At 36.8% G+C, this 72089-nt stretch overlaps 1 long non-coding RNA gene across 1 annotated transcript; it reads left to right on the top strand.

Moving 5' to 3' along the window:
• The first annotated feature begins 21323 nt into the window (after nucleotides 1-21323).
• LOC109382296 (uncharacterized) lies at nucleotides 21324-55709 on the top strand. The gene is made up of 4 exons (XR_002123915.1): nucleotides 21324-21397; nucleotides 21991-22103; nucleotides 22633-22816; nucleotides 55513-55709. It is a non-coding gene; the product is annotated as an uncharacterized LOC109382296 (long non-coding RNA).
• The last annotated feature ends 16380 nt before the right edge of the window (nucleotides 55710-72089 follow it).

Here is a 72089-nt window from a genome sequence, read left to right as displayed (position 1 = left end):
GTGCTCCAAATGCTTATTTCAGGCTGTGCTGATGTCAGTAAAATGCAGAGGATGAGCTTGTCTCCCCTTTAACTCTAACTTTCTATGGTCCTTTTATTTTGACACTAATTTCAGGTGTGAACCTTGGCACTTAGAGACAATGTGTAATTGTTGGTGTCTCAATGCCACCTGGGTGCACAATGGAGAACAATATTTAGCCTCTGTGATCTGCCATAAGAACACACCACATGAAGTTGGAAAGGGAAATATTTAATCAGCCAGTTTTCTCCATACAGTTCCAATCAATTGGGTCTTTTGAAGATTTTTATTTTCTCTGGATTAACTGGTTGTTTTGTCCCTGTGAAGAAAAAACCTTTGGCTCCCTCTCGAATTCATATCCTGCAAATTTCAGGACACTGCATATCAATTTGAATGTACAAAGAAAAAGAAGATATTTTAAAATATGCCAAGGTATTAACTCATTTTGGTCAAAAGGTTTTTTACGGTTGTTTTTAAAGTCTCTTGAGTCCTATGCTTTGTTGGTTGGCTTTGGACTTAATATGTAAAAGGCTGTAAGTGATGCATGAATAATATCGTTCCATTTTTAGGTATGTTTTATGATGATGCTGTTGATCTTTAGAAGAAATTCCATTTGGTGACATTTACAAAAATAGTTTCACGTTAGCAGTTTTTAATTTTAATTTAAAAAGATAACGAGAATGGTGTAACTTTCAAGTGACGAGGAAGTCACCTGAGGTGTATATTTACGTAAGGGAAACATAAAACATATCTTGCCTCCCATCAGATGCTGTGCTTATATTCAGTTCAGGGAAATAGTTTTGACAAGTAGGAAAATGGCATAAGAATAGAATAATCAGTATAAACTGGCAGCATATCATCTTAAAGACAGATCTACTTTTTTAAGCCTGGTGCTTTCAAAGTGCTAGAAAGATTTAATCCAGTTTGGTCTTCATTTTGCTTTAATCCTTCTAACTCAATGCACTAACAATCTACTTTAGTTCACCCAATTACTCAATGGATTTCTGTATTTGTGAACACTTTAAGCCCCTACAGTGACCAACCTCTTTAATGGCATTATTTTATTTTATGTTTTGGTTAGGTACACACAATAGGAAATGTTGGTACACATGGCAAAGAATGTCTAATTCTTTACCATAAAACACAATATTTTTAAAAGTTTAGAATTTGTGTGTGGTTTGGGGCATTTTACTTTTTCCATTGCAAGGTGTGTAAAAGTTGGTACAGTATATGATATTTCTAAGTGAAATGGTATCTCTTTTACTCAATAAATTGTAATTGTCATAAATTTGGGAAGACTTGAAATCATTTATTTAATTATTCAATTGGCTTTTCCTTTAATTACCTTGTCTGACCAGTGCTGTTGAAGTCACTGTGGAAGATTTTATAAAAGGAGAAAATATGATTTTTTCCTCATAAACTAGAGTATAAATGGAGATAGAAAAATAACTCTAAAGAACTGATGGGATAATATAATAAGATTACTCTTAGCAGTCATACTTTAGTACTGCGAGGGGAGAATCTATTTCCTCACAGGTAGAAAGAAGTATTAACAATTAAATATAGCTTTTAGGCTTAGAATATTGTTTCAGATTACTTGTTGTGAGAACAGTAATGAGAACGTTCATAATAAAGACCAATTCTTGAAAATGGATTTCATAATTTTTAACTGATTTCATTAGCAAAAAGATTTTCATTTCACAAGGACTTAAAAATAATTATCTGAGTCACATGGTTAGAGATGAATTCAGCAGTCCAAAACTTACAAATACCTTCCTTTATTGATGATTTATAATAAAATATGTGTGTGGGCTGGGGCAGAGTTTACCATTGCCTTAATTGTACTTCATGATACTCTTCCAAAATTTGTACACCAATGTAAATTGAAATGCTTTTTGAAAGATTTCAACTTCCTTGCTATCTTGAGAAGACAGGCTAACACATTCAGCGCAATGGAAAACTTCTCAAAGCTGTCTTTAACAGTATCCCTGGATGTGTAAAGCCATGCCCATAGCTTCACTCTCTGGCAGAAATATTACGCCATTCACCCACGTGGATAAAAAAACATTGTTCCAAATAAAACCAAACATTAAGCAACGATCTTTGGGATTGCTTCAATTCTTAGTTTCTAGCTCAAATATAAAATGTTAGAATTTTAAGGAAAAACAACTGTGTATGCATATTATCTGTATGCATATTATCATTTCCAAAGCCAAAGATTAGCCAGCCAAAAACCTTTTAAACTTTACTTAAAGCCTTGAAGTTTTTGCCCTTAGTTACATTGAGAACTGTGTGCTGAAAAGCCCAGTAACCACTTAATTATTCTCTTCTTTTATTTTAGGGAGTTTGAATTTGTAGACCTAGAAAGAAAGAAAGAGTGTTGGCCAATTTTTGGCTATTTTCCTCTTTCTCTGCTCAGGGAAGGGAAGAATTGGATAGAAAAAGGCACACCTCATTCTTACCAGGCATCTCCTATAGACAGTTATGGCACCCACTAAGCAGGGGTGAGCAGAGGTCCTATTATTAAGGGGCCAGAGGGAGAGAGTAGCAAAGAACTAATTCTCCTGTGTATCCTATTATGTGAATGGACTTATACTAGACACATCATGGGGAGAATCAGGTGGGAGGATACATAATAAGCTCCACTTGGAGGATAGCAGCATTTTCTCTAGAATGTGGCCACTCTTGATTCTCAGTGTCGTCGGGTAGGAGGGTTCACTCTACACCTGTCTAAACCAATGAGAGCAGAGACACTACACACTTTCTCCCTGTGACTTGTGAATGCCTTTGGCTCCCCAGGTAAGAAACCCCTCTCACTGCTGTCTGCTTTGAGTTGTATTTCATTTTGATAGCCATTTGCAGTAGGCACTTTTGAACTCCAGGCAATAAAAAAGGAATGGTTGAGAAATTCTTCCGTGGGCTTGCTCCCTACCCCATGTGATCTGAAACATGAAGATTAGAGATTTACAGGAATTCTCTCTAGCCTATCTCTAAAACTACACATTTAGGCTCATATCAGTTAAAGGAAAATGAAACAAATAAAAAAAATTGAGAAGGTCAAAGTATTCTACATTGGGGAATATGGCAGTTGGTTAAATGTGTGATTCAGAAGAGATAAAAAAGAAAGCATTTAGAAGAAAAAAGATCAGGTTTTTGTTGAATTACAGATTGACCTAATTTCAGTTTCACTTTCACTTTCTAGATCAGTGGTTCTCAACCTGTGGGTCGCGACCCCTTTGGGGGTCGAACGACCCTTTCACAGGGGTCGCCTAAGACCATCGGAAAACAAAAAGATATTTACATGACGATTCATAACAGTAGCAAAATTACAGTTATAGAGTAACAACGAAAATAATTTTATGGTTGGGGGTCACCACAACATGAGGAACTGTGTTAAGGGGTCGCGGTATTAGGAAGATTGAGAACCGCTGTTCTAGATCATGGTGTCCTTTGTCTTCAAATTTAATTGTAGTGACTCACCTCTAAAAGTAACCATGTTTTAGTGGGGGCATCTTTTACCTTGTTCATTCTCTCAGAGGATGGGCCATCTCTTTGTTACATCTTCAGCTTGCTCATTCATAACAATTAAACTTCGGCATAACTTGCTCATTTTCGTGCAGGTCTTTCCCCCAATAAAGCAGCCAAAGTATTTTGATTACTGGTGCTTCTGATGGCAAATACAGCTTCTTATACTTCATCTTGAAATATTTAAACATGAAATCAAAATTATAGTTTTATATTAATGCCCAGGAGCAGAGAGCCATTTTCTTGTACCTTTGGTGAATCCATATCCAGTCAGTAATAAGTGAGTATCAGCTTTTCAGGTTCATATTCACTTTTTAGGCTATATTGAGTCGTCATGGTTTTGGTCGTTTTTACATTTGAGTTTAGTGCCCTGTTGTTTGAAGGCCTTGAATGTGTTTTGAAAGTCTAATATTCTAGTATTTGAGCACACACTTTGAAGAAATGGTCCTCGAACGCAGACAATCCTTAAATGAGCATTGGGATGGTGTTTGGAGAATCTTTTCAGCTGATGTCTCTTTTTCTTGTTTACTTTGGGGCTTTAAGTTAAGCAGCATACCCTGAGACCTGAGGGGTATACACTTTGAAATTAAACCAAATTACATCAAATCCCAGACCTGCTATTATCTGGGACCAATTGTCTAGCATCTTTGAAACACAGTTTCTTTCTTTGTAAAAAAAAAAAAGGATTATAATACCCACCTTGTTAACATTTCTTGGACATTTCCCACATGTCAAGCATCATACCTACATGAGCTCTAAGGCAAGTACTATTATTACCCACAGTTTACAAATTACCAAACTGAGAGTTAGAGAGGTAAAAAAAAAGAAGAAAAAAAAAACACCACGCAAAGTACACATTGTTCTTAAGTAATGAGGCTTTTTGTTGGTTCTTTTATTTCCATAGAATTTGTTTTTAGGAAAGGAAGGACTTGCAAGAGTCAAAAGGTATGTACATACTAAATTTAGTTAGTTTCCAAAAGGTCATTTAGTTTTAAACCCTTGGCTATAAGAAGGAGTATTAAAGCTATAATTTATATTTCACCATGTTGCTGCATTGCAGACTGATGCTGTTTGAGAGTGTGCTTTATAAGTGGCCATGGAGAGCCTTATGCTATGAGAGCTGCTTTATGCTTTTCTTCTTGAAGATGGTGATGGTACTCTCATCTTGATGAGCACAACTCCTTTTCAGGAAAGATTCTGGGTAAATGTCTGTTGCATGGAGTTGAATGCTAGTCTACAAGGCAATTGTAATCCTTTAGATGAAGAGTGGATGCCATTTTCAGAAGAGCTTGACATTCTCAGGGAGGAGTTTATAGCATTAACAAACTTTATATTCGTGATTTGTATGACTTTTGATAAAGAAAAGAAAAACGAGAATCATTTACTAGAAATTTAAAAGTTTTATTCGATTGTAACTTCATCTGCTGACCATTCTCCATTTGCAAGACACTAACTTCAGCATCGTCTCCTATTGCATTGCAGGCCCTTGAAATCTGTGGGATCCCAAGTGGGTATAGAAATATAGAAATAGCACAGTCCCTTTGGTTAAGAATAATATGTCAGTTTTCTTTTCTTGATTTTGTGTGCTCTCTGGAGCTCACCCATGCATGATATTCCAGTTGACTTCAAAGGCAAGTCTGTGGTTGGATTAGCTCCACAGGAGAGGGAGCAAGGCAAGAAGCAGGCTTAGTGCTTTCAGGGTGCACTGGGGAGCTGATAGAGCCAAGCTATCTGGCTACCAAGACTTGTTCATTTATGTCCTCATGGAAGAACAAGTACATTTGCATAATACTTTCTATTTTATTGCCACTACTCATAATTTTTAAGGTGATAACTGGACAGTACTTTAAAAGGTTGACTTGTAGCTATATAAGTCCTGCACTTGGGCAGTTTAAAGTCTAATAAAGGAGATACAGATATAATAAATTTAGAGTGAGAAAATACCACTAAAGTCATGAAGGCATGAAACATGCAAATCATAGGGTAATTTTAGGTATCAAAAAAAAAGGATGACATAAAGAATGGTGTGTGCTTGAGAAGTTGCAACTAAGGTGTGTTTGCTTTCCAATATTGCCAGCAAAGTTAAACTTCTCACAGCAGTCGAGAGCCAGGCATTGCTGAGGAAAGGGAGGGAGAAGACTGGGTGAGTTGAACTCATCATCACAAGCTTAGGGCACACTTTGGGAGAGGGCTTGGTGATGAAAGAAAAATGGTTGAGTGATGTGGGCATTGAGATGACTTGCCAGAGAAGAATATGGCAGACTGAAGTGGGTTAAAAGACAAAGCATATAGGGTAGGGTGAGGTGTCCCCATGGACTGCGAAGCTAGGAGAGCCTACAATATAAAACGTCAACATGCAGGCCTAAGCAGGAAGTGGAAGTAATGAAGTCCATGGAAAAGTACGGAAATAACCTTAGCAGTTCTGCTGGGTATTGACAGTAGGCTGATTAACGGAGTCTGAAAGCCACGTAAAGGCAGATGAGGTCTCAATTTTCAGAACTCAGAAGACCAGATAAAAGAAGCTGCAGTAGGGCCGGCCGAGTGGCTCAGTTGGTTAAGAACTCGCTCAAGAGTTTGAGCTCTGAGCAACAGCAGTTTGAGTCCTGGCCCGAGCTGAGCAGCCGCTGAGCTGCCAACAGGTAGCAGGATGGCTCAGTTTAAAAAAAAAAAAAAAAAAGAAGCCGCAGTAACCCAAGTGAGTGATTGCTAGATTCTGGACTGAGGCTGTAGATGTGATGTAAAAAAGGGGTACATTTAGTAGTTGTGAAGGAGATAAAATAATAACAGCATCAACACAATCTAACAGTATAGAAAGAGAGTTTACAGTAAAGGATAGAAAAGAATTAAAAATTGCTTGAAGGTTTTGCTTCTCTGATGGAGAAATTACAGATAGAGCAAGACTGAGTGAGGGTATATAGCAAATCCTAGAAGGACCAAACATCGCATGTTCTTTCTTAGGTCTCTGTAATGAAGAAGAAAACTTTGGTTTATTCCATTTTATCTCCAGGATCACAAAGTTATTGTTATATGAAGCTAAAAAACACTTTTTAGTGTCCCCCACACCTCTCCCCACCATGCACACGTACACACATGCACACACACCAGAGTTCTCTGAGGTCATTTCATTGTCGAGAGAGGCACAACAGAGAGAAACTGCTGTCCGTGTAGAAGCAGAGGCATGTACTATGTATTTCTGAACCTCAGATTGTATCATAGCTGTGGTTATATTCTTCTACTGAATTGAGCAGAAACAGGAATGAATCATTTGTCTCCAGAAATTATCATTCTGACTGCTTTTGGAGACATTGGCCTGTGTGCTGTGGCTGGAACAATCCTGCTTTGATTTGTCATCAAACACTTGGTACTGGACTTTGAAAGGGAAGAAAAATATTATGTGATTCAAATGAGCTTTTCATGTGAAAAAAGAAAAGACTGCGTGTGTAGCTATCTTTTCTAATTATGACCAGTAGGCATGTCTCTCAAGATATATGCAATAATTTTATGACCTTGGAACAGCTCAATATTGGCCTCAATATCCACAAAACATAATTTGATGTGATTTCCTAAATCTTAGGAAATGTTAACTGCAGTTTCAATCTGAAGTTTCCCTTAGCTGGAAATTCTGGAAGAGGAATCCATCAAAGGGAAGCACCTCATTTCAAAGTTATAATGAAGGCAGAACTTGGAGAAGGGACTTGTTTAAGGTCATGGGTCTAGGTAGTGACAGAGCCAGGAAAATCTCAAATCTGTTCACATCCAGACTGAGCCTCTTTTTATTATGCTGTGCTGTCCCTTCCGAGCGTAGGAGATTCTAAACTGTAGAAAACTAACTGCATGTATAATTCCAGCCACCAGTAAATCCGATCTCATGTTTGATATATAAAATAAAGTATAAGCACTCTGGTAATGACCAACAGGACTTAAATAGGAATTGAAGAGATTTTTAAAAGACAGTCATTATTTAAGAAAAAAATTGTCCTTTCTCTGATTTCCACAGATATAACAAGAAAATTATGAATCTAGCTCTATCTTATTCCGTGTTTCCTGGCTAAAGAACAAATCGTGCTAGGACCAGGGCAAAGTGCCCATAAAGTTTGTCACATGTGAATGTGATAGAATAACAGAAATGAAAAATGGGAAAGGAAGGGGAGGGGTGGAACAGCCATTGATGGAGCCATAGCTGAGTTTCCTGTGGTCTGGGCTGGTGCCCAGGCACAGGTGGTCACCTGTTCCAGCATATATCTGTGTTACTCCTGTCCTAAAGCTCCTTTCCCTTGGTCTGGTCCCTGTCCACCTCTCTCCTCCCCATCTCATTCAAACCTCTTGAAAATTTGATCTACATGCACTTTGCTTATTTCCTTGTCTCCACTTTACCATTCCCAGTATGTGGTACCTGCTTTCGCTTCACAACTGATGGTTCTTGAATTGGGCCAGGGGGTGACGGGGGGGGGGAAGGGGGAGATTGAGGGTGTTTCCTGGATCTCTCTGTACATTTGGCCCCGTTGATCACTCCCTCCTTCTTCAAGTTCTCTGCTCCCTGGCTTCCATGGCACAATACTCCCAAGATCATCCTCTGATCATTCCTTCTCTGTCATGCATCACCTTTTCTTCCTCCTCCCAGGGGTCCTACTCAGCCCGTTGCTCTCCTCATCTCCACACTCTCTTGAATGTTCATCCACTGTCATGATTTATAATTACTCATAAATTTCACATGTAGAACAAATCCCCTTTCTGCAATGCAGACTTCAATATCCAACTGCCTGCCGTGTCTACTAAGCACCCTTCAACCCAACATGTGTAAACCAACCTCCCCTTAACCTAATTTCTCCATCTGTGCTCTCTGTCATTTTGTGGCTCCACTGGCCACTCATTCACCCAAATTAGAAATCTAAGAGTCATTTTGGGCGTCTCTTTTCCTACTTTGGTTGTTTTCCACATCAGCCCGATACCAGGACCTGCTAATCTCCCATCCTGAATACTTCTTGAGCCAATCTATAATGCCCATCATTACTGCCACTATTATAGTTGAGAACTGCTGCCAGGTGCTGTGATTTATCTCTTACTTGGGCATCTGCACCACAGAAATAACCTTTCTTCTATCAGCCTTGTCACTGTCAAATACACCGTACATACAGCCCAGAGCAAACCTGCCTTGCAAGCTTAAAACCATCTTGTGTTTTCCCCCTCTACTGGATAAAGTCCAAACTAGTCCCAACTTAAATTTTAGACTTCAATATGCTACAACTTAAATTTTAGACTTAAATATTCTACTTCCTGCCTCTCTCTGATCTTATCCTTAACTACTTCCTGTTGTAAGCTGTGCTTTCCAGCAATACATAACAGCTGGGAATTCTACATATAAACCATATCATGTCTTTGCTTTGATCTCTCCTTTGCCTCTAGGTCACTTCCCACTTCTCTTCCCTGGCTCACTTCTCATCTTCCTGTTGTCAGTCAACACAAGTGTGTCACCTCCACCACAAACCTTTCCTTTCTGTATCTTGTCATCCTCCATCCCAACTATCCTTATCAAACCCTGTGCATATCTTGTAATTGCATTAACCATATCCTTTTCTAATTTGTATTTTTTGTGAGCTATACAGCCTATTGACAGCTGTTAGCCACTTGTGAGCAATTTAATTCCTTCAACTAAATTCAGACACCTTTGGATGAGAACTTGGTGCAGAACTGAAAAGATCTTTGTCAGTTTCAATGCTGACAATTGAGTCAGGAAACTGTTCATTTAAGGAGGTAGGTAGGTAGATAGGTAGATTTATGTACACACACACACACACACACATACACATGCACACACGCACACACAGCCTTTGGCTTTAATTTAATTTGACTTTTCATTCTTCTGAACAGTAACTGAGTCACAAATCTACAAGTGTCTTTATTTTACCATCTCCATGAACATCAATACTTTAACTATATTTTACCTCTAAATGAAGCTGAAATTTGAAAAAGGCTATGTGATTGGCTTGCACAGAATACCACAATTAGTTTAGAAGCATCCCAAAAATCTATGTTCTCAATTTCCAGATCAATCCTCTTAGTATTTTATGACATTATTTCTCTGTGATGTTTAAAATTTACAGGTATATTTTATGTGATGTGTATTCAGTCACATGCCTAAAACATGGATTTTCCAGGGTGATCAGTTTCCATGCCAGAGAAAAGATTTATAATGCTTTATTTATCCACATTTTATATATGTATTTCATACCAAGAAGTAGCACACTGAGCTTGCTGTCCCCAAAAAATATTACAAATGCTATTTTCTAAGCAAGAAGAATGAGGTTTGTTTTTTGTTAATAAAATGCCAAACAAGCCTAGCCAACTTGCCCAGCATAATTAATTTGGAACATCTTTGGCAGTAGGCTACACAGTGTCACCCTCCATGCAAATATTTTGCAAAAATGTAGCTTAAGCAGTTTTTTTTTGGGTCTAGATTCTTTTCAGGATAAAGTTGGGAATTCAGGAATTGGGGCAGTTCTTACAACATTATAAACATTTCCAAAGACTGGTTAAATAAGCTCTATTATCCTAATCATTCAGCTCAACCCTTTCTTCCTACCCCCGACACACACACAAGAACTTCAGCACCTGGTCCTTATGGGTGCAAAGAAAGTGGCAAAGTTCAGAATAAAAAACATTACTTGTAGAGTCACTCAATTTCTAATTTATACTCCTGCTACCTATGTTTCACAGTACTATTTATTCACTATCTCTTTTCATTCTTCCTAGTATCAAAGAGGGAACAAACACACATTCCTTAAGAAATCACTCTGAGAATATCCTACAGAAATAGATTCCCAAAGAGAACACACCAAAATGGAAAAGAGGCCAACAGGCTCATTCTGTTTTTTAAGTATACCGTCCAATTTTAATTAGCATATTCTCTATTGTGTTTGTTCACCTCTTCTGTTGTAGCTCACAAGCAGCCTAAGATAAAACATAAACAGATCAGCATGACCATATTCCATGGAAACTTTGTTTACACAAATAGGCGGCAGGCTGGAGTTGTCCTACTGGTCATAATTAGCCAACTCTCCATTTAACTCATGACTTCCACTAGTAACTCTTGATTTTTAAGGTCATCAACAAAGATTAATGGTTCTATAGTGAGTAAAATTTTAGGTTATATCAAAGGCAAATGCATAAATTCTTTAAAATGTAGAAAAGATGAATAATGTTTAAGATCTCTTCCATATTTGAAGTTTCTACTGCTTGTATAATTGTTTCTTGAGGAGAGTGAGTAGATGATGATGGTCTAATGCTCTTACCCTGACTGAAGGGTCTGGTTCATGGCAGAGACATATTTTTGAACAAACAAACGCATGATTGGGACCCTATATGCCAAAATAAGTTGATCACACTGTAGCCAAAATATCAGACCCAATTTTTAAGACTGTTAATTCTCTGTGTTCTGTTATTTCAAAGGATCCCAGGTTAGCTGCACTGATATTGGGATAAAGATTGGTGCCTTGGACAGTGGTGAAAGCGGTGTGTGCTCCCACCTGAGCCCATGTTTTGAAACTGCTGCTTGTGGGGTTTTATATGGTGAGCCGGTATAGGTAGGTTTTCAATATGTAGGGTGCCATTTTTCCTCTAGTGCTTTAAAACTGTCTCATTAAAAACAAGAAGAATAACCCTTAGCTGTGAATGTGGGCAAAGGAGCAGGATGGATTTGCTAATATTTTTGACTCCTTAAATTTGAGGTTATCGTGGGCATCATTTCCTGGGTGAAGCTTTGAAAGTACTTCTGATGGGTAAGTGGCCATATGCCAGAAAAGGTGCTCTCAATGTCAATTAAAAAGTATACTATTCTATAGAATTCTGTGACCAACATAGGTAGCGGTAGGCTCCATTACAGAAGATCTGTAGTTACCTTCAACTTTCCTTGACTATAGGTGTCATAACTTATATTTATTATCTTTTGAAATGAATTGTAGAAGTAGTAGTCATCCTACTGAAATTTAGAGAGTTAAAAGGCACTCTCTCCTTTCCTCCTGCCCCTGCCTTCCCAATTCCACTTCCCTTCCCACATAGGACATCTGTTAACAGACTGATCGTTGTCTTTTTATACTTTTTCTACACGTATACTTGGCTCTGTGTGTAAAACCTAACTAGAGAGAGAGAGAGAGAGAGAGAGAGAGAGAGAGAGAGAGAGAGAGAGAGAGTGAGAGAGATGAACCTTCTATGCTAGCAGATGTNTCTGTTAACAGACTGATCGTTGTCTTTTTATACTAATCCTAACCAAATCCAGGTATAAGTACTTGTATGAAATATAGAGAGAGAGAGAGAGAGAGAGAGAGAGAGAGAGAGAGAGAGAAAGGGTGAGAGAGATGAACCTTCTATGCTAGCAGATGTAAATCTCTCATTCATTTAAAGTACTACTCATCGTGTAACCACTTTATACCTTTGTCCTCTCCCCACTTTAAGCACTGTGTTGTGCTTATGAAAATACATATTCCGAAGGTGTTTGTATCCATTAATTAAGGAGATGAAAACAGCTTTTCCCATGGTGGGGAAATGAATAACTACTTTTGTTAATTTAGTTTTACTTTGAGTCGGTTAACAAATGATTGTGGATAGCCTTGCAGGGTTTTACAGCAGCACTCTGCCAAATGCATCCTTGGTTCTTACTGCAGCATCATTTTTGTATAACTGTGTGTGTTTATAATTGTGAAACCATAGGACCCATGTATGCACATGCACATATGCAGATTTTTTTATTTCAGAGACCATTCAGACGGCCAGGCTCAGACAGGAGACCATTATGACATGTATCTGCCTTTGTCGCAATGGCATCCTAGCAGATATAGTATTCTCACATTGAGCTTTCAGAACATTCTACCATTCTACAATAATTATGACATGCTTTTAACCATCTTAACAAAGAGCATCTTTAACCTTCAATGTGCAGAAAACCTTGTACCTTACCATTCAGAGACAGCTATTTAAAAAATTTCCCAATTCACTGGCAGCTTTTTTCTCTGCACGATCTTCCCATCTATTCCAACTGTGTCAAACTGTGACAGAAACAGAGGAAAACAAGAATAGACTATACATGTCACTCACGTTGGCTGAGAGATAAGCTGAGAAAGCAAGAATTGAATGATAGAGGAATAAATGTACCATCATTTGACAAAGAACTCTTCTTTCAAGCTATATATAACGTATCCATGGTGAACTGAGACTATTAATAGTAATAATTATAGTAACACTTTAGATTTCTCTAGTGCCGTATAAGTTACAAAACCTTGCTCAAATTTTAATTCATTTCATCTTTTTTGACAGTCCCATCAATTAGTAAGGACAGAGCTTACTGTTTCCTCCCTACTTTCTATCTCTGCAGCTCTTTCCTAACCTGGTGTATCAGAGTCAGAGGAGGAGACTCCCCAGCCTTGAATACCACCCAAACGTCATTATGTTTGGGCATCATACTTGGTGATATGTTAGAATGTGGAAATTTCTGCTGTGGCTAGCATCCCCTCAGAGAAAATACAAATCACTGAAAAGCACAGGTCAGATAACTTAGAATTATTGAGGTGATGCTCCTTTTTTGAAATAGAGGCGTGTGGCAGTATTTAAAATGCATAGCATGGACTAATTCCTAAAATTTATTCTCAGTTACTTCATGGAGTCCTTTGGATTCCATCCATTTTTCTAGTAAATTAGCCACTGATAATCGTAGTTATGACCTGTAAGTTCGATAAGACAATGAAATGCTTCCTGACTTATTAAGAAGTGTTAATTTATGTCTACTCTGTATGTAGTTCTGAGTATTTTACTGTATTATCATTCCTTGGAAATTGGTCACCTTTATAGATGACATACACATAAGATTAAATGTCAGTAATGGCAATTTTTCTTTAGAAGTAAGTCCCTATTCCAAGTGCTGAATAAACATGCTTATACTGTACGTGGATTTTTTTCCTCCCTCGGTTTCTGTGGGTGTCTAAGGTCTTGACTTATTTGTTCATTAGCCATAGGTCATACTTGAGAAAAATAATGCCAAGCATTTGTATGATGCTTTATTATGAACCAGTGCATTCATTGTCAACATACAATACAGTGTCCAATTTCTTATATAAGCCTCAAAAGGTATTATTACCAGCATTTGATAAAATAAGCCTCAGGGACCCTAAGTGGCCCAAAGCCACATGGCTAATAAGTAATAAAGAAGAAACCCCATTCCATCTGTCCAAGTCAAGAACTTTGTCCATCAAGCCACAGCCATCTCAGAAATTCGTCTCCCAGAATTTGTGTCAGGAGGTTTCAGAGGGCCATGGGCCTCTTCACTTATAAGTCCATCTGGTGGAGTTTCTAGAGCTTGCAGAGGAGCAAATATCAACCAAGAAATCAGAGATTCAGAAAATGTGTTGTAATCCTGATTATCAGTGAACATGGATAATGTCCCCAATATTAGATTGCGTTTCATCCACCTGGAGAGGTGCATAGAATGCATCATTTTGTAGAGAGATGACTTTATTTATCTTACAATACAGCCAAGAGCAGGACCCTTTGTAATAGCTTTTTACCGTATTTGAGAATACTAAGCTTTGAAAGGAACTATAGGTGTGGGCATTTTCCATCTACCTTGGATACAAAACAGATTTTCTGCCTTTGATGAAAAGAACAGGCAGTGCCCATTCTCAGAAGAGAGAGTGAAATGAAAGAGCTCTGAACGCAAGGTTTTAGCATCACCTCTCGCTTTAATTACATTCTAACCAAAAACCTGTTTTTAAACAAGCTGCCCCGATATTAATAAGTGACATAGAAAAGTCACTGCCTAGAATATGCTCATATGAAAAGGGGCATGAGAAGGTGAGGGGCACCTCTGAGGAAGAAGCGCCTTCACCATTAATAATTACCTGGAAGGAACACACAGTGCCTGGGAAGTTGGGCTGGATTCACAGAAATAGAAATCAAAAACATTAGGGCAAGCCACTGCTTTTTCCCTGAGATATTGCTGATGCTGAATGCTAACTTCCTGCTAGAATAAAGCTGAAAGCAAAGCCATCCTGCACTCATCCCTTCTGGAATATTCAAGAGAAATGCCTCCTGTATTCATTAAGCCCCTTGTAATTGTTTCTGGTATGTCACATATACTGGGAATAGAGAGAACAGAAGAAGATTGGGAGGGACTTTTTTTTTTAAAGATTTTTATTGGGGAATTGGGGGATGGGAACAGTGCTGGGAATTGGGGGAAGGGGAACAGACAGACAAGTTGCTGTCATTTTGTTCTTCAGTCTAGTTGTGGAGGCATTACTTCACTCCTAGTTGGCACCATCATTGTGCTCTTCCCAGGCGAGGCAGATCAGTCGCCGGCTTCTGGATGGCCGCTCACTGCAGCTGCTGGCCGCTCACGCTGGCTGCTGGCTACATACAGTAGCCCATGGCAACCCACTGCCACAGGGGCTGCAGCCTACGCCGTCGCCGGCGACTCACAGCAGCCCAGCTCCAGGTTGAGCTGTTGTTCAGCATCTTAGCTGTGGAGGGCAGTGTCACTGGCCCTCATATGTGGGATCCGAACCGGGGCCCTCTGGCGTCCCAAGCCAGTTCTTAACCATCGCGCCACTCGGCCGGCCCTGGGAGGGACTTTTTTTTAAATGTGCTGTCCAGTCTTCAAAGAATTGAATGAGTGGCCCCAGAAATAATCATGCTTTAAGTATGACACTGTCATTTACAAAGCCAGCAAAGAAAATATTGAAAGGAATTCTGTCAACATTCTGGGACAGCGTAATTTTGAACAATCAGGCATAATGGCACGATCAAGCTTGATGTCATGTGGCATGACCTGGAATGCTGTGAAATTATAAAACTTGCAAACAAAAGGGAATGAGAAATGTGGAATGGTGGAATGGAGGTAAGCTCGAGATTCCAGCTCTGTCCCCTCTGACTTCACTGATATGCAAATTGTTTCATTCTGTCGACACAGCAGAGGTGAAACAACCAAGGTTTCCTAAGAAAGGAATTTCCAGCTTCACCACAGAAGAAGATAAATTTTGCATTTGGAATGTCTGAGAGTATCTGAAGTGTTCCCTCATTAAAATTTATGATCAGAATTAATTCACATTCTTTTCGTTAAGAACCAAGTCACCTGGGTTGAATTTGTGCGGGGCTTCATAAAGAAAGGATAATGAGAAATGACAGCAGGTCTGTGGACTGGCCAGTGAGGACCACTCATAGATCTGATCTTTTTCTTTCTTTCTTTCTTTTCTTTTTTTACTTTCCATTTGGTGTTTGGAGATTATTTGGTATTGGGGAACTAAGGTCATTTGTTGGCACTTGTATATGATACAAAATAAGTAGAATCCTTTTTAAAATCTCTGAGGTTAAAGGATTTAAACAGCCTTAAATGAAACTCAAACATGTGGCAATGAGAAAAAATAAGACTGCCACAGGAAAATAAGAATGTTGCTTGTCAAGAACAATTTTGTGCCTGGCGCTGTGCTCAGGGGACTTAATGATACTTGCAGATAGAAAGCCTGAGCATGGGATAACTTTCCCACAACGTTGCTGAAACGGCCCATTATTTTTTGCTACAATGGCTCATCATCTGAAGTAAGAAACCAAATACTCTGTCTGGATCCTCATTGCCCCTGTTCTCCACATCCTCTTGGTTGAAGAAAGCCGAGTACATATCTCCTCTTCATGTCTCTATCGCCTGGGTAGGTAATTCCCCGTTGACGATGTTGACATCTCTTGCCAGTAGAAGACTGTGCATTTCCTTGGCCTTTCCATTTTCCTTCTAATAATTCAGTTGCTATCAGGAAATGTTAGTTCTTCTCTAACACTTCAACTGCCTTCTTCTACCTCCATGAGTTCTAATCCTAGAACTGCCCCTCACTCGATGATACTTGAGACAGATGAGTATTTCTGGCACACACCATGCTCCTCTAGAGAGGCCGAGGCTGATTATTGCTACAACCTTATTTCAGAATGATGGTCTGGTGGGCTGTGCATTTGTAAGTTGTGCCTTCTGAATGTTGACAGTGGTCAGCTTTTACAGGTACAGATGGAGGATTAAAGTCTAAGCCTTGTGTGCTTTGTCTCACCATTCCATTTCCTGTCTATCCTCTGTATACCGGATGAAGCTACACACTGATCCTTTTATTCAAAATCTTAATTCTTGATTAGGGTGCTACTTTATACATCAATACTTCCTTCCCCTCAGGATTGCCGAAGTGTATGCCGCGTCCGAGACACTGGGCATGAGGCAAAGGCTCCCCTCCTCACTGCCAGCTGCTTGGAGACCAGGTGCTGCTTAAGTCCCGTGGCACCTGGACCCCAAAAAGGCAGTTCAGTGCATCCTGGGGACATCCAGGCAAAAGTGTGAGCGTTACCTCGAATAGCTTCTCCGTGGTTCTCCTGCTGGGTTTCTAGACTCCTCGCGCTCTCTCATAATGGTGTGTCCATTTTAGAACGGAAAGGAAAGAAGATTTCAATCTGTTCCTTTCTCTTTATGTAACACTTACCAAATAGCTCAGTGCAAAGTGGGCATTCAGCGAGTAATTTTCTTTTAGTACTTGCGTTACTTTCTCTTTGCGATGGAAATTTCTATTTCAGATTCCTAAGCAGCCATTTCTAAGTCACCCATGTGGCCTCAAAGAGTTGGCACTTAAGCATAAGCCTAAGCTTTTAGAAAATAGAGAAGGGAAGGGAGCAAAGAAAGAAACAGATAAGCTGAATGCAGGGACAGCTTCACTACAGCTGAATTGCACAATTGTTAACATTGCATCCCTACCGTCCAGGTCAATTTCACTTCAGTAACTCTGTGCAGACATCTGGGTTATGATATTTAAAGAAAAACAATTAAGCAAGCAATCGTTTTCTGTTACTTTAAACCTAACCTTATAGAAAAATCTACTCCTGGCTCTTGAAGTGAGTGTCTGACAACATTGCACGCTCTGATGATTTTTTAGGTGATCCTGATATACCCGGTGATTTGCCTGTATGCTTGCAAATTAAAGGGGAATGAAATTATTGGGTTGTCGGAAAAGTCATGATGCATCTTTGCAACAAAAAACAGGAAAAATACATCATGACTTTTCCAACTACCCAATATATGTGGAGCTATTGTCACAGTGAATTTTTAAAGCCAAATTTTCCATGAACTGAAAGGATTTCCTGTGACTACAACCAATTTTCCTAAGATCTCTATTAATATTTTCACATCCAAATGGCAACATTTTGATTGTTAGTGCTAAGCTGCCACTGGAGGCTAGTCTTATACAAACTACATGTAATAATAACAACAGCAGATATTTATTGAGTGCTCACTATGTGCCATGCACTGGGTTAAGCATTTTAAATGGATTTGTGTATTTGATCCTCACAACCCTGTGTGGTATATTTATTTCCATTTTATAGATGAGGAAACTAAGTCACAGGGAGATCAATTAACTGATCCGGTTTGAAAAAGGTAGTGTCAGGATTTGACATCAGGAGGCCTGATTCCATGAGTCAACCATTACTTACATGCTCCACTCAGAGGCCCTATTTAATCATCTTTGTACTTGCAGTTCCTGTCTTACTTGATGCTTTCTACATTTATTGAGTATCTTCCAGAATTTAAGGTTTAAAAGAGTAAAGGGTACCTTGAAATGATCATCACTGAGAATCCATTTTGCTTCTGAGTGCATCTAACTTATTGTGAAAGATGGAGATGCTGGCTCACTCTGGAAGAAGATGCCTGTAAAGTAGCAGAAAAAGTGAGCCTAAGGGCCAGAGCAGTTCACAGAGTAACACTTTCGCTCCAGGCATATTAATTCCACTCATAGGAAAGAAAGAGCCAATGTAAAGAAACCACCCTTTGCTATAAATCCCCATCCATGATGACATCGGTTTGGTTGCCGTGGCCGGACAAGGGGAAGAGAAGCAACGGGCAAGGACAGACTCTGGGGCTAAACTGCCTGGATTCACATCCTAGCTCTACACTTCCTCACCGTGTGATCTGGGGCAAGTTCTTTGCTGCCTCTGTGACTCTGTTTCCTTATCTGTAAAAGGGAAATAATAGTATTTACCTAATAGAGTTGTCATGGGGATTAAATGAGGTCATGCATATACAGCGTTTAGAACAGCTCCTAGTGAGGCACATAGGGAGGACATAGAAGTGCTTGCTGTTATCATCGTCATCATCATCATCATCTTGAGGTGTTCAAACATTGTGTGGCAAAAATATAATAGACACTGGTTTTCTATGTAGACATTCTCAGGACCTCATAGAGGAAGAGGAAAATAATAGAGGAGATTTATTTTAGTTGGACTTTGCTAAATAAAGCAATTCTTTGACCACCTAGATTTATTTTGGTTTTAGAGTTTGAGTGGTAATTTATAAGTTATTCAGCTAATGTGTTGTCGTGACTCAGTCTGAAGGTGGAATTTTGCTCCCAGCAAAAGAAAATTTAGCATCTAAATTGAACTGTTATTCAATAGAAGCAGACTGACCACTATCTTGAAAAATCTGAAGATAGGAGTGGCAAAAAAATGGGAGATAATCCAACCTGCAAAGTCCAAGTGATTAGGGAAACTGGGGTTCGGAGTTGGATGTAGCAAATTTATTTTGGGGTGAGATTGGTAAAGTGTAGCTCATAAAGCACAGTTCTGATAGATTCTGATACGTTTAAACCTTCACCCCTGCTTTCTTGAAAGATTTGGAATGGACGCTCTCGGACACCGTCTGAGGGTAGCCATGGGGGTGAAAGAGGCTTTCTTCCTTCAAGGCAATTTGGTCCAAGTCTGCCAACTCCCAGATGGGGGAAGCCTGGCAAAATTCCAGAGGTGATTAGTGCTGTATCTATTATTTCACAGGGTTGAGTATGTTTGGGTGGAAGAAAGGGGAAGCCTATAATTTCATAGCTCTTAGTAGAACATTTCTACTAAGCCTCTTTTTTATTATAAAATCTGGTGAAAGGATCTCAATGTTCAGGATGATTTGAAGGCATTGTACTGTCCCCAGAATAGAATGCACCCACGGTGTTACTAAATCTTAATGGTACAAGTGGGAAGAGTGTAAATATTTCCTCCAAAATATCGACTGTCATTTTGACACACGTTTGGGTGAGATCCACATTATCTTTTCAGTTATTTGAACGCTGAGAATGTTTCTCCCATACATATAAAATCAGAGGTGTAACCTTAACTTAGACCAGTTAGGGGAGACTATTGCATTTTAAAATTGTGCCACCACCGTCTTGTTTAGAAAAAATAATGACTTGGGTTAAACCGAATGTTGCATTATCAGCTATTTCAACACCCATATTCATCGTTGCCTGTAAAGTGTAAGCATTATTATTATTATTATTATTTTGTAGGGTCTTTGAATTACATTCTAAATTACTACCATGTAAATAAATTAGAACAACAATCACGCCATGTATTTTGGTCGTCATGGGTCATTTTCATCAAATGCCTAGTTATTTCATTGTGCAATTAGGTGAAGACGCTCCGCCCGAGCATCCATGGGTCAGCTATGTGGACTCTAGCTGCCAAAGGCGCTTCTCCTTCTGAACAGAGCGCTTTGCTCAGCCAGTGTAGACATGGCCTGATAAACAATGGAATGTCTCCCTTGAGAGCTGGAGTTCGGATTGATCCAAATCTTTAACTCAAAAATGTGCACAGGTTTGATGAGCGGTTAAAATGCCTGCATTTTAGTGAAACGGGAGGTTAAATTGACAGTAATGTGAAGAATAGCATGATTTATAATGAACTTGAGAGGCAGTAGCACTCTGTTGCACAAACTAATCAAGGGACTATCAAATCAAAGTTTTACCATCAGCTTAAGTATCTGTGGCAGGGAGGTTGTTCTTGTAGGTTTATATCTGTCAGGTCTTAACACTAAACCTGTCAGATTGCAACATGGCCTTGTCACTTTTAACCAAGATGTCACATATGTTATAGGAAACAACCTGCTTTGTGTTTTCTTCTCTAGGATTCTCCTAGGAAAAGCAAATGTGAAAGGAATTTTTTTAACACTGCTTTTTTTTATTTTGCAGATTCTCAGGCTGATGAAATGAGTGATGGAGTGGGTTGCCAACTATAGTTACTCCATTCAATGCAGAATGGCTGCAGGGAATAAATTCAGACATGCCCAAAGAAGTTTGCCCAGGGTGAAACAAATACCTTTGAGGTTTAAATCAGGTGTGTGAAGAATGCTGGAAACATGACTATTTCTTGTTCTTGTTCTTCTTTTTTTTTTTTTTTTCTATATTTGTCAAGGAAAGTTGGAAGGTTGGTGGTTTTTGTGGGTTCTCCCAATTCTTTTAATGTTATAAAATACTCCCAAAGGTTAACCTACCTTCTCTCCTAGGATTTGACATGCTCTACTTCACTGTCTCAAAGAGTCCTCCATTTCATCAAAACTTTAGTCTTCAAAGGCATGATTGTGTTTTTTCATAGTCAAAAATGGTTTTATTTTGGAGAAATTTTAAAACTGAGAATGGAAGTTTCATAGGCTTTATTTACCATTTGTCAATTTCCTTAGAAAAATTAATGCTACCTGTAATATATGAGTTAGCAGCAAGGTACCAAAGAAAACGACGTTCAAATTACTTTTACCAATACGTGTTCATGTTATTTTTAAAAAGTTGTTAAATGGCTCAGGAAAATCAACCAAAAGTGTCTTTTTTTAGGAAATGTAGATCACATTTCCTTACAGGATGAAGTTGTACTTAATAGCGTCTGTTAAATTCATTCAGAAACTACACGATTTTTGTTGCTATATTTTGTTACAAAGGAAGGAGAGGCTGTTTCTACAGGTGTCATAGAAAAATCAATACTGAGCCACGGGCTATTGGATCCCATGGAACCATGGAGACTTGGCAGTGAAATGCTTCTACAGGTGAGCAGGGGCATTGATTTTCCTTCTCATGACTAAAGAAATATGACACAAGGAATGGAGGCTAAATTTAGGAATGGAAAAAATTCTGATTTGAAACTATGCCTTTAAAAAATTAGTGACAATTTTTGCAAGAAAATGAAGAAATTGAATGAGAATTTCAGCATATAAAATTTTCTCATCTATTTCTCTTAGATTCACTTCTTTTCTTTATTCTTTTGGGTACTTTTTTGGGGAAAAAAGGACCATTTGGCCAACATTTTATCTGTAATTCAGATCTAGTGATTTCCTTGTGGAATACTTGTGTTATACAATAGAAAACAGTCTCTCAAACTTATAACCAAGAATGCAGTAATTCTTCACCTTCTAAGAAAAAGCATGTTACTTACATAATCATACTTAAAAATTTGAGCCCATCTCTGACCTTCCTTATTTAAACAGTGTATTTTTCCAGCCAACTTGTGCCAGAATATTTAGACATATACTTGCTTATTTGTTTGCTTATTTTGCAGTTTCTTCTAGATTTTGCAAAGTTGGAAAGCTATACATAACGCATTAGTAGTTTTACTGCATTGCTTAGCATTCTGTCCATGCAGGCAGACGGTGTTCCTAGGTTTGGAAGTATAAATCCCAGGAGAAGTAAACTGAAGAACATTTTATGCATCACTCATTCTATTATGAGCCCTCTGATGTCCCATCTCTCTACAAGGTAAAAGATTTATTGTGAGTTGGCGTCTGGCAGTACAAAATGACGTATACTAATGGCTCTTACTTCCAAGTGTATGTTTTTAGAACTCATAATGGGGAGTATAGGAATCATTTTATAAGCAAAAGAATAATTGGAACAATTTAAGTTACTCACACACGCTCTGGTACCCTCATCTCTCCCCAGGTAGCATTTGGTTGTTCTACCCTGGGACCCACATTCTGTAGCATTGTCTTCCTCATGTGAAGTGAGATGGTAAATTGGTCATTTTTACAATGAATTTGAGCAGAGTATATTATCAAGGAAGATAATTCAGGTCTCAATGCAGAAAATTATCAAATTACCACTTTGCTATGTCTGGGGGTCAATATAATTTGAGTTTTAATATTTTGTGGGATCAAAAATTGATTATAAGAAAGTTAAAATATAAAATGCTAGCAAGTCCGTGGTAATATATAGAAATATCTTACTATTAATTTCTTGTGTTTGCTGATGGTGGAAAATTCTTATTCTTTTTTCCCTAAATTTCCAGATTGGCCAAAGCAACGGCAACAATTGTTTACAATTTGTACTCTAGCTTTAGATCATCCTGTTAATATCCTGACTGATTTTCATGAAAGACAATATTCTATAAGAAAAACTATTAGAAGCCTGATATGGCATTATTAATAAAATAACATGGAAAATGCAACATTCTGGATGTCCCATCTGATGAGGTAAGATTTTATCATGCCCTACAGATTAGGTTACATTAGATTTTATTTATCAATCTCCCAGCCCCAAGAAAGTTTTCATTTATTAATTTGACACACAAATGTGTAATATAAAGCTTCATATACATTGTCTAAACTGTGACCAATTTGAGGCATTTAAAGCCAAGCTACTTAATGTCTTTTATTTCTGTATTAATTACATTATTTTACTATCTTTCATCCTTTGCAGCTTAGAAAATTATGACTCATTAAGCATGTAACATATTTCAATAAAAATAAATTATGTACATTACAGTTTTTATGGGGGAGAAAGGCATACTCTTCTCTAACTTTTGATGAGGTGTAACTTTTGATGTATGAATTCTTAAATGTGAACAAACCCAAAACAATGGCACTTTGAAGTGTTCTGAAGTTAAAATGGGAAATAAAGATTTTGTGATAAGTGACAGCCTTGTGGTTACTGTTGTAAAACTGCAACACCCACTTGAGAAGGGAAAAGTACAAAAGATAATGAGAAGGTAACGGAAGAGCTGGACATATGGAAAGTTCCAGGGCCTGTAGATATAATATGATGATAACGTAAATATCTAGCCCTCTTAATTTGGTCACATATGCTACAATCCATCACAGTGATAAGGTGCTGTCTTTGTAGTTCAAAAATATTAGTGTTTTCAACATCATTTAAGTTTATACCAAAATCTCCCAGAATATATAAAATATATTTAATCCACATATCTACTAGATAATTTGTGGTCTGTAAAATATCATGAATTTCTGAGGGGAAAAGTGACAATGAATTGAAGCATGATTGCCTTCAATGTGGAAGTAGTCTGAGCTGCCATATTTGGCCAGCATAGTGTCTTTGACTCATCATTTTCTTTTCTTGCTTTGTTGTCATCCTTCCGGTTCTTTCTGGGTCCGTCTCTCTTTTGTTTCCTTTTGACTCTCTATTGTAGTTCAGTTGACAGTTAAGGAACAGAAACAGAGCAGTAAGACTGCATGACTACATTTTCCCAGTGCCACCAGCTGGGAGTTAAGCTGACTAACATTGTGAAAACCCAGCCCATTTCGATCACAGCAGGCATGGCAGGTAAAAGCATTTCTGTATTAAAGTACACACTTTGTTTCTTTAGGTTCTTGGTCTAATTTCTCTTGTTTGCCTGTTGCGGGGGAAATGAAAATAGGTTGGGGACCAAATGCCTGGGGTATTTAATCAAATGCCCAGCAACTCTTGATTATAGGATGTAGAAATTTCACTTTTGAGGATTAACTAGGGTGGATTGTGTCAACCCAAATGCGTTTCTTCTTCTTCCCAGCATGTTATTGGGCTACTTCCTACCACTGCCTACATACGATGTAGTGCAAGAGTTCCTAGTAGTTTTGACAATAACTCCTGGGTCAGCAGAAACTGAATATGCAGGGTGAAAATTCCCATTAAATGTAGGTATTTGCGGAGTTCCGCAAGCAGTACATTTTACGTGCTAGTGTTTGCTTGCATGAAAAGCAGACATCGAGAATTGCTGTGTTCTTGTAACTTGATGACTATTTCCTAAGTGGTAAGTATAAACCTCCTTAAATATTTTACGAAGCTCACTTAATCAAGCGAATATCCTAAAGCACATCACTATATTGATCCTTGACCTTTTGACCTGTCACCCTGCCAAGTTGGATGCCTTTTTCTCACGTCCTTGCAATGAGAGCTTGGGGAGCAGTAAGAGTGAGGAAAGGCGTTGGCCCTTCCCCGTGAGCAGCAGCGGGCTGTGGAATTGTCTCCTCAGGGGGATTTCCTTGCAAATGGTGAAATTGGGATGAATAATATCAGTTTGCCTTCATACTGAATATATTTTTAGGAAGCTTAAGAGGGCTATACAAGAGTCACCTAGGAGAGATAAATGTAATATACATTTAAGGTGGGAAAACTAAATTGCTGAGATGTGTCAGATTATTGTGATAATGTCATAGCTCATTTTATGTATACATCTAAATATTCCTCAGCTAGTGCCTGCATTCCATATATTGAAATAAATTTTACAGAGCCTCTCTTTCCCTGGAGTTAGAGCCTTAATAACCACCATCTTACCCTGGACTATAACCCTAGTTTATTTTGTTTTATGTTTTATCACTGTCCTATGAATATATCTTACCAGATTGGATCAAAAGTTAACAGAGGGTGCAGGGGAACAATAAAATAACTTTTTCTTTGAAGTTTTAGCAAAAAAAACCCTATAGAAATTATTAAAGGCCCAATAGATGCCTGTACCATGGCTGTACCTGGAATAGTTTCAACAGTGTGAGGTGAGGTCCCTTCTGTTTTAGCCATCAGACAAATTCTTGAACCACTTTTGGTCTCAAGTTGACAAAGATTTTTTATTTATAAATGTCCCTTGGGGTCCATAAGGGATCTGTGATACTCATTTATTTTCTAAAGAAAGGTTCAGGATCAATAAGTTCAAAATATTCCAGTCACCAGTTACTTGCTTCTTTGCTTGACTAACTCAGCACTGCCGTCGACATGTCCAGATTCTTTCGGACACTCGACTTGGCTAACCTCCGCTGCACTTTAGTGCACTAAATGGCCTCCTGGTTACCTAGTAGCATGAGAGCTCACACTTGTTTAGTTAGTGCTCTTTGGCGTTCAGAGCCCTTTCCTGGGATCGTCATGGTTGGGGGCAAGAGGTTGAAAGGTGTGGGGGACAAGGATGATATTTTTGCATTTCTTTTTCCAACTCGTTAAGTGAAAAGCAGTGGAGAATAGAAATTGTCTTTCTTTTGGTTTTTGTTCAAATAATTGCATGAAATGTGAATCATAGCATGATTGTTTTAGAGAGGAGAAAGGGAAGGAGGCAATTACCCTTTAGTGACCGTGGTTCTTAGGGGCCCACTGTGCTATCTGCTAATATACTAAAAGGAAGGATGCATCGTTTCTCTCTAAAGTGACATTATAAAAAAAAAAAAAAGGTTCCCTAAACAAGATTCATTTTAAAATAGAAAGGTCAGTCGTCCATGATCCAGGGTAAATACATGTGTACACATTCATATGCGTATACTTATCCAAATTTTTCAGCTAAGTGATAAAAATGGTGGAAAGGAGAAAACAGACTCCCTAAGTTAACCTTAAGCATGTAGCAAAGCGAGTTCATTTTTATTTGAAGCTGTGAGTTTTAGCTTAGAAATTCACTTATATTTTATATCCCATTCCATTCTGTATCATGATGGTTTTATTATTTTAAAAAAATTTTAATTTGCTTATCTTTGAGTAAATCTGATATTTGCGATGGGTTTGCCATGTTTGCCCTTTAATGACTCACTCAGAGAACATTTGTTGAGCTCCTACAGTGTACCAGGCACTATTTTATCTCTCTCCCCCAGCACTCTCACATATACGAAACACTCCTATGTGAGTTTGGAAAGTGCAGAATAGAGATACACAAGGTTGTGAGACAGACGAATTGGCAGTAGATCGGTGAATTATAAATAACCATAAAAACTTGATACTGTGCACATTTTTCTGCCCAGGGATTTTATATGATTATTGTCAGAATTTAGGAGAAAGCCTCATCAAAGTTGTATATTTTTTTGTTGAACTTAAAACAATTCCTTCAAGGTTTAGAAGGTTACATTTTCATCGTTTTTCAGAGATACAGAAAGTTCTTATTTTTCATTTCTACTTTTGGCAAATGCTCTACCTTTAAAGTTTATATCATTCCATTTTCACTCTCCCTCCTTGTTTCCCATCTTTTCTGAAGGTGCATTGCTGAATTTTTTTCCTTCTCAGTGCATTTTTTGTGCACTTGGTATGTGTTAAATCAGGAGATTAAAAACTCAATGGCTAGGGCTTCTGCCTTTATGGCTGCAGGGTCTAAAACATTGGGCCTTGTGTGTGTTTATGATAAAAACATTGTAGCTTAAGTTTAGTACACAAATGTAGTGGCTACATTGGAATTGGATCGACTGGTTTGATTGCTTACTCTACCACTTACTAGCTATATGAAAATCAGTTCCTAAACCTGTTTCTTTGGTTATTAAATAAGAAAAGTAACATACCCACCCCCATTGGCTTACTGTAAAGATGAAATGCAATAACAAGTATAAAGCATAGTGCTTGGCATGTGGTAAGAGGTCAAAACACATTAGCGATGATCTTGAGTGTAACTATTCCTTATTGCATGTGTGTGCAGATACACACATAACCCATCTACACAAGTGTTCTAGAGGATGCATGATTCAGAGAGTGATGGCTAATCTTAGGCAACATTGTGAAAAGTCAACATCTGCCTGCACCACCGCCAGCTTTTATTGAGAAGGTGCATCCTCTCCTTCCTCCCTTTAAATGCCCAGTGCGCTGCCTCTCTTCTTCCCTTTACTTGTAGAGCCTCCTTTCAAGCAAGGACCTGAAATGTATCCACACAAAGGTCTAGATGTCTGAGAACATTTGAGGTATTGCCCTTGTAAAGGTCGCTGACCTCTCATGAAAGATCAGAATTCTGGGCTGATGAGATTGCAGGCATCTGGCAGCAGCTGGAGAAATGTGTTTGCCAGTGTGCTCTCTCCCTTGCCTGTGGAAATCTCCCCTGAGTGGGAATGGTTAACTAGGCCACGGGGTGAACTTAGTTCTGCAGCTGAAGGTGCCTGCTGGGGCTCTTCTAGGGGTTGTCTGACATCCTCAAAGGCAGCCTCTCTCTCTAAGCCTGGGGCCATTTAGGAACGTCAGTCAGCTTTTCCTTTTCCTTTTTTTTTTTTCTCATTTGTGTCTGTGGGTTTTTGAAACTAGTTATGCCTTAGACCACAAGCTGTAGTCCTTTGAACATTTTTTTCCTAATACTCTTCTTTATTTTTGGATATACATCCGTGTTTTTCTACCCACATCTCATCCATATATTCATTCTTGGTTGCCCATTGTATTTCTTTCACAAAGGCCTGTATTCATGATTTAAAGTTTTTTGTACATCAAACTATTATGCTGGGACAGTCTCTTGAAATACTCTTCTTTTTCTTATATAACGACTTCACCTGCATTTTCTGTGCATAGATTTGAGGGTTGGAAGGAGTGGGTTCAAGCTGAAGGTATGCCTTCACCAGCATTATATGCTTGGAAAAACATTTAGCTTCTCTACCTGGGTTTGTCAATGAAGTGAAAATAAAGGGTCCGCCATGGTGTTGTAAGAATCAAATCAGAGTGTTTTGTGAACTCAAAAATGATTAGACCATTTTTGGTCTTTTTATCCATATCTATCTCCTCAAGCAATTTTTTTTTTTAAGGGAGGGCATGAAAAGACACATTATGGCTAGGAGTTTGTGAAAGAAGAGATAGAATTATCTCTTTGACTTTTCCCCTTATTACCTGAAATGGCTATTACGTGCATTCTTATCACTGTCAGTTGTCTCTGCCAGCCTGATGTCATTTAATGCAGAGACGGCCCCAAGGAGAATGTTTTCAGAGGAAAATATAAGAGGAGACATGTCCATTGGTACACAAGGGGCCCCTATTGATGGGCTAGAAGCACAAAGTGTTTCTTATAGGACCCAGATCATTCTGTACAGCATCTGTAGGTGGCTTGGACAGGGTGAGATGCCCCCAGCTCACTTGGGAGTTTGGACTAGGATCATTAGGCAGGACATTTTCAGGATCCTCTACACAAGTGAAGAAAAAATAAAAGCTGATATTTTTCAAGTGCCTACTATGGGCAAGGCACTTTCAATAATAACTGCTAAGTATGGGTTCTTGCCAGACACAGAATAGGTGCTGAGTTGCAGACTTGACCCAGTTATCTAAGCCTTACAACAACTTTGTGACACTGGTATTATTGTGTCCATTATACAGTTGGGGAAACCGAGGGCTCTCTGACAGCAAAGCCAGTGTTTTCTGAATGTTCCTAAGCTGAGATATAGATAGCATTGTGTGTACTTTGCAGATGAGGCAGTTGGGACACAGAGGGTTAAAGTAACTTGTCCCCATAGCTCTATGTGGAAGAGCTGAAATCCCGACCAGGTCGGCCTGACCTGTCACAGTAGACACCCCGCTGTACTGAGCACTCTTAATTCTCAAAAAGGACCCTTTTTCCCCCTCTTAATGACAAGCCGTTATGGATTGATGTTTTTGTTAAATAGAATAAAATAGAATTATCTGGAAAGATAAAATGTAAAAAGACATATAAAACAAACTCAATTCTTTATTATTGGATTCAACAAACATAGACTTGCTGTGTCATACTGCTGTAGGCACTTCTAAACACTTGCTCCCAATTCCTGGCTGATACTGTGGGGGACCAATAACAAACCCCCTTGCAGCAGCACCAAAGCACAGGCAGTGCTTGGAGAAGGAGCACTGCTGTGGACCTGTGGGAGATGAAGATAAGGCAGTTACTTCACTCATTAAAAGAAGTCTCATAGCCATAGAGTCAATTTCAATATTCACCAGTAAGGCCTTGAATAATACCCAGGTCGGGAATATACTCAAGCACAGTTAAGTTTTAAAAGTCATGGCCTCTATTTTTGGGCTTTTTTATCTCACCAAAGTTAAACAGAATGTATTTATATTCCAACAGGAATTAAAGTAATTTTTATGGCATACATCTATTTGAAGGCCTATCCTCGCATAACCTACATAAGCAAGAAATGTAGACCTCTGTAAATCAGCTTATTTGATATATAATAGAGATATCACTATATTGCAAGTATATATCCCTCTCTCCAGAGGACAGGCTCATTGTTGTATTGATTAATTAATGTTCTCTCCTGCTGTATTCAAGTTGGTTAAAGAAATTAAAAGAAACATGATAAAACCCGCAAAGCCAACATTTCTAGTTTGTCCCCACAGTGGCTAGAGCAATGCTTGTCACCTGCTTCCTCTTGCTGGGCAAAGCAAGTTAGCTCAGCGGCGGTCCCTCTTTCAATATTCCTGAAAGCAAATCTTAAAATAGAACAACCATGAAAAACAGCCAACACATTTCCCAGAGGAGACCAGGGTCTGTGACACATGTCCATCTCCCCATCCATCTATAGACGTGTCTGCAGGAAATAAATGAGAAAAAAAGGCTTAACTAGAAAATGTCAGAGTTGCTATTTTTGATACTTCTTTAACATCATACCCAGATGTCAAGACGAAACTTAGTTTTTGCCTGATTTCTGGCCCAGCCATCTGCACCCATCACTGCTGTTTGGAATGTTATGTTTATAAGGCGTTCATATTAGTTATGGTTAATCTTAATTTGGCTTAGGAGAAGAAGGCCTAGATTAGAGGATCTATGTGAACCAACCATTGCATCGCAAATATTATAGTTACATTAATGGGGGACTTAGTCTGCATTCCGTAAAGGTTTAAAAAAATGGCAGAAAATGCACAGGATCCATGTTTGTTCTTAAAATGGAACCCTTCTCTGACCATTATTGTAACCTTAGCACCCTGAAATTCATACATAGCTCCACTTTTGTTTTTAGCAATGTCCTACCTTGGTATCTAGTCCATTGTTCAAATTTCATGAAATCATTCATCCATTGGTCATTCATTTATGGTGTACCCACTATGTGCTAGGTCCTATGAGGACTGCTAGATCTTGGAGAAACAGTTGTGGCAAATTGCTTCCACGTGCAGAGTTTCCAGCCTGGTTAGGGAGGTTCAGGGACAGAGATCCAGATTTAGAGCCTTGTAGCACTTGCCATAATAAACAAAGGGATTGACTGGACTATGAATGTAAAGGAAGTGACAAACTGGGGCTGTGCAGCCTACATCTGGAAAAATAAGAACTTTAAATTTAGTAATGGTAAATACTTGTATAAATATTTTGTGCAATGTGACTTTCTTGGGACTCTTTTCAATCATTCATGACCTGTTTTCTTGAAACTCTTATTCAGTCTCCCACTGGAACTACTGTTTTTACAGAATATTTCATATTGCTTCTCTGCTTCTCCACATCATATACCTTGTGTCTGGACAAAGGCTAGATGTTAGAGTGATTAAAAGCAAAATTTTATGTGTGCTTTCAGTACCTCCCTACAGACTATTTTTGCCATATTGATTGCCAGGGGTTCCTTCTAGTTTCAAAAACTCAGCATCTGCGGATGATTTTTATTTCCTTCTTTTCTTATGATAAAATCCACCGGTAGTTAAGGAGTTCCTAACTATTAAATAGGACTTGAACCTTGCCCTCAAGAATATACAAGACAAGACATGCCTAAGGTAGCATTTCATTTAAAATAATAAGCAAGTGCTTACTCAATTTTAGCTATTGAAACCTTGACAAAATGGGGAGTTTTATTTAAAAACAATGAAAATGAGTAAGTAATCAGTAGAGAGATTAGAGGGTGTTTTTAAACAGGGGACAACTGTGGTGCTTATAAAAAATAAGCACCTTAAAGAATAAAGACTGTGACCGTGCATTGCTAACTGGCAAACTGAACAAGGACAACAAAAAACAAGATCATGTTGAACAACAGGAACAATTGCCCAAGTGGGCCAAATAGGCTGCCTCACAACCCTTGGCTGCAAACTAGATGTTGGGTGGGGCCACACAGAATTTAAGGGTCATTGATAAGAAGTACCAAAACTACAGTAAATGTCAGCTGAAGTGTGACATTCCTACACGTGTCAGAAAAGTGGCAAGAGTGAATCCCAGTGCCCTATATCTGTACAGACACACACTCTATCCCCATCCAGAATCCTGCAGCTCTGAATAGGAATAAAGATATCTGGACATCTGAAGAAGTTGATAGTAAGTGCTTAAAAAATATCAGTCACTATTCATTTTTTTTTAAGGTAGACTGATACAATTAAACACTATTTTTAAAAGCAAAACCAAAAACTTGGCCTCATGACTTGACATATGCCAGCTCAGTTCTTCCAGGGATTAGAGACACTACTGTGAATGAGAAACACCTGTTTCCTATTCTGTAGTCCTTATGGCCCAGCCATGGAGACACATGTTCATGTAGTGTTAAGTATGTGACAATGGAGTAAGTAGAGGGCAGAATGGGTGTAAATAACAAGGAAATTTAGCCAAGTCTTGGAGTGTGTCTGAGAACGTTTCCTCAGGAAGTGAGGTTTCTATTGGGACCTGAAGGATCAATTGAAACTAGCCAGGAGGCAATAGAGTCTGAGATTGGGCAGAGTTTGGAGTCCAGAGATAGAATGGGGTGGGAGAAAATGTTGAGCATGTGTGAGAGATAGGATTGGATGTCATAATAGGGTAGACCTGTAGGTTAAATCCCAGAATATAAGAATTGGGGTATATAGTCCTGGGAGCCCAGAGGAGCGGGAAGACCAATTACCAGGAGATGAAAGACCTAAGGCCATTGCCAACTCAGACACTTACCAGAGGTCAGCTTGTGTGTGCCTCTTGGCTTGTCACAACTGCTTTGCTCATATCTGTAAGACTGTGGAAATGATATATATGTAGGGTCGCTGTGTCGATTGTGTTAAGTGTGAAAGGTCATGGGAAGCAATAAAGCATTTATGAAGATAAGTTTAGTTTATTAGTACTTTACATAGCTAGAGAAACCATTTGGGGGAAATCTCAAAATATAAATCCATTTTGGAGGAAGATAGAGATCTGAGATCGCGAGCTCAAATGAGCCAGTAATAGTGAAGGGGGTTCAAGCAAAGCAAGGATATAGACAAATGGGGATTGTGGCACACTGGAGGAGCCGTGCCCTGTCTGAAAATAAAGACAATGTGTAGTTATACAAGAACATAGAGCAATGCCAGGTCTTCTCATTTTAGCTATTAAATTTTTAAATATCTTCTCATTTTAAAGCTGGAAGTTCAGATGTTTATGTAGAACTGGTTGGTGACTAGTTCCAATATTCAACAATGACACTGTAGGTCAATGTGACACAACTCCCCCCCACCCCCCCACCAACTTTCTGTGAATTCTGACCTGTGGATTGTGGCATTAGGTTCAGATGAATAATGGAGAGTAAATATGTCTCTAAATCATTTGAAATTAGTCTCAGTGTCATAAGCAAGCCATATTCTGTGGCACGATGACAGAATACTAGGCTAGAATACTGAATGATTTAAACAGCAGTCTTAATGTTCCTTGTCACTAGATTGCTGAGACATTCTGGTTACTTTTTCATCATTCTTTTCCCTTCTGTAAAACCCATTGCAGTCCTCAGAGCCATATTTGCTGACTTCTGTATTGAATATGTCACTCCCTTGTTCAAGATCCCCCATCACATACATCAAACCCAAAGTCTTACCTACTTGCATTGTCTTCCTCTTCACTCATTCCATCTGATCCCTTCTTTCTGTTCTACTCTTTATTCTCTAGATCTCACTAAGAGCCAGCTCTGTGCTTTTTTCCATGCAAATTGAGCCTCCTGAACCAATTTTATTGGCTATCAGTTCTTAGGTCTTTAAAACTATAGATATGCAATTGCACAGCTTGTAGTTATTTTTAATGGACTCCCAGAAATTTCCTTAAGCCGAGCAAGAAGTGTGAATTGTGTTAATCATTTGTTATTATGACTCTGTCTTACTAAACTATATTAAATTTCAAGCCAACTGAAAGTAGATGTAAATACCTGTTTAAGAATGCACAGACACACACACTTTAATAACTAGGTTTAATCCAAACTTTAATGACTATGTTTCCTAAAATATACTTATTTTGTGTTAGCATTTTCTCATAATAAAATATGGCCCTAAAAGTATTATTAACACAATAACCTGCATGTGTAAGGGGTATGACATCATAAAACCTCAGCTTTTATCTTTGCCTTTTATGTTACCAATAAAGGAGGACTCTGAGTATTGTATTATTATTATTATTATTATTATTATTATTATTATTTGTTTTTTAGAAACATGAACAGAAAGAAGGGCTTAGAAAAAATTACATTTGTTAAAAGGGGTCACATTTATTTTTATATTTATTTTCACCGTATCTTGGTTATCCTAATACATATGGTTTCAGACTTCAAGTTGTTTTATATCCAGGGTATGAGGGTAAGGAAAATGCATGATTTTTTTTCACTTATTGCTATATTGAGTTCCACCCTTTAGAAACATGGAAATTGAGGTTCGGACTTTTTATGATTAGAGAAGGAAATGGTAAAGGAAATAATATAAGGAGGATTACCTTCCTGGCAACCTTGGTCACCCCTGTTTGATAGCCTCTCATTTTAATCTTCCTGTTATGCTCACTTTTATTCCACCCTTGCTGCTGATAGCTTATCAAAGATTTCAATTGGAAAATACCAGGTTCTCATTTTCCCTCTGGGATTTATACTTTGATATAGATGAAATTTATTGGTCAGATGTGTACAAATTATTTAAGAGGTGTCTAAGTCAAAATCAATGTATTGGTTTCCCTTAAGGTACTCACAGAGCAACTAGAAAAATATTAAGACTTCACTCCTATTATTATGCTTACAGAGTCACAAGTGAGCATGGAAACAATTCTGAGTGAAGAATATGACTTAATAATGAGGTAACCAGTGATGAATGCAAATCTTCTTAAATCAGTGACTGCTTGCAAAGAATTTGGGTTTTCACAAAAGTCTGAACAAAAATTGACAGCTTCCTAGGGCTGTGTTTAGATTTCTTCTACTGTAGGATAACAGATGCTTAGATATGACAACAAAGACTTAAAAGGTTTACAGTGAAAACTGAGATTAACACTTGTCCTCTTGAATACTTCAAGTTTATTACTGTGAATTGCAAATGGTTTCTTTCATGAAAACCATAAATATATATGGTGACAATAATATGTATTACTAATTCTGTCATTCTTCTTACCCATTAACAAAGAAGATGTATGTAGCAACTGTTGCATATTGATAATGGGGTGGATAATACACAGGTGGCTTCTGTTTCACTAAGAGTACATTTAATTTTATTCTTCTAGAGTTTTCAGTATAATCCAAAGAAAATTTTCAGAGCTGCATTTAAGTTTTGATATCAGTGCCATGAGAGTATTTAAAATGAATGTAAGAAAACTTCTACTTATGTAGTTCTTATTGCAAAAATAAATAAATAAAATAAAATAAAAATTTGACTTGTAAATTTTTGAATAGGATGGAAAGAAAATATGGTCAGATCTAAGTTCTTGAAAAACAGTTTATTTTCTTACACCTTGACAAGAGGGTAATTGCACGATAAATTTAATACATGAAGGTGTGAACCATTTAAAATATTTATTGACTGTATATTTGAAGTCATTTTATTATTGAAAAAAAATTTATTTTAATAAAAGTATCCATGATAGCTATTGTAAATGTATTTAGTGGTACACTATATTCTTATTATAAATCAGATAAGTAGACTGAAAAATATAAACATACATGACCACATAAGATTTTATAGTACAATACAACAGATGGGAATGTATTAGTTATCAAGCTATCTTGTTAACTGTCCAAATATAGCTTTAAAAAGTGGCTTAAAAACTCCTTTATTACTTATTTAGCTAATTTGTAATAGTAGCCTTTGTGTTCAACATGTTGAAAGGAAAACAATGGTGAGTTTCTTTCCCTATCTGAATTATTCCCATCGTTAACCTTCAGTGATTAATGTAAAAAACATCTGTATCAAAAATATTTATGAATTCAATATTTACTGACTACTCTCTATACCCTAGGCACTGTGCTAGGCTCTGGAGATACAGAGATTAATGAGATTAACTCACTGCCCTAAAGGACTTCACTGTCAAGTTGGGTGATAGAAAAATAGATAAATTGTCACACAGGAATTAGAGATGTGGTTAGTTTCAGTAACTCTGTGGGGAAACTGGGAAAGGTTTCACCTAAAGAGAGGCCATTCAACCTGATTATTAAAGAATGCAGAATGAAGACATAGAGGGAAATCATTCTAGGCAGAAAAAATAACACCTGCCACGGTACTCCGCAATTATGGTGGGAATTGCAGTATGGTGAGGCTTTGAGTGTATGTGCATGTGAAGGAAGAGAGGTAAACAATGAATTAGAAAGATGTGATGAGGCCAGATGGTGAAGAGCTTTGAAGGCAAAGAAACACAATCTGAAGTTTTGATCTTGTAGAAAATAGCCAACCAAGCTATGTGATTGCATTTTTATTTTTTTGTGCAGGCTTGCGATTTGAAATGCTTTCTTGTTAGTATTTATTTTTATGATGGCTAACTCTGCCAACCATGGAGAATTGTACATACTGGCTACAAGGAGAATCAAGAGGGAAAAGATAAGGAAGGTTTTATCCTTGTCTATCCCCCACAAAATGACAGGATTTTAGGTATACTGTGACAATGAAGAAAAGAAGCTACAGTCAATAAACGTTTCTGAGTTACTATTGATAAATGTTAGTGACTAACTGAATGCAATGGGACAGAGAAAGAGAAGAGTTAAAGATGGCACTGAAAGTCCTAGTTTAGAAGATAGATGGATGATGATGCCATGATGAGTAATACTGGACGTAGGATAATTTACTGGAGATGAGGAGGAAGATAGATACTTTCAGATAAATATTTGAAAGACATCCTAGTAGGGAACTCTAGTGATTAGTGATGTAGGTGTGAAACTCAGAAGAGTTGTGACTGTTTCATTCTTATTTGTACCTGTTGAGAGAGGTGAGTGAATGTTGAATAGAGGAGATAGTATTTCTGGAACAATACAACATCTTTCCTTTCAACTCCTAATCTAGGAGAATGAATGAAAGCATAGAAGAGTACCACAGATGGAAATTTTGAAAACCAGCTCACATTTAAAGGATGAGTATAATGGAAGAGTCTATCAAAGGGGAGAGAATGAAGCAAGGGAGACTCAGGGAGGAGTGACACCATGGAAACTAAGGCAAAAATGGATTTTGAGCAGAAGGGAGTCCTACTGGTTCCAAATTTCACTAAGCTGCCAAGCAGTATGAGGATTAAGCACTAGCCTTGTTCAGAATTAAGGAAGTTTATGGTCACCTCAGAAAAACTGAACTATTGACAATGTAAACCATGTTATAATGAATGGAATAATGAATATGACTTGTGGAAGTTGAGTCCATAATAATAGGCAGCCTACATTTTCTATGCATTTGGTGTTGAAGGAAAGGAGGGGACTAGAATGGCAGCTACAATCGGTGGTAGGATCGAAGGAAGGCTTTTGAGTAAACAAGAGAGGTGAGCCCATTTTTAGGGAAAGATGTTTCTAACAAAAGGTAGAAACATTACCTAATGGAGTAACTCCCAGTGGAGGGGGAAGAGGCCACAATCCACCTGGGAGAGAGAAGAGAGTGTGAAAGTGGAAATGTAGTGAGGTAGGGTGGCAGAGATTAAGTAACCAGACTTATTGCTTTTTTTTTTTTTTGCTACAATTTGGAGGTTTTGGTATTATAGAAAGACTATTCTAAGTCAATTTTAAAAGAAGACAAATGTTTAGACAGGAATCAGCTACTCTTCTTTACTTAATTCATCTTTGTGTAAGGCAGCGTAAATAGAGGAAACCCAGACTCACTGGCTTAATTTTATTGAGTTTTTGTAGTAAAATAAATTCTCAGGAAGTTCATCCTTTGAATAGAATTTTATCCAGGAGACCATCATTACTTTGTCTCAGCAGCTATTTTTGTAATTGCTTGAGTTCTCACTTGCATTCTGGTTAGTGAGGGATAATGAAGATAGACCTTTGAGAAGGGATAATTATAAATTTATTTATAAAGGCTCCCTTGTAAGACACCAGCAGAATAGAAGGACTCTATTCTGCTGGTGTCTTAAGTCAAACCTTTAATTTACTGTCACAAATTTGTTGAAGTCTGCCTTCAAGTATAAAAAGCTTTTTCATTAATACAGTCTCTGGGTTGTGACCTAGTGGACAATACACTGAACTTGCTGGCCTGATTCTGCTCTCAACCATTTAAATATGTCACTTTATATCTTAGGGCTTCAATATGAAAAAATCAGCATAAAAATCACTGTACTTTCCTCTAAGGTTCAGGCTGAAAGCCTGCCATGGAAGAGAAAACAGCTTATAATAAAATTCTCTTAAATAAACAATCAAAATATCTACCTTCTGTGGCTTTCTTTCCCTTTCTTTTACTGCTACCCACCCCTACACACACACACACACACACACACACACACACACACACACAGACTGAATAAGGTCAGAATATTCTGGAATAAATATATACACATTTCCAGGTACTGGTGACATCTGTAAACTTAAGTGATCTCTATAATGTCATTTTTACTCCACTGTGTTGAAATTTTATGCTCATGTTTATGTCTTACCCACTAGACTGTACCTACCTAAAGAAAAGAAATTGTGCCTGATTTCTTCAAATCTCCATGATGTAACATAGTGTTTGACACATAACGGGTAATCAATAAAGGTTTGTTGAGTAAGTTAATTAGTAAATAGATCAGTTAACATATGCATGTTTACATTTTGAGATTTATAATGGAAGAAACACATATACAGAAGACTTGGTATAACTATCTCTTAAGATGTAGTGGTCTGCCATGTTAGATCCAAAGAAATACATTTAATTAACTTGATCTGTTTGGTGACTTCAGAAATAAAGCAATTTTGTAATTTTGGTGAGTTACAGTTAAATTTTTATGAGAAACATTTTCTACTGATGCCAACAATAGATGGAAGCTTTAAATAACCCTATTCATGAAAACCAGAGAGGGGCCGGTTAAGCCCACAGAGAAAATAAAATCTTTGGTTTTCATTGTTGCCAGTTAATAAACGATTTCTATGAGTCACTTATTTACTTTGTAATTGAGCAAGTCATAAAATGAATTGAGCATCCACAGATCTGTTGCAAATGAAGATGAACTATCATGTGCTTTTATTTAATAAGAAATTGAATTTTCAAGATAGTTAAATAGATTGGTACATTGTGATTATCCAATTTTTCTCAATAGAATGTTAGCCTATTTGAGGGGAATATTTTTACTTAATTGGCAGTTGCTCTAATTTATTGGTCAAATTGCCTTGATCTTTTATCACATAGGGAATACCTTCCAGAAATCCAGTAGGTGATACAAACATTTGTCATGCATGTTGCCTCTATGTGACACCCATGAAAATGGTCAATTTTTTAAAAAAAATTCAGTTTATCTCTAGTCTATCTTGTCTCAGTCCCTCCAAACAAGGGGATGTGCTGTTTTGTTTTTGTTTTTGTTTTTCTTCATGCACAACTTTTTTGAAAGTTGAATTTAGTTAATTTGTCAATGTGCAAACATGGTTTATTCACATGGAGTTCATAACTGGGACTTTGCTTCTCCTCTCCTAAACTCTGTTACTGTTTTCTACCCCAACCAGCTTCTTCGGTTATAGGAATGAAAATTCAAAATTTGACATAAATTTTAAAATTGAAATTTCGTTTAATATTGGGATCTCTAATTGTTTGAAACTGTCGCGTAGAGAAGGGAAAATATCTTAAGGAGAATGGTTTCTGGGAATTTATGATAAACTCTCTGAGAAATCATAATTCACGAGGGAGATACAAATTATTTAAAAGGGACCCTCTTTAGAAATTCCTTGCCACTATTTTTCCTTTCACAATATCTTTTGATTTTCTAGAAAGGAGAGCATGGAACAGTGAAACACGTATAGGATTTGGTCCTATGGTATCTGAATTTGAATTCTGACTCTGGAATTTACTTGTAGTGTGACCCAGGGCTAGTTATTAATTTTTCTGTGCCTCAGTTGTCTCGTGTAGGAAATGATAGGTGTCATTTTGAAAAGTAAATGAGGTAACTAATTACAATAGAATTAAAAGGGGAATGAATTAGCTTATAGAATATGTTTAGTTTGTAGTTGAAAGCTATGGGGTGTGACCATGAAAAAATGGTGTTCGATCCATTAAGTCTCCTAGGCTAACCAGAACCATTGCTTGACAGTTAATTTTTGTTCATGTGTGTGCATTTGGATATAGTTTTAGCTATTGCAAACATTTGGTCTAAACCAAGGTCATATTCAGCAGATACAAAGCCCTATACTTAGATTTTAAAAATATCAGTTTCATGAGTACAGAATGGAAGGGGCCTACGTTGTCAACAGTGCAAATAAACAAAGATCTAGCAGCTTTAGTACATGACTGCTTTATTCTTATGCTGGTTCACCAAATATATAGTGAGTGCATTACTGTGCGCTCTCGTGCATATGGGGTCTCTGATTCTCTCAACTATGTGGGATTCCCATACATACGTATGTATTAAATTTAGTTATTTTCTCTTGCTAAAGAAATAAAGATGGAGCAGTAAGCAAAACAGACAAGAATTCCTACCTTCATAGAGCTTCTGTTGTAATTAATCATAAACTCAATCCATAACAAATCCATTGAAGCTGCTGTGAGCGAGAAAGAAAGAGGAAGCTCACTTTTTTATTGCAGTTTCCAACTACAGTAAACCAGGACTCTTAATGGATTTTATACTTTTTGCACATATGTGTTTCCTCATGTCTGTGTTTTGGTGATACAAATTCAAAGGGATATTGATAAATTGGAGTGTCTTGGAAAGACAACATCACAAATTTTCTGAAACCACGTGCACAGTAAATGATGTGCTAGGTGAAGGAGCTAGATAAGTCACGTCTAGAAAAGAAAAGGGCTGGAGGAAATGATAGCTGACTTCAAGCGTGGGAAGGGCTGATTCAATGGAAAGGCAAGAGTGACTTTATATTGTTACAAATACTGGACTAGAATCAAAGAGTAGCATTTTTTAAAAAGTAGAATTCAGCTCAAGACAGAGAATTTTCTCTTTAGAAGAGTTATTCTGTAGACAAGAGGTTGTCAGGGGGCAAGCGTCCTCTTTGCTGAGGGAAACTCCACAGAAGCTGGAAGAACAGGTCAGGGGTCTCCTCTGAGTGAGAGACTGACTGGTCGTGCCTTGGAGTCTCCAACCCTATGAGACCATTTTTGCTCTATAGTTAACCGCTGCAATAATTTATAGCCCCCAGAAAGCTCAGAGCCAACATATTTCCAATGACAATATCCGTATAGGTTTCTGACCTTTAAAGTTTCTTACAATTTTGCAACTCTAAAAGCAGATCTCTACTTGGTAAATTTTATAGAAAAAGAGAATGAAGTTTTTCTTATTTATAAGCCATATTCAAGAAGTGTTTTCGTGGTGTATGGATTTCACTTCTGTTTTTTAAAATGGTAACCCCTTGGAGATTTGCCTGTCTAAATCCATTTACTTGTCAGGATTGAAGATGACAGGTTATTCTAATGCCCAAATATTAATTTCTATGACATAGCTATATATTTTATTGGCCAACATTCTGTGAATTTTCTGAATTTCGATTAGCTTGTCTGAAACCCCTGGCAAGCTAAATTTCTCCAACATTCTCCAATTCATTGCATTAAATGCCTGTTCAGCCTTGGAAGATATATTGATTTTTTTTTTCTCGGTAAGTGACAAATACCATTTTCATGACTATAATAGAGATTGATTATATTTTATGGAACACAGATCGAGCTCATCTTAGTGAGACAACCTTGGGACTTACAAAAATTAAAAAAATCATTTGAATTAATAATGAAGTTAATACATTCGTCTGTTGCAGATGAACTAGAAGCATTTCGAGAAAAAATGAAAAGTTGTGTTTGGCAGCTGCACAAACACTGGGAGGAGTTAAGATTAGTTTCTATACTTTGCTGGTTTTGTGAAACCTTTGAAAAAGTGAATAATAATAGTTTTCAAACCTCAAGCTATAACTTTAACCCACATCACACCTGGGCATGTTGCATGATAGTATTTATATTGAAAGATGTTTTTCAGTTAAGTCAGAACAAAAGTAAATCATGATCAATGTCAAGTAAATGTGAAATATCAAGTAGTCTACGGGGAGCCATCTGTTTCTGGTATGATTTACGTAGCCTCAATTTAAAATTGAACTGGTTTCCGTTTCATTCTAAGCTTTGTACATTAAAGCCTTACCTAGAACAAATGTTAGTATGTTGTTTTATCATTTGCCCTTGTTGTCCAGTAGCTTTTACTTTATAACCTAAAAGGTATTAAACAAACAAAACATGCATACGTGTCATAAGCTTCATGTATACGTGTCATAAGCTTCATGTATGCTATTTTTTTTAGAGCAAATAGAAATAAGATGCAAAATATAAGTATTTTAAGGAATTAAAATAGATGCAGTGGGCCTGGAAAAGATTGCTAGGGAAAATTATAGAATTACTTTCTCTGAAAAACAAAACAAAAAACCCTTTAAAATAAGAAAACCAGCTTATATCTGTTTAGAGACCTTATTATCCATTTGTTCATCTTCTATCCCATCACCTAAGATTGTACTAATTATAGTACCTAGCACATCATAGGGGCATAATAGTATTTGTTAAATGAATAAACAAGCTTTCCTGATAGCAGAAAGAAATAAAAATCATCATAGCGAACAATGTTGTTAAGGTACTAATATGTGCCATGGAACTTGACCATTTTTACTTCTAATTTTTGTAATTCTTATATAGCTACAGAGTGATAAGTCCTGGGGTGTGGCCAGGGAGAGGGGGAAAAAAAAGCCCCAGCAATGATGAAGTTGAAGATATTTACATGTTCTGAAATATGTGCTTACATGTTGGTTATAGTTATGGGGGGCAGGGAATGACCATACCTAAAGATTTGGGAAATACCAGAGAATTTATTATGGTTATTTTGTGGCCCTCTCTTTCATTCTATGATTGTACTCCACATAGTAACATTCAATTATTTTATAATATTTTCTAATTGTTTCACAGGTGCTTTGTCTCTTCTGTAAGATCTTTGTTGGCAAATTATTTTTGGTCCTTCCTAGGTATTCTCTGTATCAACCTGACTATAGCTTTGGATTCGAAGTGTTTCTGAAAGTCCTACCTCATTGATCCATACAATGGAGAAATGAAATCTCCACTTTTAACATATTTATGCTTAAATGATAAAGAAACTATTCAACAATAGTTGACTATTTCCTTTGATCATATATCTAGAGAAAATATTTTATCTTATTATTTTTTAAATTTTATTGAAATTTCGAATTTTACATTTATGGAAGGAATACTTTGCTCAGAATGTAATGTTTGCTTAAGTAGTCTCACCGTTAATAAAACATGACCTTAAAAGTAATTCAAATAAAATAAGAGTTGTAGGACTTGCTAATTGCCATCAAACACTATGAAACTGCAATGAATCATTTTCTCATTATTTCCTATGTGAATAAGGCTTGGCAATGCTATGCCTTTCACTGCACATATACAGCCAGCACAGGATACATGTGTTCCATTGGTGCTATTAAATATATGAAAATGTGATTTAATTTACCTCATAACTATTATATATTTTACTTTTCCTCTCATATTTTTAAAAGTTGGAGTAAAGCTAGAACTCAGATTAAAGCCAATTGCTAAAATATGGAAACCTGGGAAATACATAGATCTAACTATATGTTGATGTTATATTTTTTTCTATAATGCTTAAAAGTTAAGTGTCCTGGCTTTTAAAAAGTACATAAAGTAGTTTTATGTTAATTTTATAAAATTGCTATGTTAGTGTAGGAAAAAAAAATCTTTTACTAGTGTCAAGTTAATTATTTAAATAGCATCTGTTGGTTGTCGTTTTGAAAATGAATTGCTATTAAACTTTAAAATAAACATTCATATGTAGCATTCCCATATATTATAAGTTATGATATTTTATGGACACAAGTATCTAATAGTATTAAATCCAAGAATGAGTGAAAGTGGGCTTATGAAAGGTATCCAATGAATAATCAAGTAGCATAATTACATAGTTTAGCCTGTAAACTCTAATATTATGTGTATGTATGTATTTTAGATTCTACTCTTTATAAAGATGGAAATATAAAGTTTCCTTCATCAGATGGAAAAATTGATATATTAATTACAGTATAAAGGTTTTTGTAAAGTAGAAGTCAACATGTACATCATTGAGTTTTCTGAATGATTTTTAAAGGCTGCAGTACCATTAAATTTTGAGAATTAATCAAAATAAAAGGAAGTCTTGTTCCCCTCCACACCATCTTCAAAAGTGACTCTGTTTTCACAAGTTATTTAAAATACATGCAAGCATTTGATAAATTTTGAAAATACTATATAAACTTTTTAGCTGCTTCAAAGTTAAAATTTTAAGGTTTTTTAAGCTTACTGATGTCCTTGTAAATTGTCCCCACCTTTGTTCTGTAAATTAATGATTATATGAGCATCTGTGTGTATGTGTGTGCATGTGTGCACACGTGTGTTCATGCAGTCTATTTATCCTCATGGTCTTCTGCAGTTATTTCTCTAAGCCCGACTGTTAGAAGCACTTTTTTTGTTAGAGTGCGAGCATTTCAATTTTCACTAGGCATTACCAATTCCCCTCGACGTGGTGTGTCAATTTAAACTCTCATACATAGATATTTAGTCTTCTTTTCCCAGTACCTTCACTAGCACTGACTTATTTATTTTCCTAATTTTTTACCAGTATGATAGTATTTATGGATGATTTGCTAATTTTTCTAAGGATTAACCAAACTAATGTTTATTTATCTGAAGGACTGGAATCAAGTAAGACCTTCTGAAAATGGGTACTTAGAGTTCAATTATCAGTACACAAAGTACTTAGTGTACTTTGAAGAGTTGGGTTTTTTTTTAAGGTAATAGTAATTTCCTACAGAAATAAGTTGAACTTCAAAGTTGTTCTTAAAAACCTATTAGAATATTGATATACAGGAACTTCTGATGAGATTTTGGGTTTCTGCTAGAAATGCAAATATTGGTGTTTATTTGGAGCAAAGGTGATTATTATTAGCATACACCTAGATTAAAATAAGAAATTCTGATTTATACTTCCTGCCCACCTTCTTGTCCCCCAACCCTCCCTTCCCAAAGGCCTTCTAACATACCCTTTCGTTTACTTATCCCTGAAAACCGTAAAGGTTCCCTGTTGCCTCTAAGAGACTAAAAATAATTTCATAATTAGTGAGTTTGCTCAAAACTCCGGTTTCTCAGCTCTCATCCCTCAAGGTTCTAATTCACAATGTCTGCCGTGGATCGGATCATCTGAGTTTTCAATAGGAATTCCAGGTGCTTCTCCAGACTCCATCCTGAGAAAGACTAAGGGGACAATTATGAATGTACTATAAAGACTCATTTTAATGAATTTCCTTACGTTTTTTACCTCACACATGTTTCTCTAGGGTCTAGCCAAACGCAACGACATGCTCTCTCTCGTATTCGATTCTAGGTCCTTCTATCTGTATTTCCCCCCCTAGAAAACCACTTCACCCCTCTTCACCTCTGTACCTTACCCCTCATGTCCTAAATCAAATTTTATCTCTTCAGTGAAGACTTCCATTTCTTCCTCCCACAATGGTCCACTTCCACAGCATTTTTCCACATCAAACATTTGACACTTAGGGTTTAATATCGCTCCTTGTGATTTGCATGTAATTCTTCTCCGTATCCTGCATGGTGCCTTACACATAATCAACACCATAAAAATGTGTTGGTTGAGTGAGTTATAATGTAATTAGCCTGCTAGGGAGCAGGTCAAAGACTGCACTACAACCCCATGAAGCCACTTCATGACATTGTGCAACTTGCTGTACTCCTGAGAGATTCCATTGTTCTTACTTCAAATTGGATTGCTTGTTGCTCACCATATATTTGGGTCTATGAACCACATCGTTTAAACACCCTATATGCCATGCTTGAGAAAGTTAATCCACACAAAAGGTAAAGTTTTAAAATTGTATTTGAAATCTAGCGTTATAACTCCATACAATTTTTTTTTCCTGGTAGGTCTATGTTGCGAAAGATCCAGCTTGCTTCACTTTCTTAAGAGAAAATTGTTTTTATGTTCAGAATAATTTCTTATCAGCAGCTACAACATAACATGGTGATGAGATGAGCAGAATGAATGTAACATTTGTCACAGGCACAGAACCTTAAGTGCATTTGATTCCTGTTCCGTATTCTTGCTGTACAGAACCAAATTATATCATTTAGCATGGTTATGAGTATAAGGTGGCATGGTGTTCATAAAAATTGGCATATACTTCATGCTACTAAAAATAATAATTTCCTGAGAATAGAAAATGAAACTCGCATGTATTTCCCAATGTGTTCAAGATTGTCTCAAGAAAAGCACTATTCATTGGGGAAAAAAAAATTGATCGTAAGGTAGGCATGTCCCTAATATTGTTTCACGACAGGAAAATTAGCACTATCTCTTTTTTTCTCCATTTTGAACAGCAAGCACTTGGCAAGTCACCTTGGAAAAAAAGGAGGTGATTTATTAACTTGTCATTTTCTTGGACTGAAAACATCGTGACAAATAAAAAGGATGTCCATTGGACGTATATTCCATTCTCTTAAAACTAGCAATTTAGTATGTTGGGGGAACGTCTTTGGCCAGGCTGGTCTCCTGTAGGTTTGACGGTGGAGGAGCAGGTGTGCACTTCCAAAGCGTCTTTACAAGTGTCTCAGTGGGGCTTCTCTCCCACGCCTCCACAGGAGACAGCTCATCTGTTTAATCCTTATGTTTTAGTCAACCTTTCTTATTATGCAGACAGGGTTCTGAGGCTCAGCTGGATTTTGACTCAGAATGAATTGATGGGGCTCTTTGATCTTAACTGTGTATTGCATCTGTTTCATCTTTCCTCTTAATGCGTAGTCTTCCAAACTCCCATTCTAGCTGCTGCTTTTCAAGGAAATGGATAATTATACAAGCAAATAAAAATTGCTACTTAAAACTCAGGTACAAACTTTTCTTTTTGGACTTTTTTTTTTTGGTCACAGTAAACTTTCTTGAAAAACAATTCCAAAGCAATTTAATTATGTTGCTCTGTGAGAGACCACCAGACTTGAAAGTATTTAATTCTGTGTGTATGAGTGTGAGTGTGTATGTGCTTTGTAGGATCAGATTTGCATAGAAAATAAGAAAGACCGATCTTTGCAATTTAGTAAATTGTATGATAGCTTAATATCTTATTAATAGACCATATCAGAGCAAAAGATGTACAACCTGCTTAGAAAAATTTACCATGGAACTATTGAGACCCTGCTGGACAATATTCCTCTTTTTGTAGGGAGTGAGGTAGACTGAATTGCCAAGAAAATCAGTTAGAATCAGAACTAATCCATATGGAGAAATCATTCTAGGTCACAGAATGCTAAAATAACACCATTTCTTTTAAACAAGCCTCTAAACTGAAATGTGTAGGTTCTTGTGTGAGGTAGGAGTAGAGGGATGTTGAGAGAACAGCAGGAATTGTTTGCTTTACCCACATGAAAGCATATAACGTTTTGATTAATTCAACTGGAAAATATCAAGTTTTTATCTGAGTAACCTTTGATAGTCTAATCTGATATTTTGGAAACCTGTATTAATTCTTTTTATTTTTAATTCCCCATGAATCCTGGTTTGTCTTGGAGTGTACCATGATCTTGTAATGATAATGTAATGTCAGAGCTGTCAGAATAATTTCAACTGAGCAGAAAACTGATGTTTTGTAAGAGCCAGAGGCCCTTGAGAGAGTTATGGAAAGGTCTTTCTTTAAGAGGAGGAGTACTCTTTTATGACCTTCTAGCCTACTAAACATATATTTATACCATCATATACACACTAAATATACTAATAACTATTAGTGACATGTCTGAATAAACATTTTCCTTAGAAACCTTCAGAGATTAAATATGTAAGGAATTTGATCCCTAATCATAACTGTAAAATATTGGCTGTTGTGAAAATATTCAGCTAACTTTCTTTTCACTCAAAAGTATCTCTCAAGCCCCCGCCTGGTACCCTACTCTGAACTAGGGAGATTTTCTTCACTATTTTTGTGCTTCCCATATGGAATCTGAGAATAACTGTGCAGGAAGGAAATATGAAAGGTTATTCAATCCTTCTTCAGGCGGAACTACTCTGAGACCCACTAAAGATAGCATTACCCCCGTCCAACCAGTTTGTCTGTCTTGCTACCCACTGGGATGTGCTTTCTGTTTGTTAATGTTACAATTGCAAAGAAAAGGTCTAAAAACCAGACAAGCTAAGATATGTGGTTTCCGATACACTTCATTTAGGTTCCCTGACTTTATTTGCTTTTATTTCTTATCTCACACACCTGATTGTTATGCCCCTTCTATAAAATCCAAACAAAAATGCCTACACTCTTAGTCTATAATGATTCTGTGCTACTTGAACTTCTGAAAAGTACGATTTTGCCTCATGATATGTATCAACACAAACCCAAATCTCATTTTATTTCCATGTGGTTTTTTTGTGTGTGATTTACAAGTCCTTAGAAGTTCCAGTTTAAGTTAAAATAATGTCTGTCTGGTTCACTAACTCCCAGGTCAATGCAGCTTATCATATTAGAGTTTATTTAAAATATGCTAAATTTCTACCTGCACATTTCCTTGTGTTCATCAATTCTGAGTCATTGATGGGGGGGGGGGGAAGGGAGCCAGGGATCAAGGGAAGACTCGTGAGAATGTCCCGCCACCCCCACCATGCTCCAGGCCTGTAGGTGGGTGAGCGAGACTCCCGTGGAGTGCAGGGGGCTAGGAGGTGGGGTGGGTCCCATAATTATTCTAAACTTGCTTGCTGATTACCTCCTAATAGTAATTGGGTAATTCACTTGAATGCCATTATTCTACCTAAATGTGAAAGGTGATTTTTCTTACATTATCTTAAGAGAAGGGAGGGGAGAAAACATTTATACTGTGTCTCGGTGGAGATATGGCTCCTAACTATTAACCCTTTATGGACTCTCTGACCATGCCTTTGGCACATGACTGTCAAAGAATAGCCTCAATTCTTAAACATCTCTTGCACCCACCCACCAACTTCCAGCGAACCAGCATCAGTTTCCAAAAGTTACCCAAAGCTGTTATTTTCAAACTCAGAAGTCTGAATGACCCATTAGTGGATGACGAAATCAACTTAGTAGATCATAACCAGTGTTAAAGAAACAAACAGAAAGAAAAGGTAAGAGACAGAATATCCAAGTGCATTCATTGCACATAGTAAGTATTGTTTGATGAACACATTTTTTTCAAAAATGTTTTGAGTGTGTGTGTGGTACATGGTTGTGTTCTAAATATTTCTTACCATGAATCCAGTCAAATATAAATAAATAAAGCCTGAAAAACAAAACCAAACCAAACTGACTTGGATGACATAACTTCTAGTAAGCGTTTGCCTGGATGCTGGGTTTTAAAATTTTAGAGTAGTATTTTACTATATTCAAATTCTGTTTTTTTAAACCAGTTATCCTCAAGCAAAGCAAAGGAATTAGCTCATAGCAATAGAAGTAATAATGGAAGCTTAGCAAACATTTCCAGTATTGTTAAGAATTAGGACATATCAGCTTACTAAGGGTACAATGTTCTTACTGATTAAACCGGTTAGCTTTAAGTAGTTGTATTAGAATCAGATATGACTATTTAGTTACACTAGAGAAAGACACAGATCACAGAAAAAGGATTTTGTTAATACCTTATTTTGTTGTTGGGCCAAACAGAATGACTATAAACTATGACTGTATGCTTGTGTTATAGAAAGAGAGGAAAAAAAACCCAGTCTTTTAAAATATTTCAAGTCTAAAATCTTTGCCTTTTCACTTAAAAAGTCTTCGTAAATGTGACCCTTACATTATGAATGATATAATCGGATTTCTTTTATTCCCCCTTGCCTTTGTATCTACCAGGACTTAACATAGAGAGGAAATTGTAGTTGTACTTTCATTGTGCATTTGCATTTTTATTTCAGGACTAAGAAAAGTAAGTACAGTTCAGCAAGGTAAGCATAAGAAGGAGAAGAAAATAATTATCGTTTAGTTGTTCACATAAGCATGTAGTTTGATATTTATTGTGTCATTACCAAGCACATCGTTCTTTCCCTCTGCAAAGTCCACGGTGGTATATAAGCTTGGAACTCCTGTTACCAGCAGCAACAGCCTCACTTCAGAGCTGGTTAGAAATGTAGAAGCCAATCAGGTGCCACCCCAGGCCTATAGAATAAAAAAATCTGCATTTTATCAAGACCCCCAAGTGATTTACATGATCATAAAGTTTGAGGAGTTCTGGTATATAGAATCAATATTACCAGTAGCTGTGTGAACTTGTATTCATTTCATGGATAGCATTTGCTCTGGAAAAGAAAAATTAACAAGTGGGAAGAACCAGCCGTTTTTTATACCCAAGAGCTGCAATTGACCATCTAATGGTGTTTAAAATTAACAATGATGACAGTGACGATGCTGCTGATGGGAGCACCCATTATCAAGTGCTCCCGAGTGTTGACCATTGTGTCTAGTATGTTAACCAACTCATTTATTCATCATCTTTCCTCTCTGAGTTCAATGCTGTCTTACAGACGCTGCAATAGAAGCCACCAAGTTGCCTAAGATCTACTTGTAAAGCCAAGCATTCTCATGCAGCGTAGCTGTGATTGGTAGTTGTAGCTCCTAAAAGTAAAAAAGACTAATTATTTCAAATAGGGAGACAATGTAACACTTGCATGATTCCTATGATGGTACCGATTAACATTTGTTTAGATAATATTTGTAACTGTCAGTGAGTTCTAAAATTTGCATGTTTGAAAAGACAAGGAAAATCTTGAGTTTTAAGGCCACATCGAACTTCAAGGTTATCAGTTCAAAATGTGTTATATTTATTATATTATATGCTAGAAGTGTGTGCTATGTTAGACCTTGTGCCCCATTAGAAGCCCTTGGCTCTGGACATCCTGCCGGCATTTAGGGAACTTAGCCTTGGGAATTAACTGTCTGTCTGAGGACCAGCATTTGTACATTTGCAGCAGAAAGAGAGGGCTCCTTACTTAAAATGATTCTAGAATTGTACAGAATCTAACAATGCAGTTTGTCTTTCATGTGCCAAATTAAATCCTTTCTAAGGAAGACATCCTTTGAGAAAGCCGGTGGGGTAGGAATATCCACATTTCGGCATTTATTGGGTGAGGAAAATCAGCTCATGAAACAAATGCAACTGAAAATAGCATTGAAATGAGAGTTGGAAGTAAAAGGTATCGAGGTCATGTTCGTTGCAGAAAAACGGTGCCGTGTGTCCTGTGGATGAGCTGGGGACATACACTGGTGAATCATGTCCAGTAGCGTGGGAAAGTGGAGGGTGTCTGGGCTTTCTTATAAAGAAACTCGAATGACTACATTCAAGTAGGGATAATGAAACGATTTTTTAAAGTTGTTAAATGTGTTAGTGTTTTTAAAGGCCATACATATATATATGCGTTCACATAAAGTCATACAATAGGAAAGAATATACTGTGAAGAATAGTTCTCCCTTGCCCCTCAAGCCCCAAGTTCTCTGATAAATCATTGTTGGCAGTTTCTTGAGCATTTTTCAGAGATCCTCTCTAAATATACCAACATTATGTACAAAACTCTTATTAAACAAAATGATAACACACATGGCTCTGCGCCATTCTTCCTTCCCTTGAAATGTATCATAGAATTAATTTCACATCAGTACTTCCTTTATTTTATGGCTACCTGGCTAAAACATGCACCGTATGGACATAAAATACCTTATTTAACCAGTTGCCTTTGGTGACTTTTTAGATCCTTGTCAGTGTTTTGCTATTACAAATAGTACTGCAAGGAGGATCCCTGTCCGTCTGTTGTCAAATGTGGGAATATATGTATTCTCAGGTCTTCACAAAGTCCTGATTTATTGTTACTATGCAATAGTTAAGCCATGAGGAAGAAATAACCAATTAGCATAGTAGGCAGAGAATGCAAATAATTGCAAACATTATTTACTATGTGGTATGTTACAGTAGTCATTTAGTTCTTAGAACTATGAGGAAGTTATTGCTATTATTATTGCTCATCATTTGAGAAAGCGAGGCTCTGAATTGACCCCAAAAGCTTGTCTGTATCCCCGGTTCCTGACTGCTGGGCCGGGCTGCTTCCCAGTGATCCTATTGCTACCTCAGCAATGACAGAGCATTTATTAGATACCTACTATGTGCTGAGCAACTCACATGCATTATTTAATCTTTACAGTAGCATTACAAGCTGCTGTTGTTTTCTTACCAGCAGAGTCTTAAAGAGGTTTCATAACTTGCCCAAAGTGCCCGAGCTAGTAAGCGAGGGGACAGGAATGGCGTGGAAGCAGGATGTCAGACCCCAGAGACCCCAGCCTAATGCGAACGGGATTTAGGCATTTGAATTTACACCCAGCAGGCTGGGAGGCAGACATGAAATGAAGATACATATGAGACTTAATTAAACACACTCAAGTGATCGGAAGGATTAGGAAAGGCTGTAGCAAAGGCCAGTGGAAGACTGCTGGTGGCACCTCTATGAAAGCATCTGCAGCAGGGTGACACTTCCCCGTGGTACTCAGTGCTTTGTTCTTACTGATTGCTTCCACCTTTACGAAATTCCACACCTATGCGTTGTATTTACACATATAATAAACAACCCATTGTGATGTGTGGCACTGGGACGCATGCCCTGGAAAAAAGAGCAGCCTTAGGTGATTCTGCTCTGAGTTGGAATTGGTGCCCGCTAGGCGCCGAAATCAGCAGGTGCCTACATTAGAACAGAAAATGAAGGGCACTGAGATCCCTGAGGTGTCAGTTCCTCCAGGTCAACTTCTCCTGCCTCAGCTTCAGTCTCTAGCAGTCCTTGTTTACGGGCTTGTCATAAGGTGCCATAGAGGAGTCAAAACCAGAGCTCTCTTTATAAGACCTAAAAGTCTTATAAAATTATAAAGGACTATCAGCCTTATGCAAGGTATAACTTGTAACTGAAGTCACATGTATCTGTTGATTATTTTTGTTTTATTTTATAAGTCCGTTTTATTATCTAGGCCCTATTTCTGTGCCTAATACTGAGTTTTCCTTGTTTCAGATTGGCTCATTTGATTCAGTGACTTTTGGGTAACGTTTCATAGAAAAAGTAAAAGATGTAGTTAGTATAGACAGACATGTCAGAACTATTTATTTGGTCATTATAGTAAAGGTGATAACTAAGGTACATAATGAGTATTTACTGCAGGTCAGGAAACATGCAAAAGGTTTTATATGCATTATCAGGTTTAATACCAAAACCCTCTTAGGAGGATAGTATTATTGTTGTTCTCATTTGACAGATGAGGGTCTTTTATTCCTAAGCTTTTGAAATTAATAATTATAATAATTATTAGCATATTATATATGCTAATATATATTATACCATATAATTAAAATAATATATATTTACATTTATAATTTAATATTAATTATAATTTAATATTAATTATTAAATTAATAAAAATAATTAAAAGCATACCTTAACAGTCTGCTTTTGTAAAGGAATACTTTCTAATCTCATAGCACGTATTTTCTATTTTGGCATTTCTCCTTCCAAACTTTGTTCAAATGTACTGAGTCAGTAACCAATATATCTACACTTCTGTATTCTGCTTTTTTCATTCAGTATAGTCATAAGAAGTTGGTTTCCTGAGTCATCCTCATCATAACATAATGACTGCATGTGAATAATTGCTATAATTTATTTAATAATTTCCCTCACTGGGGATATATTAGGTTGTTTCCATTTTCTCTTTAGATGCTCCTGCAATGAAAACTTTTGTGTAAGTAATATATTCTCTTTGAATTTCCTAGGAAAAGTCCTTTTGTTGAAGAGTAAAGAGCTTTTTTAACTCATTCTGCGTTAGAATTATTTTCATAATTAGCAAATAGTGAGCGTTATTGAAACACTTGTTTGGTCATCATAGAGGTCTATTTTGAACTCTTCTCATTTTTAGGTATGAACTATTTTTGAATATTTTAAAGGTGTAATTTGAATGATTATATGGTAACTGATATATAGTAATTAGCATAGTCCTAAGAGTGATTTTTATTACATGATTTAATTTCAAAAGCATGTGAATTCGGCTTTAGGGCAACTGGTACATGCAACAAAAGTATCATTCTTCATCAACATGTATTTTTTGAGAACCTACTATGTGCTCTGCCCCATGGTTGTCACCAAGTTTATGATGATGAATGTGGAAACAAATGAAATGGACACAGCTCATTGCCCAACAGGGCATTACTAAGTCACAGCTGAGGTTTTCTGTACCATTGCACCACGTTGCACCACAGCACACTGTTTCCTCAAACATTTCTAACTTCTTTCTTCTTTCGCTTTTATGGAATCTGGTTCATTTCTTACTATCAGCCCAAAACATTAAGGATAAAGAATATCTTATTTTGAGTAAGCCACATGTGTATATATAATTTCTAAGAATTCCTGAAACCATGTTTTTCCCCTCCTGTCTCTGGGCTGGTGGGATTTAAGAAACCCTTTTATCTTCTCAGGATGAAAGTATGTTGCTCTGTAGTTTTGGGAATCCCTAAATCAGCTTAACCCTATTGCATATATCTTGCATTGCATCTAAACACATTTATGTTTTTTAGCACTTTCGGCTAAATAAACCAAGTGCAGGGACTTTGGACCCTCCATTACAGGAACATCCTCATGTGAGAATAAAATGTAAATTTAGGGTATATACCATGATTTATTACTACACTGCAGTGTTCACAGGTAGAGATAACTATTTTGGTCTCTTTAGGGTACCAAATATTTAGGAAGTTCAAAATTTCATTTTAACTTTCCCCTAAATTGTTCTATCCCAGAAAGACCTACTCATTTGTTGATGGATATAACTTTATTATCATGTTGTATATTACTCGTTTTTAAACTCTGCAGTGCACAATTTTTACTTCACTGGTGCTTAAACATTTCAATGGAGAAAAATGTCAGTAAATAATATATTGGTTGAATGCCTTTATTTGCAGATCAAGTTTTTTACTGATTAACTGAATGTTTTGGAAATATATAATTTTACAGGAATATTATGCATGTTACCTAATATGGATTTAAATTTCAGTAAATTCATTATGTGTATGTGTGTATGTCTACCTATTGATCGATTGACACACTCCTATTTGATTTCAATGGACGTTTTTTTTTTAAGGGAAACTTTGTTTTAGGATGTAAAGACAGATGTCTGTCTCTCAATACAAAGTTGTATGAACGATCCTTAACTGAGATGCCCAAATTAGTTTCTCATATTATTCTGTATAAATGTGATTTGAATTTTATGTGCGGTTACATTCCAGATATTGGAATTTATAGAGTACTGTTCTTGGTGAGAAAGGGAGAGGTGGAGACAACTTAATAATGTCAGAATACCACGTCCGTGGGTTGATGTAAGACTACTTAGGCACAAAGCTTGTTCCTCTGGGTAACAGTCTGCCTGTAGACATTACCAAGGGAGCACAGAGGTGGAAAAGAAAATGCAAAGGCATCTGAAAAAGGAACTCTGATAGATTTTTTTTAAGTCTCCTTAAATTTTTAATATCCCATAACCTTAACACTGGGATTGAAGCCCTCGCTATTACAACTTTGCACAGACCCTACTGCTTGAACTCAGACCCTAGGAGCTACACGTCTGAGAGCTGAATGTATTCTTGGTCCCAAATCAATCTTGTCACTGCTTGGAAAGCAATGCAAGATAATAAGTAGTATTCACCTGATTGCTTTCCTGCTCGGAGACAGCTGGTGACGCGTGTCTTCCTGATAACCAGGAGTTTCAGATCTAAGGCAGGGATAAAGGGAAGCTGAGAGCTCGAAGAATCTAAATTTGACAGTCGATGGCTGAGGAGAGGGTCAAAAGGAAGAGAATCTGTGACACGTATAAGAAAGGAACAAAATTTATCTGCTCTGGTTGCAATGATTAGATGTCTTTTTGTCTGGCTTTCTTGCAGCGGTTGACTGATTGTACCCACCAGCTGGCTAATATCATAATTAACAAAGTTGGTACTACATTCGCAAAGTTTAATCAAAAAATTTGCCAATGATATGATGGCATTGTCACAAAGATCACAAGGGACATGGAATCGACTTTTGCTCAAGAAGGAACGGCAAAACTGTATAGACAAGATGAGAAATCGTGAACTTGTTCAGCCAAAGGTATGTTTCTTTCATAATTCCACATCCTGGGTTTTCTTATTAAGTTTTTTGTGTGATGGTTGGTGGGTTCTTTTTTGTTTCGCGAACAAAATGATTTATAGAAAAGATCTGTATGTGTCTTGAACATTTACAGCCTATTTTCTGAAAGCTTTGGGATTTTTCCAAATTTGGAAATTCAGAAATATAATGGAATAGCTTTCGATACTGAGATGGAATATAAAGCAATGTTTTGCCTGTTGTGTCTAGCTAATCTTTATCAGGTTTCAGAATAACTATTTGGTAACAAATGTCAGTTGAACACTTGTATTGTGTAGCTTTGGATTTATTTTACTCAACAATGTAAAAGCCATTGCTCTGCTTTATTCTATTGTGTCAACCCAGTTACAGGAGTGAAAAACAGCAAGCATAGTTATAGAAGAGGTAGAGGTTCTATTTTAGTTTCAAGAAATGCTCAAAGCAGGGAAAAGGATGGCTGAAGTCTCGATTTTAATTAAACAATGTAATTGGGGCTTTTTACAACATTTAAGGAGACCAGTATTTCTTGAAATTGTGTGCTATTCCCCAGTGCCATTCTGGCCAGTGACTGTTATACCTGTATTTTCTTTTCAATGTGATTTGCTTTGCTTGATTGAATATTCAAGCTCCGGGGAGTTTCCCAAATTATAGTCATCACATATTGCTAATGAATGAATGTGAATATTGATGGGGAAGGGTAAAACATGTGCCTCTGTGTATATGCCTGTGCACTTCCTCTGAGTACAGAGAGAAGAAGGCATCTCAAAAAATATGCAGAAGGCAAAGTTTGGGTTATTTATGCTGTGTCACACCAGTGCTATAATACCAAGACAATCAATTTTCTGTATAATTGGAGGCATACTTTAAGGTTCTTTTATTTTCCCTACATGGTCATCCAGGACACTGTATCATAGAAAAAAAAAACAAACTTAACAAACAGTAATTTGTTTCCTGCCTATTGCTGTTTGTCTTTTGTGTTAATTAATAGCAGTTTTTAAATATCATGAAATAACATTTTGGAAACAAATTAATTCACAGCATGTATATTTTTAATAAGGCCATTTAAGCTTTCTTGTGGTTTTATTCCTAACCATGGGAGACTAGATATTCTGAGTATACTCATTTTTAAATTTGACAATCAAATTTCCTATTCTCAAATTTTAAAAAGATGAATCATTTTTATGGGATTATGAATTTTATTTTATTTTTTTATTAGTTTCAGGTGTACAAAACAATGTAATAGTTAGAAATGTACACCCTTCACAAAGTGATAACCCCCTCCCCCAATCTGTTACCCCTCTGCCATAGCATATAGCTGTTATTTTAAAGCCTTTAAGTATCCAGATAATTTTTTTTTAATTGCTTATTAAAATTTTGCTTAAAATTTTGCTTACATTTCTTTAATCTTCTCTACAATTTAATGACAATGATAAGACAAGCTGAAAGTGAAGGTTTAAATCATTATTTTATTATATTCTGGACATCATTTTCAGAAGAGAATTTCATTCTCACAATAGAGACTTTTATATGCTTTGACTTTGCCTCTCTCCCCTCCTAGTATCTGGCACATAATAGGCACTCAGTGTATATTTATCGAGTGAATGAATTAATGAATTGAAGCCTTTCTACGGCTATTCAAATATGGTTAACATTTGCTTCCTCTGAATCAATAATAACTTTTGTACGCAGTAAACATTATGGACAGAAACAAGTAGATGAATGGCATAATCACGGACAATAGGGAAGATTAAGTTTCTAAAATAATATAATGTTGTTTTAACCTAAACCTCCATAATATTTTGTGTAATTGAGATTTGCTATTGTAAGAACTCAGTTGGAGTAGCAAGGGTCTATGAGGATTAGAAGGGGTTAGTAAAGTGGTTCACAGCTGATGCACCCGTTCTTTTAAACAGGATTATCTCCTGAGATGTGTAGAAATGAACTCTTGTCAGAGTTTCAAAGGAATTAATATTTTTTGGTAAAATGTGCTAATGTAAAGAGTTAGAAGATTAGTGGTGCATAATGAAAGCAATGCATTCTTTCGCATGGAAATAGGAATGTAATAAATGTCCTGCAAGTGATTGGGGCTGTAGCAATTTTATTGAAGATTAAAGTTTGATTGACCTTTGTTAGGGTGATTAACCCTTCTGAAATTAAAAGCCAGAGCTGAATTATTCTGGCCAATTTAAATGCAAACATGGAGCAGGTCGTATGTCATTCAAATAATAATAATAAAAAACCCTCCTATTTTAATTTCCATTTTTGCACATCTGAATGGGATGCTGCTTTGGAAAGATCATAGCTCTGGCAAGAGCATCTCGGTGGCAGAGAATATAGAATAATGTACAGATAATTGGGAGCATGTGGGAAGAGTCCCAGGCATCACTCCCTCCCCCCATTTAAAACATCAAAACCACTACCCCAACAAAAGCAGGGAGCCTGAAGGCAGTCTCCACACACCGAAAATGCGCGATCTCAATAGAAAATAATCTAGGACTCTCCTGAAAAAGGTTAGAATAAATAACATTCTAATCCAATGCCAACCACCAAAGCTGCACATTATATTCATGTTTAATCTATATGCTGTCTCCTAAAAACGGTGTGTGGGGGGGAGCGGAGGGGGAAGGACGGAGAGCTGCTTTATATGATTGCTTATGAAGCTGTTCGTAAAAGTTGATTATTTCTGATGGCTGGTATTTCATTCTCCGTGATCTCTGATAGTCTATGGATATATTCAGTATTTCCATAAAGTTAAAAAATGTCATAGGAGGAGCAAACTCTAGTTATTTACAAAGCCATTTAATAGTTTCATTTTATTTTTCTTCATTAAATTTTCTTGAAGTCTTTGAAAAGCTGCATATTCACATCGCTTCAAAGAAAACAGTTTCTATTTTTCATATCATATTACATTTTTTTATTACTAAGCCGGTGAATATTTTTAGATTTAGGTCCCACCACAGAGTGAACACAGCTTCCTTTTATGTGTCTGCGGGCTATTAAAATGATAATAAAGGTTTTCTTCGTTCCATGTGTAATTTATTTCTCTCTCTTTTCATCAAAGAATCCACGCTGAATGTGTCAAGGTAGAAAAGTCGAAGGTATTACAGTATAAAAATTAAGAAGCCCGAGGTACTAGAGTTTATTTTTGCACAAGCTTTTCATGTGCTCCTTTAACATTCTTCTGAAAGATAGGTTTCTACTCCAGACCTATGAAGAAAGTCAAAGATGAAAAACTTTTGATAGAGTGACAGATTATTCAGCTAGCAAAGTGACTGTGGCATCATCCAGAGAGCTGAATAATAGTTTACAGCATTGATTAATAATGTTTAACTAAGATCTGTTTGCTATAAGGATATTTTCCTAATTTTTAATTGTGGGGCTAGTATTTAACTACAAAATATAAACAAATATATTTTTCTGCACCTTGCCTGATAAGGTACAAATTACCAGCTTTAGCTGTGGTACTTGGAATTGTCAAACTTTAAAAAAAATTCCAGTTGTTCCCCTGATAATACTTGTTTTCTTATTAAAGATCATTTTCTCTCAAAAATCAACACTGCCGCTAAATTAAATCCCTAAAATAAGCACTATTAATTCTTCAGGTATAATTCAATAATCTTCTGTAATTTGATTTACCTCTTACCAGAAAGAAATGAAAGTAATTTTGGCATTAAAATTTAATGTAAATACAACATTCCCTAAGCATAAAAAGCTAATGTGCCAAACTACTGATAACCTCCTTTCCTATATTGCCATTAATTATCAGCAATCTTTTCCATACAGAAAATCTTGGCTCAATAAAGGGAAATTCATATTGTCTTAGTTTAGAAAAAAAAAAAAAGAATTGGTGAAACAACAAAGGCAAATAAGATTCTATTTTTTTAAATCCCAAATCCAATCATTTGTTTTGCTTCAGTGTGCTTAGAAGACATTTTTATTTCTTTGTTGCCTTTGTTTTTGGCAATCTGTCCTCTAATCCATCCAGTCCCAGACCTGACATTGTCTCTTACAGTTGTGAAATAACATTATTTGCCTTTAACAAGCCCAATTTAATCTGTTTGGTATTTTTATGGACCACACAGTTTAGTTGGAGTCATTCTGTTTAAAAAAGCAGGCTGCTTAAAAAGTGACCAGTGGCATTACTTTATTCATTACAAATTGTTTGTGAGTCAACAATTGAATTTAATTCACTAAATTTTAGAGTAGGCCTACCATGAGCTGGGCTAACGAGAGATAAAACTGGCAAATTCAAGGATTTTCAGGACTTTAAAAATCGTAAATAATCAAAAAGTGGTCACCTATGAATTTCTCAAGATATTATTCTCCTTAACAGATAATAATCCTAGAATAAATTGTTTGGTTAATATCAGTCAAATTAATTTGTCATTTTTTGTAATGACAATTACAAATTGTAATATTTCTTGTCATTTGTTTGACAAATAATAAAAATACTCTAGAGACAATAAATGCTCTGATGTTATCTTTCCAGTAAATTGTGAAGATCAGTTCCCTAGCATTAGTTTTCAAATGAATTGGAAGCTACCTAATAATGTAATGTAGTGATGTGTGGCCTATTGATACATTCCATGCTAAGTGTATTAAAATTATCACATCACCTCTACATATTACTTTGGAATCTGGAGAACTGCTTTATAAGATAACTTTGACTTAAAGGCCTTCAGCATTAGTCTTTCTGGAGCCATTTTGCTGACTGACCTTTGTTCCGTTTCAATTGGTATTTATTGAGCACCTTCTATGTTCCAGATACTCCTTCCAATCCAGTGAGGTCGTTCTGTGAGCCATGTCTTATGGGTCAGAAACGGAGACTCAGGGTGTAGAGTGATTTGCCAGAAGTCAGACAGTTAGTCAGTGGCCCAGCCTGGGTTGGAGGCTGGTACCATATTTCAAGACCTTCTTTATCAGAGACATCATTGCGATATCCATAGCATTCCACTTTGCTAAAACTCGGTGACTATGAGCACAGGACTTTTAGATGAATTAAAACACTTTTCTCTAGACAAAGCAATTTACTAAAATGCAGGAAGTAAAATGAAAAAAATTCATTCTCTCTTGGTTGACTTCTGAGGAAGTAAGAGAAGATGCAGTTTAGAAAGCCAAAGATGACTCACCGGCATATCCATCCAGTGAACTTTATTTAGTTGGCTCATTTCATGGAGACCAGAAATTGTCCTCCCCAAATAGAGTTATCATTTAGTTCTTTGAAAACCAGTCATTAGGATCTTTTACAAATTGCCTTTAAAATGTTTGTGTTTACCTACCTTTCATTGAAAATTCATAAATCTGTTTAACGGAGTCAAAGTCAGAGGTATCACCATCCCATCTCATACACTTTCATCGGTTGAGTAGTTTGACAACCCATTGATCAATGCTCCTCCACATTTTATGATTACTGCTCTTGAAACTAGATATGAGCACAGAGTTAGATTTATATTCCATCAGGAATTGTCCAATTGTTTATACAAATGCATTTAAAGGAATATGTGGAAAAAATGTTTTCCATAAATATAAAAAATAAACATCCAAGTTGTATGTAATTACTGCAATATGCAAAAAAGGCATCATTCTACTTAGCAAAATAATCTGGGTTTTCATTTCCTGACCTTTATGAGAATAAAAAAATTAACCAAGATTAGGCAAAAAAATAAACCTCTGCAAAATTAGCCTAGGAGGTTCCAAAAGTTTGGAATTGATAGAGAAATTTTCACTTGGAGACTGGGTCCATCTTTTAAAAGTTGATTCTTTTGGTCTGTAGACTCTCTGAGCTTGTATCAGAGAGTGTGAAAGGTCTAAATCCATCTTCATATTATATTTACCCACAGTGCCTAAAAGAGCACCTGATACGTGGCGGGTACTGAAAATGTTTGTTAAATAGTATTGAAAGGGACTATCACCATTAACATAAAACTAGGGACACTGAACTCATCCCTTCATTATAAAGGTCTGGTGTTTGCACTAAGAATATAAATATAAGCTTCAAAGCCTGACAAAGGAAAGGGGAAGTTAAGATACAGATGATAGATAGATAGATAGATAGATAGATAGATAGATAGATAGATAGATAGATGATAGATAGATAGATAGATAGATAGATAGATCTAGATATAGATATGTGTATACTATAGATCTACTCCCATATCCACTTCAGAATGCTTTTAAAAATGGCCCAATTTTTTCCTCTACTTTAGCTTGAACTCTAGGCTTAGCAATCTCTCCCCACCTTGAATTGGTTAGTCACTAGTCACTTATAACTTAACAACAGTTAAACTAGTTATGAGTTGATTAGAATATTTAATCAAAAGTACCAGGTTGGTTTATATTAGTAGGAAGCAGGAAAAATAATCCACAATATTCATTTTGAAATGAATGTCAAAGCAACTAAAGGGCATTTTGTAGAATCAGGGAAATGTATGAGTATTTGCAGGAAAATAAGAAATTACTATTGCGAGTCTAACTGCAAATGAAAGTGCTTTGCAGCCGGGAAAATTAAAGTGTGTAATAAAACATGACACTCTGAGAGGGTTTTCCCTAAGAGATGCTAGGCAAGATGGAAGAGCAAGTTTGACCAACATCTCTTCTAATTATATAAATACTTAAGAATTCATTAACCATTTGAGTCCCGCTTGATGATGATGATTAAACCCTTAGACAGATGTGAATCAACTTTACTATGTGGAAACATTGAGGAAAACATTTATGAAAAATATGATCCAATTTCTGAAAATACAGGCCAATTAAAGTTTGAGATTTAATTTAGGAATTTTCTCTCTGTCTGCATGATGTATATATTAATGATGATTTCTCTCCCCTTATTCTTCATCTTCATAAGCAAAAGGAGATTTTTTACTTATTGACATATTACTGAAGAATCTAGCTTTTCTCCAAAATTATACATTTTTTGCATAAATGTGCCTAATTACCTGAATTCAGTTTTGATTAGCAGTGTTAATTGATGCAGCTGTGGATGGTATCTGTTTACCTAAATTACCATGTGCAAACAGCAATATGTCTGGAAGTGAATATGCTAAACTGAAAATACTAATTAGCTAAGACAGATTGTTATTCAAGTCACATCGTGGAGCTTTCTAATGAAAGCCTGGGTATGTCAGGGTTTTATGATATTCAGACAGAAATGTCTATATTACATATGATTTCTAAATTTAATTCATAAGAACAGATGGGATGTCAGCCAAGGCTCTTCTGCCTTATTCTAGTATTAATGTGAATATTTTACTCAACTGGAGATATATTCATATGTTTTTTTCTAAGAAACTCATCCTGTGCTTTGACAATGTGCCAGCCCTGCACGCCCAGACTCATCTATATCTTGACCAACACATATCCCACCTTATATCCACCTACTGTCTCAAAGATGAAGATAAATAAACCACCTTGCAAGTTTAATCACATCAACCAGCTAATTTAGTAACATCAAATAGCAAAAAGCTTAACAGTCCCCTTGCCCTGAGTAGTATTTCCTGGGTGTTTTCTTTTTGCATCCCAAATTAATAATAATAACAATAACAATAAGAGTTTGATCAAAGGATTCTTTTTTAGAATCAATGAACAACTCACAGGGTTGAAAAGTGAGTTCTCATTGCCTTCAGATTGTCTCCTCTTTACTCATTTAAAAATAGATAGCAAAGCAGTGCTTATTTTCAAGGACCCAGCTTTAAAGCATTTCAGCCTTTTGTGTCTTTGGTTCCCATTACCCTTTGTCCTAAAGCATGACCTGCTTTGCTTAAGGTTTCTCACCAAAGAAAGCATTAATCTTTTACTGTCTGCTGTCTCACTCAGCACTCATTAATGGCAGTGTGACTTAGAGATACCCAAAGATTATAGTACAAACCTTTCACATCATATAGTGAAGAAATAATGGGCCCATCTTCCCTTTCCCAAGAGGCTGAAGAACTGTGCTTAATGCATAAGTCTTTTCTTCCCAGAGGCTGTGAAAATAAGGCCTCTTGACACAAACTTAAGAGTTTAAGATCCCTTATTAGATATTTTAAGATGCCATGAGCAAAATGGGGATAATTTTCATGATGCAAATTTGAACATAATTATAGCTTGGCATATTTAATTTAGGTTTAAGTGAGAATTATAATTACCAAAAATTGAATTATATAAATTATGCTAATTTCTATCCCCAAAGTTTCGTGTAATTTGGGTTCCCTAAGATAGGTTTAGATCCAGCAAAATTACAATAGGATCTAATACTAAAAACAAGGAATTGTGAAAATGACTTTTTTTACATCTTAGCTACAAAAATATTAAGTACTGTTAACTGGCCTGGGAAAACATGAAATGCTTAAGTAGCTTAAATCACAGTAGATAAAAGGGACATTAAATCCTGATTAGACCATTTGTGTTCTATTTTCTATATTAATACTCATTGTAGCATATTATTGCTATTTGCTGCCTAATAAATGAAGCTAATCTCAATATTTTTAAAATAAAATTCATGTGTGTTATAATGATGATTATTTAATAATATGCTTAGAAAAGTCACCTTTAGAATTGTCTTGCCTTGATTATCATTTTAACATTAGCCCTTTCGAAGATGCTTAATATAAACTTCCTTTGTTCTTGTAATTTCTTTATTTTTAAAAACTTGCAAAGCTATATTTCCCAGCGGCTGTAGGTAGGTTGCTGAATGTTCTATGGACAGTCTAAGAGAGCTCCCTGTTATAGAACCAAAATGTGTGTGTGGTGTGTGTGTGTGTGTGTGCGCGCGCGTGTGTGCATGTGTGTGTGTGTGTGTGCCTGTGTGTGGGGGGGTGTGGGTGGGTTGGTGTGTGTGTATGTGTGTAGTGTGTGTGTGTGTGTTATGGCATTTATGGTGTGTATGGTGTGTGTGTGTGTGTGGTGTGTGTATACATATATTCATAAAATCACTTAAGCGAAGAGTTGAATTTAAACCCTAGAGTCAGCCAACCAGTTTGATGGTTGGGTGTGTTTACTTTCTGTATTGCTTGGTTCACTAAAACAATTGTTAAATAAATGTAGTCTCTTTTCAGAGACTACATAAAAGATGAAAAACCCTCCCTATAAAATTCCGCTATTTATTCTATTCAGAGTGATATTTTGGGGAACTCTTTTCTCATCATGAGGTTCTCTAAATATTTTATTGATTTTTTTTGTCTCCCTGTGTAGATGTGAACTTATTTGTGTCAGAATTTTCAAAATAGTCTTTGTTGACATGTGAGCATTTCTACACAGTAAACCTTAAAATGGGGAAAACAAGTCAGTGATGTGAAATGTGAAATGGAGGTATGGATTTTCATCAGACATTCCAATGAGTTGTCCTTAAGCAAATCACTTAACTTCAGTGTGCAAATTAGTTAATTTTAAGAATAAATATAGCTATCTTTCTGACTTATGAAGGATTTATCACCATGCCCAAGGTTCAACGGATCTGGAAATGAAGTATATGAACCTGTTCTTTGAACTCTAATTGGCATGTGGGGAAAGCGGGTCAGACAGAGTTAAAGGCTGAGGGACTTAATCCTTTGAAAAAATTTTGATTTAGTTTTATTACTTCTGAGTACTGCGAATGTATTCTAAGATTAATTTGAATCTTTGCTTCACTCCATGTATGCCAGTTTCTTTCGAGAGGATAGATTGTAGGCTCCCTGAGGGATATCTTTTATTGATTTGTTAAACCTTGCCCTCGACTGTCACAAAGCTTCCTCACATGAGAAGTGGTGTGCACACAGTAGGTGCTCTTAAGGTACTCCTTGATTAATAATCATAGCCATTAACTCCATTTATATAATTCTCAGTAACATATAGTATAGGATATTGTGTGTTACAGAGAGCTGTAAACCCTCTGAACACATGTTAAAAAACTTAAAGCTCCTGGCTATTTTGAAAAAGTTATATATTTTTATTCAGTTTATATTCTGGCCAAAGGAACCCTAAGATTTCAGAAAGGATAGGATTAATTTGAACTTGTTCCCTAAAATGTATAACATATGCTACACTTGTTTAATGCAAATTTCAAATGAATGGGATTTGAATGGGTAAGCAAAGCCTTGTAGACAGGCAGACCTAAATGCAGATTTTGCATCTGTCATTTGCCAGCAGTGTGACCCTGGGGCATTTTCTTAATTCTTTTGGGCCTCAGTTTACCCATCTGCAAAAGAGAGTTAATACCCATGTGTAGTGGTGTTATGATGCATAAACTTCATAATGTATGTAAATACCTTAAACCAATGCCTATCATCAAGTTGGCACTTAATATGTAATAGATACAATTACTTTATAAAATACAGTGGCTCTGCATCAAAAACCAACAGAGACAGAAATTTTTTCTAAATGTGGCATTCATTAACTCTTAAAATTTTATACAGCAAAGTGATTTGAGTTTCCTCCGTGTGTGTGTGTGTGTGTGTGTGTGTGTGTGTGTGTGTGTATGGGGGGATATGTTCACCCATTTTGCCCCAAGTGTATATGTGCACCTGTATGTGCATACACATACATATATCATTTACATAACAAAAGTAAACACCTGGCTTCTCAAGATATGTGGTAAGTAAACTTCTGGCTCCCTTCTTTTCTAATAATTTCATACTGCTGTATAACACTTCATAGCTCAAAAATAGCTCTGTGCACATTATCATATGTAATCTTCACAGTAGCAAGACAGGGCAAGTGACATTACATCCTTCTTTGTAAATGGGGCTTGCAGAGATGTTAAGTGGCTTACCTACTGTCTTTTACTACAGTGAGGGACAGGGAAGACATGAAGCTAAGAGAATACATTTGGAATTGTTTTCTAGACTTTATGGGAAAAAAGAAGCTAATAATGATGTTTCTCCATGCAGCGCTGACAAACAAAGTCATGTCCTGAGTGAATATTACTACATTTAAGTATAAGGCCCAGGAATGAGTATATTATGAAATCCAGGACATTCTTCAAGTTCGCACAGGAGGAGTAGGATGTGTTTCTCCTCAACAAATAGTTATTAAGATATTCTGACTGATTGCATTCTTCACAGTAGTTACACATTATCATTTCCACTGTGGTTACTAGGGCCTTTTGGAAAAGGGATGGGCCATATTTGCAAAAGCTAGGACCAGGAGCGGAGGTCTCTCTCAGGCCTGGACAAAAGCCCAGAGGTCTAAACATGGGAGCATGTCTAGGGACTTCTTAAGAAATTTACACTTGAAGCCAGAGTCCAGAAAAATCTATTCTTTTATATAAAGGAGGTAGTTACAGGAGAGGGAAAATGACCCAAGGAAGCCATTCAACCCATTTATAATTTGTTATATTGGGTTAAAATATTTCACTGATTTAACAGTACCTTGTATTTGTGAGTTATTGCAAAAAATACTGACAGTATATAGAAAGTACAGGATGCAATGCCTGCAAGGATTTTAAGTAACTATCTTATCATTATATACCTTTTATTACAATTAGCAATATAGCTCAAGTGGCAAATTCTTCCTTGTTTTATTCTAAGGATATTAAGTAATGTATTTATTCATTCACGTATCCATTCAACAAGCATTTCTTCCTCCCTGAATTAGATAGTGAAATACAATTGTGGTCTTTGAAATCAGATGGTCTGGGTATAGATCATTGGTTCTCCACTCGTTAAAGGTGGGGCAAATTATTAGAATCTTCAGCTTGCTTATCTAAAACATTGGGTTGACCATAATGAGATTGATGTGGGGATAAACAATGTTTGTAAGGCATTTCTCACTGTGTGGGGCATACACAAGTGCTATTATTTCATGAAAGTGAATGTTCTCCCACTCAAGGGACATAAAAGTAGTTGGAGTGGAAATACACGTATCTAAAGCAACTAGGGAATTCTAACATGGCATATAAGTAAGTACAATCTAACATGGCCTAGACTCCATAGGTGCTAACAGAATTTAGAAATAGGAAGCATCTTTTAGAGAAAGGGAAAATAATAGCAGCAAAAAGGCTTTCCAAGCAGTGTGGTATCTACATTCTAGCAATGCCTTTGTTCAGAATATTTGGCCTGATGGGCGTCTCCCTGGAGACCACTGTTCATTTAGGAACCTCCAACATCTGTGCAATTTAAATAGGACCAGGGCCCAAACCCCAAAACACATCAAACATGATTTTCTATTCAGTGTGGTCGAATAGGACATCATCATCCCTGGGCTTCAATTCATGAACTCCATGGACCTAATCGACGTTGGGTTGTGGCCTGTTCAGATAGCACGCATGGTGGAATGTTGGTGTATTTGGACTTGGTCAGGGTTCCTATGTCCAGAAATTCCAAATTAGATTTTTGTCATTAGCTTGTCAAGCTTGTCTTAAGCTCACTTAATGAGGTCTGCCGGTGGAATGTCTTTTATGTTCTGTGGCCTTTATGCTTAGTCTCAGCTACTCTCAACTGTGGCTGAGAAGTTAATGAAGTTACCACAGTACTCGCTTGTCTGCTGCTTTTGAAAACATACCTCGTATGTGTTTGGGTATTTAAATTCTGTTTTCTAGCTTTTAGGGTTTATATCCTCGTGGTGCATTCAAGTGCTATGGAAATAAGACCAGATGGATGTGACAACCAGCCATTCGGGAAATTACATACACATTACATTTCAGAAAACCAGTGTACATATGTCTATCTGGATGCGTTCATATGCTGGATTATTTTTGTTGCATCCAAACGTTTGGGATTTCAGTGAAACAGTTACCTACGATGTCAGCTTGAGGATTCCTTTCAGAGGAAAAGCATGGCCTGCAGTGAGCCATTTTGTCACTCATGGCTGAATATGGGGACAGAATAAAGGTCACTCTGCATTCCTCAATTTTCCTTTAGTTTTCTCCATCATACTCATCACTACAGACATTGTATTATAAATTTGCCTATTGTCTGTCATCCCACTAGAATGTAAACTCTATAAAAACACGTAATTTTTTTGCCTTGTTTAATAGTGCTTGGCACATAGTAAGCATTCTATATGTGATAATGAATAAATTGGCTACACTGAGATAATAAAACGGTGTTTAATTCCCCTTTGTGCAAAAGCCAGAATAACATGGAGTTTTTCTTTTGTCTCTTAAATCATGAACATATAGTTGTGAATAATGATGATGATTATGCCTAGCACTTATATAATGTTTACTGTGTGCCAGGCACTGTTCTGCGTACTCACAGAAACCTTTGGTGGGGGGGGGTATTATTCTCCCTATTTTGTGCATTGGGAAACCTGAAACACAAATACTTTGACATGATGGAGCCAAAAATTCACACCCACCAGCATGCTCTTCTATATCTCATGTGTTGTTTTCAGAGATTGAAAATAAGTCATCTCACAACTGCATCCACCCTTTCAATTAGCAAAAGTCACCACATAACAATGCTCTGTTAGTTCTGTGTTATTCCTAACTATGCTGTTCAGTTCAACCTGGTAGTATAAGAACAATTACTCCCATTTGAGTAGTGGGAATCAGAAGAGGCAATGACTTTTCCTACTTTGTATTACTCTCTTCATTGATTTGCTTACCTACTTGCTCCTCTGTGGAAAAGGTAAAAGAGGAGGAAACTAGATAAATGCTGTAAATAAAACCTTCGGGTTTCTGTGCTGGTTAAAATGCATATTGTCAAGCTGAATGAAAAAAAATGGTATTGTGGACTCTACCTTGGCTTACTCATGGTTATTCAGGTTTCATTCTTATTGACACCCATGGTGATAGAATGTTCAAATTTAGATTTGAAATCAAAATATATTATGGAACTTTTAGCATCAAATGTGCCTGCCCAATTGCGTTTAAGCTGACATTAAAGATTAGTTTCTATACCTTAGCACAGATCTCTCACAGTGGTGTAGAGTTTGTCCCAGATGAGTGAAGAAGAAATGGAGAAGCCAAAACAGAACTGTAAATGTCCTGCATATTGATGAAAATCACCTTCAGACATATAGGTAGTCAGGGAGCGGACAGTGTGTAGAATGTAATGGCTGATACATCTTCAGGAGAATGGCACGGTTTTCAGGGATGCATTTGTGTACTGGAGAACAGTTCCATAGCCAGAGGGAATGTATCTTCACTAGAATTGGGAATTCTGTTCATTACCTGTATATTACTCTGAAATCTTTCCTATTTTCCATCCACACAACAGCATGATTTTACCAGTTCATTTCCGTGATGCCTCCTCCAATCAGTCCAGGTGCCCAAACCAATCTTCCTGCATCCTTTCTTCTGAATTTATAAGTTCCATGCAATCCCACTCAAATGCCACTATGCGGGGTTTACATAATCCTATTGATTGCTTTTAGATTGTATGCATTTATATGTTAAGTAATCTTGATATTAGCTAATATATATGGTGGGATATTAATTCCCACCCCTATTAACTGAATGAGAGAATTCATGCAAAATGCTTAGTAATACTAAGTACATGGTAACAAACCTCAATAAAGGCCATCTATTAGTAGGCATCTATTACCTTTAAATATATTCAAATTCATTGGAAGAAAATTGGAGAAATCGATTTTGTGCAAGACTTTTTGGATGAGACTATAATTTTTCCCATTCAGGGTTAGATAAACAAAATCATATGTGTACATTAAATTATACTCTTGGACTTTATCATCATACTACCTCTTATCTGTTTCCTCATATCTTCTCTTTTGTATATTATGAAATCAAGTGGTTCTCATCTAACAATCATCGTCATCATCATCATCATCATCACTCTAGTTGTATCTCCAAAAAAACACTAACAATCTTTACAGAGTACTTTACAGCTTATAAGGCACCTGCCTTATGTTTTATTCTTTCCACAACCCTTCATAGTTAACATTGCAAGTACAGAGGACACAAATCATGCTGCTAATGTGGGCTAGATCTAAGATTAAGAGTCTGAGTCTCATCACAATGATAAATGGGAGATTTGAGCAATTATTAGCATTGAAGGGAATTTTTAATAAAAACCTGCAGGCATGTCTCCCCTTCAGAGAACAAATTTTGGACAGAATTTCCTTGAACTAATTAGTTAATAAACCTGACCGTAAGGAATGTAGACATTCTCGCCTGTGTTTCTTCCCCTGTCACCTCCAGTTAGTGACTTTGGAAAGCCTTCTCAGACATTGGCTTTCCAGGTGACCCCACGCTCCTCTAACAGGCAGAAAGGCAAGCGGGTAAATCAGGTATAGGGCTAGGAATAATTGCTTTTTCATCGGAATTGTAATATAGCAAGGCCAGCAATATACCAGGTTATGAATTTTTTAGACCAGTTTTAGATTTACAACAGAATTGAGAGAAAGATACAGAGATTTTCCATATACACCCTGGCCTCATATCTACATACCTTCTCTCATTATCAACATGACTCATCAGAATAGTACTTTTTTTTTTTTTTTTACACTGACACATCACAGTCACTCCAAGTCCGTAGTTTACATGGTGGTTCACTCTTGGTGTTGCACATTCTGTGGGTTTGGACAAATGCATAATGACGTGTATCCATCGTTATAATATCATACAGAGTCTTTTTACTGCCCTAAAAATCCTCTGTGCTCTGCCTATTCATCCTTCCCTGCTACTCCACCCCTGGCAACCAGTGATCTTTTTTCTGTGTCCATAGTTTTGCTTTTTTCAGAATGTCAGATAGTTGGAATCAAACAGCGTGCAGCTTTTTCAGCTTGGCTTCTTTCACCTAGTAATATTCATTGGAAGTTCCTTCATGTCTTTTCATGGCTTGATAGCTCATTTCTTTTTGGCACTGAATAATATTTCATTGTTTGGCTGTACCACAGCTTATTTATTCATTTACCTACTAAAGGACATCTTGGTGGCTCGGGTCATGGAATTTGATGAGGAAAAAAAACCCTGGGGAAGAACGAAGCCTGCTCATTAGTTTCGAACACTGTGACATTACACATAAGTATGTATAACAGCTTTAGAGCTGAAGAAGAGATGGATGGGACATGGTTTTTACAAATTATTTGTGTCTTTGGATGTGATGAGAAATGGGAATGTGCCAGTTTCTTATTTAAACAACAGTTTACGGTGACAAAACAGTTTAGATAACGAGAAGGACTTATGTGTGGGTACAAGGCTGAGTGCTTAGTCATTGCAGGCGGAAGAGGAAGTGGGAAATGAATGAATGATTTATGTAGAACTAAACGAGATGTACCTCAATCATTATTATCAGTTAACTATTACTATTTTTCCATCTGTGGGGGTCCAAAAAATAACTTTCTTCCCATCTTTCTAAGTTCTTCTGGTTGGGCTAATCATCATTAACATGAGACAGGTTCACAGGAGAAAATGCCCAAAATGTATTACGAATGTACATGTGGGTATATTACAAGACTAGGAGACCCAAGGACACATTGGGCACTTGAGTTTTATATG

The sequence above is a fragment of the Hipposideros armiger genome, unplaced genomic scaffold (genome assembly GCF_001890085.2).
Source record: "Hipposideros armiger isolate ML-2016 unplaced genomic scaffold, ASM189008v1 scaffold_63, whole genome shotgun sequence".
Classification (NCBI taxonomy): domain Eukaryota; kingdom Metazoa; phylum Chordata; class Mammalia; order Chiroptera; family Hipposideridae; genus Hipposideros; species Hipposideros armiger.
This window is presented reverse-complemented; position numbering and strand designations above follow the sequence as displayed.